Below are 57933 nucleotides of genomic sequence, written 5' to 3'. Positions count from 1 at the left end.
TAGTCATTGTATTTACAGATGCACTAAGAATAAACAATACTTGTACATGAATGATTAATTCTAGTTCAACATTTACTAACACAATATTAAATTCCAAAGTTGTGCTTTTAAGATTAGTTAATGCACTAATTTAATTTAACAAGGACTAACAATGAATTAATGTATTTCCTATACTGAATAAATGTATTGCTCATTATTTGTTCATGTTAGTAAGATACATAAATTAGTGGTACCTTATTATAAAGTGTAAGCAAAAACCATTGGGAACAAACTAGAGCAGAAAGGTGCTCTGTAGTGTAATTTATCAGCAATTACTTAAAAAAGGGTTAAAAATTATTCAATGTCAAAATCAAAAGTTTTGGCTTTACTAGCTCAGTCCACCTACTGTATATATGGTTTGTGGTCCTGTGGGGACATCAAGACAAGCCAAGTCATTAGAAGTGAACTGAAAATGTATACAATGTGAGTTATTGCCTATAAGAACATTCATTCATGCACTTTCAAGAGACTCTCTTCCAATCTATGACACACAAAATGAAAGAAATTCAAGATAATGGTAAACAAGCTATAGTTTTTGAACTATATAATGTATAGTCTTAATTAAACTTTCATTAACCAGTCATTTTTATAACTTAATCTGTCATCGTGATGCTGTAATATTGAGTGTTTATTTTTTTGTTAAAAGGAAAGTGCAGAGTGCAAATGCACATATCTAAATGTCACTCTCAGCAGTGTGGATGACGTCTGTATATTCTTTATATCAGAATATTGTCATTGCAGCTTTTTTACTTCTAATAATAGTAATTGCGATGTGTATATTTATGCATTGAATTGCATTTAGGCTGCATGTTACAACACAAGCTCATTGTGAATACAACCCCCCCTGTATACTTTTCTGGAGAGCACGAATTATGTAGTCAAATGTATATTGCTGCATTTTGTCTTTCAAATGAATGCTATGGGGCGGTATGATGCCGCCGCTGGCTTCTGCTTCTTTTTGCGCAACCAGCTGACCGCTTACCTACATGTGGATGGCTTTTCCACTGTTACCAGTTTGCCCAGTAGCTCGCCACGTACGTCGGTGGACTTCAGACAAAGAGTGGAGTTGATCACAATGACAGGGTTCGAGTCTGGTGAAGAACAGTTCCAAAAAGCAGGTAAAACAAAACAAAAAAAAAATAGACGAGTAATACAATTTCAAAATGAAAATTTCAAAAATAGCTTAAATATAGCTAAGCTTCTTTTGCAAAGTAGCTTTTAGCTTAGCTTGCTACATTTCCCAGGGTGTAGCTTTTAGTGTAGTTAAGCTACATTTTAAGTAGTGTAGCTAATAGCTTAGCTCACTGCATTTTTCAAGTAGCACTACATTAACACTGCTAATTACCCTAACCTGCCTAGTTAACCCAATTAACCTAGTTAAGCCTTTAAATGTCATTTTAAGCTGTATAAAAGTGTCTTGAAAATATCTAGTCAAATATTATTTACTGTCATCATGGCAAAGACAAAACAAATCAGTTATTAGAAATGAGTTATTAAAACTATCATGTTTAGAATCAGAATCAGAATCAGTTTTATTGCCAAGTGTGCTTCACACACACAAGGAATTTGTTAGAAATATGTTGAAGAAATATGTTGAAAAAAATCTTCTCTCAGTTAAACAGATATTGGGAGAAAAAATAAACAGGAGGCTAATATGAGAGGGGGCTAATAATTCTGACTTTAACTGTATGTGTATATATCTCTGGCTCTAGATGGCCTGTCCTCCACTGCACCTTGGTCCCACATTCATTTCAAATAGTGCTACACTGTACTAAAATCGCGGCTCTATTGACGCATTCTTTCCAATAGATAACAATAGCGTAGGCGACATCTAATCTAAATATCTATGGCGGATAGCAATGAAGTTCCCATCTTATGATTAAGATTCAAAAAGACACAAACGACATCACTCATAGATTGTCTGTTGTTTTTTTATATATAAAATTCGTGCAATACAGTGTTAGAGTTTATCACACATTAAGATAAACCATAGTTTTCTCTAGATATAGCTATTCTCCACTACATAATAATTATAACTGACCACATAAATGCTGTCTGTGTTTTGTTCTTTATTTTTAATGATTTATAAAAGACCCCCGATCACAGAAGATTGTGATTTGTTTGCGCTCTTATTTTGTAATGTCCTGTGTTGATCTCTTGTTGGCTGGGATGATGGAATAAAGGTTAAAAGTTAGCAGAATGTCCACATGTATAATCTCTCATTTAGAGAAGCAGACGGTTCAAAGGGAGTCGAGTGCAGCACAGTGAACGTTTGTTTTTGTCTTCGTTTTTTTTTTTTTTTTTTTTGGAGGGGAGCTTTGCCTTTGGGATGCTGTCATGATCACATGACACAATGGAGGGAAAACACCAACGACACAGGGCATGCCCCAAACATACGAGTGTAGCCCAATCAGAGCTCAAGGAAGACGGTGACCTCATACATATTTAAAAAAACGCCCCACCCACCCATTCTGCCCTTTCCAAAATGTTTTTTTTTTTTTTCAAATAGAGTTATGTGTAATATACATTTGCATTTTTAAAATTGATTTTTTTTCAACCTTTCTCCATCATAGACCTGTCAAGTAAACAATTATTAAATTGTCCTTCATTGTCCCCGCCACTTGAAAAGCACAGTTTTGGGTAGAAGTCCCTTTTTTTCCGACCATTTTCTTTATACAAATATATCATCTGTCCCTCTGTATCCAAGTGAGGGAATGTTTTAATGCCCCAAAACAAAGTTTCTCAATTCAACAAGTGCTACTTCTACTGCTAACAGTGATTTTAACAAAAATAATATGACGATAGGTTTGTTTTTTTTATAAAAATCTTTTAAATTTCAACTCTTTGTGGTTTCAGTCCATCAATTACGCTGCTGTTCTGTTAACTGAGCTGGAAGACAGATATACAGATATTACACACTAAATTGCATGTTTTCAAAGGGTAGAAAATAAAACTTTCTCCAAAATAAATAAAACGCTTCTCACAAAGTTAGTCGAAATAATCTCATTCTCACACGTTTTTGAATTCGCTCACGTTACTGCAGCGCTCGTTTGGAATCACAGTCGGCATCTTCAAAACCAGAATCGTTTGATTCAAACGTACTCCTAATAACAACAACACTTCACCATCGTCAAATAAAATCCACGTCATTAAAATCAAGCAAAAATAATAAACATCACAGTATCCCATGATTATTGTTTTAAAAAAACACTACTGGAAAGTAAACATGAGTGTTGTTGTTACTATGAGATGTTTATCCAGGCCTCTTTCATGTGAAACAACATTTTCCGAGTGTTACTCCTCAATTTATTGTTATTATTATAATTTTTTTTTAGCTCTCGCTAACACTCGCTGTTTATCTACACTGGTGTGGTTTTCCTATTTAGTGTGTTGGAGTTACTCTCTCGGTCACCTTTACCCAGCCTATCCAGCGTCCCCATTCCTCGCTCCCGCTCCCCCGTGGACGATGAAAAAGGTGGAGGTTGGGAGGACGGGACGGAGTTGCTTAGCGGAGCGTTAGAGTTGGAAGAATTCTGGACCCCTGAGGGATTGTGGGATTTGAGAGAGGGAAGCGTCCCGCTCATCATCATGCCTCCTCCGCCCTCCTTAGGGAAGCAGTTGTGCAGCTGGTATAAAGTGGCGCGATCCACCGTCCCATACAACGGAGGGGCGCCCAACCCTCCTATACCTCCCAGTTTGGGGTCTCGGGAGAGGGTGTAAAGCGAAATATCGCCCCCTGGCAGAGCTGAGCGGGAGTGAGGGTTGGGTAGTGTGGACACGGAGATGGGCCCCTGGGAGAGTAACGCAGATGGGGGCATCCCGAAGTTCTTCCCCCCTGGCGGGCCTCCAACTGGGGACGGGTCTCGAGAGCGCGAGGGGTCAGTGGAGCGGGAGCTGGAGCGAGACCGGCGGCGGAATCGGTAGCTGGGGAGGCGTAGCATGGCGTGAGTGGTGCTCTTAAAGATGTCAGTACGAGTGCGACAGCGCAGCTCCTTGTTCTTTTCAATGTAGATATTCACCGCCAGGACTCCCACCATCTCCGCCAGGATGAAGGAGAGCCCGCCGAAGTAGAAAGACCAGCCGTAGGAGTACTGCCATTTCTTGTCTTCGTCCTTTTTGGGAGAAATGTCCCCCAGAGCGGCAGAGATGTACACGATCACACCGATGATGTTACTCAGGCCTGAAATCAAGGGGGAAAAGAATAATGTGTCAGTGCTTTAGGGATACAGTCATAGGCAGCTTGCAAGAATTTACAAGAAATACAAGAATTTACAGTACATTGTGGCAACTGAGAATGAGATTATCACTTAAAATATGTTTTGTTATATAGAGTAATGTCATGGATCCGTTTGTACAGATTTAGAATATTTTATTTAGAGTTTTAATGAATTCTTTGGTGCCTCCTTGTACACAGCTTCTTTCTAATAATATTGTTAAAATAATATGTACAAAAATACATAATATCAGTATGCAAAATGCTGCTGAAATGTGTACAGAATATTTAATGTGATTTTTTTATGCACACGTGCCTTATAATTACATAATTTGCATTTCTCTAATTGACCCCTTTCATAACACACTTATAACATGTTTAACAGTCATCATAATCTTAAATCCTTGAAAGTTTTTAATATTTAAAAACGTATGTATATTTATTTGTACTGTATTTATGCATGCATTTTATCATCTTTGCATCAAATTACAAAAAAAAACAACAACAAAAAAAAAAACAACAACGAATTACCACTTGTGAGAGGTGTTTCTATATGCAATGTTCTTCTCTATTCTGGCTGCCGTTATTAGTCTCACACAATTTCTTCCTTTTTCTGAAAGCCTTGATAATATCATTGTGGAGTTTTTCTTGTGTTATTTCAGCAAATAGGATTGTAAAAAAATTATTTGTTGTACTCTCCCATTCACTGCGCTCTAAGTTTGCCCAACTATGATGACTTCTGATACTGAGAAACCCAGAAATGTGAAAAGGATCCATTATGAGATAAATGTATCTCGTAACTAAATTCAAAAACAGAATAAAATGATATAAAATGAATAACATGTATCTTTTAAATGTAATGCATGCAAATAAAAACATACAAAATATATAAACCAAAATGTATTCCTATAATTTAAATTAGCATATATTTAAAATTATTATACGTATTCCTAATTTTATGCTAAATATATTTACATTTATTATAAATCAGCTTTTTAAATACCACATTTTTTGTTGCTGTTGATATGCAGGTAAAATCTTAAATATTTCTTTTGTAATGTGACGTCTACCCCTGCACCCGTGCACACACTTTACCTGCGGCTACAAACAGAATGCCAGCCCCCAGCACGATGTTCCTTTTGCTCTTGTAAAAGCGACTGGCTGCGATACAGACACCTCCCATTAGCAGCAGGATGGCACTAAGAATGGGAAAGATGTTGGAGGCCCGAACCACTCCTGCCGGGACAGAGAACCACAGATGGAATGGTGAGAGACCGATAGCATTAAAGCTTGAGACCTGATAAATGTGGTCGTATTTTCACTATTAATATTAAGCAAAAAAAAAAATGAGGCACCAGGTTAATTTAATTATGCTGTAGTGTTGTGTGTATAAAAAAATAACCCCAGAGGAGAAATGTTCCCCTGGCGTTTCAGCGTCCCATCTGGGACCAGTCAAGCTGGGACAGTGCAAGGAAATGCCATCTAAATACCAACTAAAATGCCAACCTGTGTGCGAGCGTGCATTTATGCATGTGACCTGTGCACGTGCACACAAGAAGCACAGAAATGAATTGGAGCATATCAAGAGAGATAAAGCATAGGAAGGATTTTGTGGAAAGTACACATGAACGTAAACACAAAACTAACCATATTGATTTTGTTAGCTCACATTGCTAGTTTGGAGGTAAACAATTCATCTGCACATGTCATTAAGACAAAAATTGTCGCTCTTGTAATCTAAAATTGAAACCTGAAAATGCACTTCCTGTTTGTTTTCAGTTAAATTCTGAGTCTGAGGGTTATTGCTAGATCAGATATGGTTGCAGCCGGAAGTTAACAAGAATTATTTATATTATTTATTACATTTCCCATTTATTGTATTTTATTAACGTCTACTCCACCTCAAGGGGTTTTAAGAAACAAAAGCCTCTATTCTCATACTAAAACAAACATTGTAATTTTTATTACAGCCTTCTTTACTCATTTTTACCAATGGTGCCAATATTAGTGGATGCCACCTAATATAATCAATCTCTTTTAAGCCTGACTTACAAATACTTAATATTCGAAGATTACTAAAGGCATAGTTGCTTTAAAAATGAAAATTCTGTCAGTAATTACTCATCCTTGTGTTGTTACAAACCCCTAAGACCTTTGTTTGTCTTCAGAAACCAAATGAAGATATTTTCGATCAAATCTGAGAGCTTCATAATCCTCCATAAACGACAATGGCCCTGACACATTCAAGTTCAGAAGGGTAACAAAAAGTATCCTCAAAATAGTCCATGTGCAGTGCTTTATTTGTAAATGAATCATTTCTAGAATAAAACTAGTAAATAAAAGCTACTGCAGTCGACACCAACCACACACTTTCAATTTTCCCAGACAATGATGTCTCAACAATAAGGACTGCCTGTTGGCCCGGGGCCAGTGTGCGAGACGCTCAGGACAGTAGACAGGATGGTAACTGGCCCGATCGGGCAAGTGCTGCCTTGTCACTAAAGTATAATTTGCATGCGACTGTTTGTCATTTGCGTGCAAATACCGTCGTAGGGTGCTTTCACGCCTAGACGTTTATTTCAGAACCTGTCTCGATTAATTCAATAGATAGATTTTTACAAAACTTGACAACTGAAATGAGGCTATGTACAGTATGAGAAAAATGTACTTCTCTGATTTATATTTGGTGACAATGCCTGAGGGTGTCAAAATTAAAGTGCACATTTTCTCTTAGAACAAATATATATATATATATATATATATATAAATGTTTAGTTACATAACTTGTCATTTTTAAAATTGTCAGTAGTATTTAAAGAAAGGTTATGCTGAATATAAAGTGTATGTATACAATTATGTTTGGCTTTTGACACAGTATTTAAAATATATGGCTAAGCTATAAACTTTTTTGGTGGGACCAGTGAAAATTTTGGCAGAGCAAGTAAAAATCTGACAACTGGCCTGATAAGGCCAGTAGAAAAAAATCCTAGAGTTGAACCCAGGACATTACTAAACATTTATCTAAAGGTGGGTTCACACCACACTAATTGCAGAATTAATTAGCTTATGTAGCTTACGCATAAAGTCAAGGCAAACATGAATAGAGTGTAAAAATTTCTTGCAAGCTAACTAGTGCAAGTGAGTTTGGTGTGAACCCAGCATAAGTGCATCTTTAAGTTTCTGAATGTCTTAAAAGCTCAGTAAAAAATCTTATGTTTGCATAAACTAACACAGCCTGGTAGTCACCAGGCACAAGTTAATGCCACATCGATTAAAATAAACATCGGAATGCAAAACATGAAAATCAGATTTTTTACCTGGAAGTTTAAGAACCGATACAAATTAAGCACTATTATCAAGCTGCGAGTATACCTTTGCGCCCACATAAAAAAAAAATAACACCAGTGTCAGTTTTTGGAAACAAAGTATAGATGCATCTTCTAGTCTTCTAGCGTATCAGCAGTTCTTTACTTTATTTCACTCAAAATAATTGTAGTTTCCTAATATTCTGACTGAACCATAAGTATCTGGTCTGTTTTGACTTTAAACTAGTCAGGACCAATGCTGTCCATGGAGAAAGAGAGAGCTCTTAGATTTAATCTAAAGTAACCTAATCTGTATTCTGAAAATGAAAGAATGTCTCTGCAATTTGAAACATCACGAGGTTGAATAATTAATAAAAAAGTTCATTTTTAGGTGAACTAACCCTTTATATCTCGAGTAAGTAATGAACAAGGAGTAAATATTTCCATGTTCCTTTAAGAAGATAAAGCCACTGCAGTTGCAGCACTCCATTCATAAGGCAGAAGTGCTTTGTCATGATAGGGTGTTGGGGTGTTGTTGTAATAAAGTGCAGGATCTTCTTACTCAGGACGTATTCTGCTCCATCATGATCAAAGTCAGCGTCCTCTGGGAAGTGGTTGATCTGTGAGCACACGCCACGCTTCACCCCTACAAGCCCAAAAAAACAACAACAGCAAAAAAAAAAAAAAAAAAAAAAACAGAACAAGAGAACATCAGAGGTGAGACATCCTGACAACAACCCTCACATTAACAGGATTCACATGTGTTCATTCTGAGCCTAACAGAGAGTCAGCATGCAAAAACACTTCTCACGTGCCCACATACTGTGTACATTATAATCGTTTCATGCTGTAAATGCATACATTGCACTTTCTGGGGTCAGTAATATCTTTAAAATGTTTTTTATGCTCCTCAAGGATGCATTTATTTGACCAAAACCATTAATAATAAAATATGATTACAGTCTAAAATAGCTGTTTTAATTATTTTTTTTCCCATGTGATCCCAAAGGCAATTGTTTTCACACAAAACATTCAAGAAAAAAAACAAGATGTTCAAAATGTGCAGGAAACATTTCCAATCATTGAAAACACTTGTGTTGCTTAAAGTGTTTGAATAGACATATTTTCTGATATTTTAAAAGATTCTATTTATCAATATGTGGACCTTTTGGTATTCTCGGAAACTATGATAATTAAAAATGTAAAACAGGAAATATGTTGAACTATTGTTATTGTTTACATCCCTCAAAATGGTATATAAAAATACAAATACTGGAAAATTTGAGCTGAGTTTAAAGGGATAGTTCACACAAAAATGTCAATATTTGTCGTTTACTCATCAAGTTTTACAAGCCTGTTTGAGTTTCTTTCTTCTATTGATTCATTCATTTTCTTTCAGCTTTGTCTCTATTTCAGAGGTCGCCACAGTGGAATGAACTATTCTAAAGTAGTAAAAAACTATTCTATAAAATAGTAATAATAATAATAATAATAATAATAATAATAATAATAATAATAATAATAATAATAATAACAATAATTTAAATAATGAAAATATAGCCTATTTCAATCCTGAAAAAAAGCTGCATTTAAAAAGTGCAAACACTTCTAATAACCCCTTAATGCTTATGCCATATATTAGACGGTTATATGTATGAATTACTGAAGACGCTCCTTTAATGCATTCACTCGTTTTGTTAAATTAATTTAAAATACACGTCCCATCCATGCCCAAACTTAAATCATACCTGAATACTCTCTAACAGTTCCAAGTAAACTGTTTTGTGTGACATTCTCATAAAATCTCTCTGGTTTTGAAACTAATACCTTTGTTCTTAATTCTTCTTAGCCCTGGCAATTATGTTTATCTATTTTGTATTATTATATTATTTCCTTTCCTGTTTCTCTTACGTTTATATTCTTTAGCAGCCAGTCAATATAATACTTTACGTCTATGGAAGAATGAGTTAATAAAGACAGAGAATGTGTGACATCATATTTATCAAAAGACGGTTTATGTGCATGTAAGGCCACCGGTCCGAGCCGGGAGCGAGCCGACGATACCGGCATGGGAGACAAATGCTCTGAGGAGGCTAAGATTGCAGAACAACGTCCGTCGCTGGATGCGAGGAGTGAGGTTTACACGATCACCAGCTGGCTTCCGTTACATAAGGGCAAATATAAATGACCAAAACATAATTTACTTATTTTAATCATACTCATTTTAGTACTTATATTGTCCAAGACATTGATATTAATATTAAATGCTACTTTTGTGCCTTTATTGGCTTTTTTCTCGGGTTAAAATTATTCCATCTCCACCTGCTGGTGAAAAAGCAGCTGGTGATCTTTAATCTGCAATCTATTGCTTTTCCTGCAGTTCCTGGATGTAATGTCGAATTCTAACAGTCGAATTTGGGCCACTGAATTTATGGAAGGGAATATTTGAACTGAAATAAAATGAACTGAAAATTATCTTTTGAATATTATACATCGTATTTTTAAAGGGTACTGAATATTTTGTCAGTGAAACCTGGAAATTAAATATGAATTATTGAATTTACAAGTACGAAAACATGTTTGAAATATTTTTAGTTGAAATATTCACAGCTTAAATAAACAGCTATGTTAAATTTCAGGACCTAAAAATACAAACTCTGCAATTCAAGTCATCAAAATGCAAGAATTTGTTAATATGGTTGTATTATTTTTTTCAGTTTGTGCTATTTAACAAGTTTTTTAATTCAATACTTTTGGCATTGATTTTGTTCCATACCATTCCTAATGTTATCAGACAACGATTTTTATCTGGTCTCATCAAGATCTGAGATCTACCAGGGCTCGAGGATCTTATGAACTCAGGGCTCTCTCCTAGAACAGCATGCCAAAGTGTGAACTCTTAAAAGGTGAATTCTTCCAAAATAGTATAATTTTTAAAATCAAAATAAACCTTAAAAAACTGTTTTAGATTTTTATCTTATATATTATTATTACTATTTGTGTCTTTAATTGTATGTATTATTTATTGTTGTTGATGACTTTTTGTTGTTCAAACATTTATTTTTAATTATAGAAAAGTGCTATTTATAAAACGTGGTAAACCTGATCTGTTTTTTCTTTTGCCACACTGGAAAACCCCAAAAATTATCTTTGTTTAAACTTTGCGTACCTAACACCTAGTCTCTGACGTCATTTACATCCACATTCTTTACATTTTAAAGGTCTGTACTGGCCCAATACAACCATCAGTTGGAATAGAATAACTTTTGCATAGATTATAATAAAGACATTTTTTTCCTATGATTACTGACATGTGCAGGAACCACCAAAAAATAATTACAGCAACCTAGAACACACAAACCCAAAAGGTACACTTTCAAATTTGAGTTTACAAAAAAAGCGCCTCTTTTTGGGAGGGGTTTATTATAACAGACAACATATACAATTATGTTGATCCCTTTCAACAGTGTTTTATGAAAATTCTAAGGGTTTTCTTTAAAATGACACCAAACTTTTGCATTTACACCTCTGCATGTAGATTTGGGAAGCGTTTAAATTTGGGTAGGCAAAATCCAGGCAGGAACCCCAAAATAGCACTTGACTTTAAGAGTAACTTAAACCATTAGAGGGAACGGATTGCAACAAACCATTTAAGTTCAAAAACTAATCATAATGAGAACTGTGAACTTAATACATTTAAGTAAAGGTAGCAGTTTCAGCACAGTAAAACCCGATAAATGAAAAGAACTCAAACCGAGTACTGTAAAACCCAATAAATTAAGGCAACTCAAACCATTTGAGGAATCCGATTGCTACAAACCATTTGAGTTAAAGAAACTAATCTATATGAGTACTGTGAACTCCATTTAAGTTGAAGTAATGAAGTATTTAATTACCTCATTCAACACTGAGTTCAAAACTCTTTTTAAATGAGTAGAATTAACAATTTTGAGTTAACTACACTCATTTCACTTGATAAAGTTGACTGTTGGGTTTTACAGTGCATGACATAGCCAGTGAAGCTGATATGGCAATAAACTCAAAACTCTCTCCCTCTCTTCTCTATAAGAAAGAAGATATTCTCAAGAATGTTACAAAAAACAGCCACTGACTTCATTAGTATTTTTTTTCCTTTTACAGATGTCAATAGCTTCTTTTTCCCAATATTCTTCAGAATTTCTAGTTTTGGGTTCAACAGAAGAAAGAAACCGAACTAAAAGTTTAGATCCACTTAAGTGTGAGTAAATGGTGAGAATTTTCATTTTTAGTGAACTATCCCTTTAAGCAATCACAAGCAATTATACAGATAGACAGAAAGACAGACGGATAGATAGACAGACAGACAGACAGACAGACAAAAAGAAAGCCTGTTTCCTCAAAAATCTCATTTAGGAATACTGCAAGAATTCTGAAATCCTAATTATTGCTCTAATGCATAATCTAATCTCTATTTAAATTAGGCAGGGAACTCATTTTTGGATTGTTGTTACTGATACAGATCTAATTCCCTTAATTCATTATCTTCATTTGTTAAGAAGTGGAACAGGAAAACACACACACACACCATAGAAAAGAGAAATGGCCCTGGAGTTAGTCTGGAGTGAATATCTACCGCTCCAGTACTGCGGCTACAGCAGACAGACAGACAGATAGACAGACAGCTATGATGACCTCATGACTGCTGCTGATTGATGGAGTGGGAATGTGATGGATTGAAGAGACAGACGGAGGGAGATACAGGTGGAGATGTGCGGGAGGGGGATTCTCAGATGCTTTTCTGTCTTTTTATATTCCTCCTCTCACGGACATTAATCTGTAAGACAGAGAGACGAGGACACAAAGGGGAAAGGTGTCAGTGTAGGACAATCTGCCAGCGCCATTTTGGTTCTGTTAGAGATACTGCGGCTTTCAGCAATGGCTTTGTTTCCAATCAATAGTTACTGCTATCAAGTTCCCATCAGCAGACCTGCCAACTCTGGAAAAATATTTTTACGTACCACAATAGCTCACACCCTTTTGCACTACTTTAAATTAGATCATTTCCACACTATTTCCTTATGACCATATTATCAAATTATTAAATGACGATCTCCAGTATTTAACGGATGACAGCAGCAGTCCAAGAGGCTAGATTTACTTGATGTTTTATAAACAAATTTCGGGAGGAGCACGATCAGTCTTTGACGAGGCTAATTCATCACAGATAATCATTCTATTATCCAATCAGCTCAAGACTAAACCCCTATAAATAGTAAAACACGTCATACCTTTCTTAACTTCAGCATCCCTCCACCACCCCAACTCCACATTATTAAACCCGATACCTATTTAAATCTGAGGGGGGAGCATTCTGGAGCCCGGCTAGACACTGCAGTCGGACCCCATCTCTCTCTATCCTGAATAACAAGAGTTGTGAAGTGAATGTTGTGTCGATGTGTGACAGAGTGAAATTTATGACAATTCAGTTTATTCTTCTTAGCCCCTGATAACCTGATAGGTCTAATACTTCCTGCAAGTTCATTGGCCGATGGTGACCATGCTATTTTTTGAAAAGATAAAAAATAAAAGTGTGTTTATGAACGAGTTCAGAAGGTGGAGAGCAAGCAATCTTTTTTATAATTATTTTTATGGGAGAGAGAGGGGAAGGGTCGGCATAGGACCTCGAGCTGGGAATCGAACTCGGGTCGCCGTGAGCACCACTTAACCACTAGGCTATTGGCACAGATGAGAGCAAGCAATCTTTAGCGCAGGTTTGAATGCATTCAACCACTTGTGCGTCTACCCTACAAGATCAATCTGGTTGAATACAAACCGACTCTGTATGCTGTTGAAAGTGGTTAAACTCAATTCACAGATGTACTTAGCGCTGTCGACTTGTGACCGTATCGATAAACAGAACATAATAAACCTCTTGATGTAATACCAGTGCAGTGGTCACAAAAGAAATGTTAAAATTAGTGTTGTCTTGATTATCATTTTGAAGGTAGACCATAGTAAATTTCGGTTTACCATTTCAACGTTTTATTATCATTAAAGCTTTGACTGATCAGCAAAATTTTGATAACACACGATAAACCCTGTAATGTTGTGATTAGCTAGTCACGAAAGGCTGCAGTGTGAATGAATGTTTATTCCTTTTCCTTCAGCTTAGTCCCTTTATTCATCAGGGGTCGCCATAGCGGTATGAACCGCCAACTTATCCAGCATATGTTTTAAGGCTGATTTATACTTCTGCATCAAGCGCACGCATATGGTGCGGCGCAGTTTTCGCACGGTCTCATAGTCCTCGCCATAGCTGATGCTGCCGCTGATGCGCACCTCTCAAAAAATGTAACTACATATCGCAACAACACGTAGCGCAAGCTCTGTGATTGGTTGGTATGGTAGCGATGACTAGCATGGACGGTGCTAAGTAAAAAACTGCTTTTATTCCAGCCAAACTAAATTAAATAAAACTTTCTCCAGAAGAAACAAATATTCTAGGAAATGCTTTTCAAATGTCCTTGGTCTGTTAAACATCACTTAGGAAATATTTGAAAAAGAAAAAAAGAAAAATAAATCAGAGGTGTGTTAACAAATTTGACCAACTGTACACACACACACATATATAAATACACACATTAAAGTATGCAGTATTCCTTTCATTTAAAGTGTCCTTCACATTATTGAGAATACTTTTAATTACCTATAAAAAAACGCACACACAAAAGATGTACACAAGTTTAAGTAAACAAATCCTAAATGAAGGAACAGGGGCGAATTTCACAAAGGTAAGCGACTACTTAGGGCCCCAGGAAATCTGAGGTCTCCCAAATAAATACCTAGAAGTATAAATTATATATAACATCATTTTCTATCATATTTTTTATGATGAGGGTCTAAAAAATTTATGTTTAATAATTTTTACATCTGCGCAAATGTGTCCCCACCCTCAATCATGGAGAAGTCCAGCAGTCAAATTAGGTAAAGATTTAGTTTAACAACAAAATAGTTTAGATACCATTTTCTGTTGTGAATTAATTTTAAGAAAACAAATCATTTAAATAGATTCACAAGATGCTTTACATGTTGTTATTATTATTTTGCATTAAGAAAAAGTGTAGAAAAGTAAAGCAAAATAAATCAATTGGGGGGTGATCTTGATCTTGATCTTGATATTGGGGGGAGTGATCTTGATCTTTTGATCTTGAGTCCTTGCCACAATGTAGGCTATAAGACACAGGATCCCTGTCCTTAAACAGCAATATATAAACAAAACAATCAATAAACATAAAACAAATATTTATATAATTGTAACTAATGTTACAGAGTAATTCGGTTTACTGTCTAGATAAAAAGCGCTTGTTTTCCAATCAATAACTTTCTTTGACCCTTGAAAATATCTTTTGAGGGATTTATTTCAAACAACTGCAGCCTAAACAACAGAACATTGTTGTCTTTTACCTGCAGTGCTTCTACCTTGTCATGTAGCCTACTATATCGTTTTTCTATTCGCTCTATAAGCCCAAGATGATGGCATTAAGGACAGCATATGCTTTTTGTATTTTACATAGGCCTTTTGTCAAGTTTAGCTGCTTTCAGCTTAATTGTCCAACATGTTTCAAGCAATGTCACGGTGTTTAAAAAAAGAGCATTGTATTGGTTTACTATATGAAGCAAATGAAATGAAACAACGTCACATCATTTGTTTCAGAAAATGAATAAGCAGTGTCTCGACGTTCATTTGAAAGCATCTGGGTGTCAGTCTTTGACATGAGTGAACTTTGCTCTGCAGCGCCCCCACACCTTGATGCTCACGACAAGAATAGCTTGTAGTAATCTTTTTAAAGTGAGATGTAAATCGCCGTCATGCATGAATGAATTATATTTTTGCACTTTTACACAATAATCCATGATCACATTACACAATACTGAAACCGCATGTCAAAATAACACATTGTCAATATTTTTTGAGCCCTCCCCCCCAAATTTCACAAACCATGTTTCCCCCCTAGCTCCCCTGTAGTTCGTTGTTTTTAAATATTTAGAACTTTTTTTTAATAAAACCATAATAATATTGATAACCGTGATAATTTTGATCACTATAATCATGACATGAGATTTTAAACCAGATGGAAACAGTGCCTTAGAACAGCATCAAGCCAGTATGGAAATTCATGCTAGTCTTTTCAGAAGAAATAGTATAGATCAACAGAAAGTTCACCATTAAAGATGACATTGCTTTCTTCCTTCTAAAACCACTGATCTAAATTACACACACACATGAAAGTAACTCATTGGCTTTGTATGTAGCGTTAGCCTCTGCTATCGATTGCTGCTACAGCAGTTGGGGAGTCTATACGAAAAGCAAGATGAGCCTCAGTGCGTGTGTGTGGGAGTGTGTGTATAGAATTGGGGAGTCGTTGTGACAATCAGTGCACCCATCATCACACAGCCAATAGTATTTGGGCTGATTTAGCTGCGGCATTCATTATGCAGATCCAAAATGTCCGCTTTCCACTTCACCTGCTCCTAATTGTGTTTCTACTAAGCATCCATCTTGGCTCTAATCCCTGGGGAAAGCAAGGATGTCTTGACCTCTAAACTATGCCAAGTGTGCTGTAACAACTGCAGCGTCCAAGGGGCCAAAGAAAGAGGGGAACGAGGGGCTTTAATGAGATGAGAGGGAGAAACAAAGACAGATGAGCGAGAGAGAAGCCATGATGATTGGGAATCCAGGCTTATCTTTAATTGAATGCTTTGTTATCGGAGAGCTTAGCCATAAGGCTAAATTAACAGAGCACAATGACGGGCTGCAGGCGGAGCGGAGAGCGCATTACATGGGGATGAGTGAGAACATGAGGTGCTAGAACGGCCCCTAAGACTGAGACTGATGTCCCTCACTGTTGACCTCTCAATGCAATCAGCTCTGCCTTTTAATTAGGGCTTTACAGACATTTTGGCCTGTGCTCTTCTTAACACTCAGAATGCTTTAGCAGTAAATGGCCATTTCAGGGCTCGGGATGCGGATATGTTATATGATACTGTGTTCATAAGTTACATTTAAATACTTTTTAAATAAATAATTTACATTTTTTTATATTCACCATTTTCAGAATAATGCCGTTGTCACACTAGAGTTTGAGCATGCAAAATTCTCTCTTATGTTGCTGCAAAAAAGAGCCGGAATTAAACAAGATGATTAGACATTAAAATTTCCATATTTTTAATTTCTGTACAAAGAGGTCATGTTTTGATTATTGATTGGTCTCACGCAGTCATGTGATGTGATTTTGCAGGACAGAATTCACCAAGCCTGAACTTTGCAATGCAGCGACATTCCAAACTTATTGTACGAGCTTGTGTTTCCGATCTGTCGCATTCGCATGCGTATGAATGGAAGTCTGTTGGACGAAAAGTGCAGTCTGACTGTGGCTTAACTTAAACACGTTTAAAAAAAGAATCAAAGCATATTTAAATGAAATTTATTACGTAAAGCTTGTGAGATCCTTAAAATTGATTTGATAAATAGTTATATTGTCATATAATAATTCTGCTAATAATTCTGACTTCAACTGTATATATATATATATATATATATATATATATATATATATATATATATATATATATATATATATATATATATATATATATATATATATATATATATATATATATATATATATATATATGTATAAATTAAAATTTTCTTAAAGGGGCTAATAATTTTAACCTTAAAATGGATTTTTAAAAATTAAAGGCTTTTATTCTAGCCGAAATAAAACATATAAAAGTTTCTCTAGAAGAAAATTATTATCAGACATACTGTGAAAATTTCATTGCTCGGTTCAAAATTCAAAACTGTGCCATTTTTTTTTTCTTTATTAAATATTTCCCAAATTATGTTTAACATAGCAAGGAATCTTTCACAGTATTTCCTTTTATGTTATTTGTTTTATTTCAGCTAGAATAAAAGCAGTTTTTATTAATTTAAAAACCATTTTAAGGTCTATGTTATTAGCCCATTTAAATGTGCAGTAGGTGATTGTCTTAAACTAAAAAGTCTCTTAAAAGTCTAAAAGTCTCTTCACATTCAAATTGTAAAGACTAAAGTAAATGGTCTAATTGTATTTATATGTATTTTTATAATCTGGGTAAGGCCATAAATAATATTAAAAAATGTTCATCCAATTAAAATCTGTCAGGCCGACAATTCCCGTAATTCTTATAAGTAGCCCAAACTGTCAACAAATGTATGCTGAATCAACCCTTTTTAAAATCCTGAATCAATATTGGAGTTACTTTTGCACGCTGGTGGCAGGACGTCACCATGGCTGAAGTATTTCTGTTGTACAGGTAATGTTATGTTTTAAAACTATTTTAGTCATCAAAGCTGATGTAGATTGTGTTGTTTTACAAATGGGTTTATGCATGGAAGTGTTGTTCAGCCACTGAAATCTTCCGGCAAGATTGATGTACTTTGAATATTCGGTCTAAAATAGGATGTAAGTACGGCTTATTAATAAAGTGTAATTCCTGCTCCCTGCCGGCAAACCACTAAGCATACAGTAGTCACTTTAGGACATAGCGTGTGAGAGAGTGAGACCAGCGATCCTTGAAATATTGCACATTATGACAAGTTTTGCTTGCTACACAACTGAAAATGTGCTAGATATAATACAGTTTTGCATTCGGAATTGTAGTATTATAAAGTACTTTAACGTTTTCTAACTAGTGAAAGACATTATCTAGTGGGTTGTCTACCGTCATCTTTAAGGTTCATGTTTGTGATTTCAGGAGGCGTGGCTTTGGACAGCAGGGGAGGGACTGTGTTTTCAAAGCTATTATGCTAATGGTTCGCTTTTTGTCAGATCACCTACTGCACCTTTAAGTAATATTTATTTTTGATACAATGATTTGCCTAATTACCCTAAGCTATTTAACCTAATTAACCTATTTTTTAATAAATAATACTTTGTTCAGCAGGGACAAAAGTGAAAACAAATTACTTTAGATTAAAGAGATTAATTCAAAATTAGAAATATTTAGTTTCATTTACTCAGAAATACAAGCTGTAATGCAATTTTTATCTCTAAATCGTTTATTTGATTTTATAAAACTTTTTAAATCATTTGATTTTATAAAACCTCGATGTATAATCAGGAACCACATACATTAATTTCATTTTATTAATATACAGTGCTCAGTACAAATGAGTACACCCCCTTACAAATCTCTCTTTTAAATTTATATTTTCTTTATGATGCTTTACAATAATATATTTGCTTATACATTAGATTGTCAGCATAAAGGCCAAAAATGAAACTCTTTATTACGCCTGAATTAATTACCTTAAATAACATTTTAATAAACAGGAAAAATTAAGAGAAGCCAAAAAAAATATAGTTTTTTTTTTTTGTCGTTTGTAATGTATTAAGTTTTAGCAATAACTCATGTTATCCTCCTAGTCCTCAAGATGTTAGGTGACCAAACTCTTATTTTAATTGATCTAATAAATTAATAAAATTTTGTTTGAATGCACCAAAAATTATTGGCTATATTCTCAGAGAAATTAATAAAAATATTTATTATCAAATTTTTTAAAAATTAAGTTTTTCAAACAAAAAAAAGTACTGAGCAAAAAAAAAAAATAAATAAATAAATGCAATCTCCAAAAATCTCAAAGGGAATATTACATTTTGTGAAATTAAAATGAAATTTGCAAACAAAAACGAAACGCAAATAAAAATCAAGCAGTGCATAAAAACTAAAATATATATATATATATATATATATTTGCAAAACATTTTTTTGCCTTAACAAAACCAAACGTTACAAGGGAACTTGGGCGTTAACGGTAGGCCCAGACATACTGGGCTTTAAGACCACCTCTGTGATACTTTGTTTCTAGGTGATGACATCGATAAATAGAGGCAGGTCCGGGACTGCTATAAACACCCAGGTTCCCGTGACTCCGCCCCCTTGTCAAATCAGGGCCACAAAGTGAAACGCGTAAAAGATGAAAAATGGTGATGTGTTCAATACTTTCTTTACCCGCTGTGTAAATATATATAAATATATATAGGCAAAACAGATTTTATATATGTGGCCAGTCAGGAATCAAGGAATTTCCTATAATATTCTACTATAAGACAAAAGTGATCTACATTTTGGATGACCCGAGGGTGAATAAATTAAAAGCACATTTCCAGTTTTTCTGCATTTGAAAAACACGCAAGTAACTTTCCCAGTATTCTTCATTAGAGACACTACTTTTTATCACCATGCAGGGGAGAAAAATAGCACAAATAACAAAGAAACACAGTTACCCCCACAACAAAGAAACTAAAAAAGCGAAGCTAAAAGCTAGCCTGACCCTCCAGACAGCAGATCCTCCACAGGCCAGAGTGCGTCAAGGCCCCGGGGTCCTTCTTGTCCTTATTATGGGGGTCCTCTTGTGTGTTGTTGGCGGTGCTGTTGCAGATGAGCGCCCGCGAGTACAGCCAGTAATCAGTGCCGATAGCCACCGTCATCAGGCCAAAGGATGCGAATGCACCCACGATGGTGAGAAGGATCTGAATGCCCTTCTCACACACCATGCCTATGAGGAAAAGAGGAAGATAATGAAAAACATATGCAAACATCACTGACTGCCCATCTGTCTTTCTTCTTTTGTATTTAGAGATAAAAGAAAGTCCTCCTTTCCATTTTCAGCTTGATTCTAATCATGTCCTCAAGCTCAAGGTCATTCAATGCTGCGTTCTGATTGGACAAATTTTCTTACTAGATGGAAAGTTTCTGCCTTTAACTGAATTTTGATTTAATATTAAAGCATACTTGGTAGGGCTTTTCACTACGGGACAGTTAATTTTAATTCTAATTCTTAGAATTTTTATCATGTTTGTAGTCCAAATAAAAAACAAAGCCTTTTGAAAACAAGCAAAACATATTGTCTTCCTTTCAGAAATAAAGGGTCAGAATTATGTCAGTTTTTCATTAAAACAAGCGAAAAATGATTTTGCTTATCCCATTGGCAGATTATTTTTCTTATTTTAAGGAAAAACTGATTTAATCTTGACCTAATATTGTTGAAAACAAGACAATTTTTTTGCACGTATAGAAAATGCTTCTTGATTTAAGAATTAATATTAGGACTAGTAACAAAAGAAAAACTTCAAGTAAGGAAAAGTATCTTTTGCAGTGTAGCATGAACAATGAACAAAGCATTTATTAATTATAATTCAACATTTACTAATAGTACATTATTAAAATCAAATGATGTGCTTTTCAACAGTTAATGCATGAGTTAACATTAATTAACAATGAACAACTGAATTCTCATTAACTAATGTTAACAAACATGAATAAATACTTTAATAAATGTATTGTTCATTGTTTATTGTTCAACAAATACATTAACTAACATGAACATTTATCAAGTCCTTGTTATTGTGTCTTGTCTTAAATTTGTTTTGTTGCATATTTAAATATTATTTGATAAATATTTCTTTATTGTCTTTGAAATATTGTTATTGCATACTTAAGAATGCTCTGGAAATTATTCATGGTAAATCCAAAATATATAGAACAGTGTAAAAAAAATCTGTAATTTTAAGTCTTTTTCGTTCACTTAAAATAACAGCCATTAAATTACAGAAATGTACTGTAAAATAACAGACATTAAATTACAGAAATTTACCATAAAATAACGGACATTAAATTACAGAAATTTCCTTAAATTTAAATCTCTGGTAAATTTCTGTAATTTAACGATCGTTATTTTACGTTTTTTATTTTACATCCCAGCTGCCGAGAAAACCCCGGAAAAATACAGATCTTTTTACAGTGTACAGTAATTTCGTTTAAAGGGTGGCACGGAGGCACAGTGGTTAGCACTTTCGCCTCACAGCAAGAAGGTTGCTGGTTCGAGCCCCGGCTGGGCCAGTTGGCATTTCTGTGTAAAGTTGGCATGTTCTCCCCATGTTGGCGTGGGTTTTCTCAGGGTGCTCCGGTTACCCCCACAGTCCAAAGACATGCGGTATAGGTGAATTGGGTGAGCTAAAATGTCTGTGGTGCATGAGTGTGTGTGTAAATGTAAGTTTATGGGTGTTTCCCAGTACTGGGTTGCGGCTGGAAGGGCATCCATTGCGCTGTGGCGACCTCTGAAATAAAGACTAAGCCGAAAAAAAATGAATGAATGATTGAATGAATTTGACACATACAGTATATGTTACGATTTTAATTATCTTTACCCTCGAGGTATTATTAGGTGTATGATTTTATGTGAAATTGTATTATTCGAAAGCAAATTCCTTACCTTTGAGAGGTTTAAATGAAATAAAAGTATACTCTAGTTACTCATAAATTTCTTTTACGATCTCTTGCTTAAAAAAAAACGGCAGGTGCTTCTTTGCGTCAGTTATGCAGGATGTAAATAAATCTTAATATACAGTTTCATAATTATACTTCCGTTGTTTTTGAAATATGGTAAAGTGTATTATCGAATAAACTCGTAAGTATTTATGCTTATAAAATATGATATAAAACTGTTTTTAAATTACCATTTCTTCATGTAACATATAGGTATGTTACGTTTCTATGTTATGACTGTAATAATATAATGCCCTAAACATCAAGGTCAACAACAAATACACTTCAGCAAATACACTTCTAGCTGAATCTTCTGTCTATGCTGTGCTCAACCTCATAACCAATATCGTCACTTGACTAATCGATAATGTATTCAAGAATATGTTAGTTTACCATAAATTCTTGTCATGATTCCCGGTCCTAAAAATGTTGGTCTCTGCGCTTTTTTTAAAGTAGGACTTCAGTACACTTTTATTTGTAATTTAATAAATACTTCTATTGTCTTAAAACCTGAATCAAGAAAATACTGTTTTTATTGAATTCAATGTTGATTCTGTTTATTTCACTCATTACAAAACAAGTTTAAGAGCCATTCAATAAGTTCACTGTTGGCAAATCAATATTATTACTGAATATTGAGTGTCATTTAGATGTTAATTAAATGGGTAAACAGTCAACCAAAATACAGATTAACGTCAATACCTTGTAGAAACTTGTTGATATGTTATGTTTCTGATCAAGGTCATCTGATCAAGGTCACAAAATGAAGGAATTGTGTGGAACCCAGTATTTTTTTAAAGTGAGGTTTGACAAAAATGAAGTTTTTTCAGTTTTAGGGGTGACAGGGGCGTAGCAGACATTTTAAAAGTGAGATCTAAAATTTTACGTTCATTGTATTATTAATCACCTGTTTCTAAATGGTCTATCTCTAGAAGTGAGGGTGACATATCCGCCCCATCCCCCCGGTTGCTACGCCACTGTTGGGTCAACTATCCCTTTAAGTGCATATTTATGTATGTACAATTTGATTGTATGCAGTGCTTCAGTTATGATTCTAATCAAATGTTGTTCCCCGATTGGTTGAAACAGCTCACCTGACGGCGAGTTTCTGTCCTTCGACTCAATTTTGAAATCTTTCTTTTCCTCGTCAGATGAGAATGTGCTGTCCCCTCGATCCGGGCAGCATCCATCGACTGTCCTCACTCACTCCTGTCCTCCTGTACTCCTGCACTCGTTTGCTTCCTCTTTTCTTCTGTTCTCACAGATCAACCACAGTGGAGAAGCTGCTGTTGGTCTCTGTGACCCGTTGTATGTATTTGGGCTTACTTTGTGTCACTTCTGCTCATAGCTGATAAAAAAAAAAAACCTAGAGATAAAAAAGAAAGGAAAGAAAGAGAGATTGGATTCTGCTGCAATTTCTTTGCCGGTAAAAAAAAACTGTTTGGAGGAATTATTATTGTAAGCAATTTGAGGAGAAAAAGCAAAAGCAGCTCTGCTCTGTTCACAGGGTATCTCTGAATTGAAAAAGCTTGAGGATGGAGAGATAGAGGGGGGCAGCGCTTTCATCCCTCAGGACGAGATAAGCGAATAACTGACAAACATGCAATTCAGCAACATTACGTGAACAGGATCATTGCAATGAGTGTGTAGAGACTCCCTGGCCAAGCAGGAGACAAGTTTACTTCAGAGCTGGATGTTTTATGTTAACCGCACCAACAGTGCTCAGCATAATTGAGTACACCTCAATTTGAAAATGAATATTTTTAGCCATTTCTCAGTGAATATGGGTCATATATATTGGTGCATTTAAACAAAACACATTTATTAAACAGATATATTTAATAAAATAATATTCAGGCCCCCAAACATCTTCAGAAATATAAAGACAATACATTTAACTTAATGTGAAATATTGGGAAAGAAAATTACAAACTACTAAATTTCAACAAAATTTTACACATTTTTTGTTTCTCTTCATTTTTGCTCTTTTTAAATTTGTATTTAATATTTTTCTATAACATATAAATTTGGGTGTACTAATTTTGGACCGTTATCGTAAGCTATTTTGTTAGATAAGCTCCAGATTTGGCTTCAGTACTGATTAATCTAATGTATATGCACAAATATAATATTGTATAGCTTCCTATAAAAAATATTCATCTAAATGGGAGATTTGTGAGGGGTGTACTCATACATGCTGAGCACTGTATATGACACACACTCACATACACTAAATGTATGTTGTTTTATGAGGACTCTTTGTAGGCATATTATATTTTAGACTTTACAAACTGCTTATTATATTGCCTTACTACACCCTTACCCCTAAAGCCAACCCTTACAAAAAACTGGAAACTTTTGATTGTTAAAGACCTTGTTAAGTATGTTTTTTTTAAGCATTTTGAATTACGAGGACATAAGACATGTCCTTGTAAACCACCTTCACAAAGTTACACCTCAGTCATTTCCATGTTATAAAAGATTGTGTCCTCAAAACACAAAAACACACTTGTATGTCTTTATTTCTCGGGATTTCTCATAGAGGTAATGATTTGGCAAGACTTTATTTTGATGGTCCCTATTGCATTCTGTTGACTAAATTTGTATTGCAACTACATGCCAATTACTTCTCATTTGAGTATTAATAGACTGTCTGCCTAATATTTGCTGATGCTGCTCCTTCAACATTTAACTGACTATAAGAAACTTTGCAAGCACATGCCACCCTACACTAACCCCAACCCCAACCTAACAGTCTACTTATAATCTTAAATTCAACAAAATGCGTTAAAGGGACCATCAAAATAAAGTGATTTTATACTGTACAGACTGTATTATTTATCCTAACCCTCATAGGAAACAATCTGCATTATTCCATTTTCTAAATATTTTGTTTTTTGAAATTTATGAACCTTTTCCTTGTGGGGACCAAAAAATGTCCCCACAAGGTCAAAATTTACTGGTATCGCTATACTTGTGGGGACATTTTTCCGCAATGTAAAGAATACAAGGTACACACACACACAAACCTATAAAACCAGAGGACAATTGTGCAGTGCGCATAATTTAGCAAACATAATTTAGCAGACATAATGCAGGCCTGCCTTAGCTTTTAATTATTTATAATGCAATATGGCACAGCCATCAAAATGGGTTAAACCCTGTATGCATGGTGAGTCTCTGCAGTACAGATTTGTAGCGCTCATAGAAAAAGCTCTTTCGAGTAAAGCACTGATGGAAAATCTGAGGCTTTTTCTGTGATACATAAAAAAAGACTACAAAATTAATTCCAATGAGCTGAACTGAAGCATGCAATTTTGCATGTGATAATCCAATCGATTCTAATTACAGGCATTTTTTCACATTACACAATTTATAATATGGGTTCATCTCTGCACAATATATTCTTCTTTCATTTTGAACTGTCTGTGTCCATTTAAATCCATTCAATTATATTTTATCACCCGGAGTCCCTGTTCCACAGGCAAAGTTGTAAAAAAGGGGTAACAGGTTTATTAAACATAAATATTTCCAGTACCAGAACCAGGTAACAAAAAAGCCAAAACAACAAACAAAACAAGGTACGCTACCTAATATTAAATTTCTTAAATAATTAAATTAAATTTAAAATTAATAAAATAATTATATATAAATCTCCATTTCTGAAAATTGACACTCTTAGACTGGTTTTGTGGTCCAGGGTCACATATACGATACAACACACCAAGTTCCTGATAGGTCACTTTTAGAAATAATAACCAGTGTGAAATCTTAGCATACATTTATAAGAGAAAACTGCTCATGGAAATAACATCTTTTACACATACAATTACCTGTGATTGCAAATAAAGAAAATGTATCATTTCAAATAGCATCAAAAGCTAATAGCTGAAAATCAAAGTGTTTTTGACAAATTGAAGAAGGAAACTTTTATCTTGACGTAATTTCACCGTTAGCCTTCTATTGTTTTGAATATTAATACTACTATTTTGTAATTAACAATTTGTCACCTTAGAATTATAAGGTTCTATCTGACATTGTTGTCAAAATTTAGTTATTGACATATTCTTATTAAATGTCCATTTATTTACGTTATCGGATGTTTTTAAATACGTTTTTTGCATTTTAAGACTTTTTATTTAAAAAACAAATGTTACAAACATACTATTTGCTATATGGAATGCAAAAACTTTGAAGCTCATAACTTATAACAGTTGCATAAGCTGCAGTTTAGTACACTCACTTAATTTACTTTGCAACAAAGCAACACTTTTTCAGTACTATGACAAACAGCAATTAAAACAATAATCAATATCCTTCAATTTGTTAAAGTCAATACAACAAAAATAAGAAATCATAATTACAACAGATTTAAAATCTACTTTAAAGGACAGCTTTTAATTTGACATTATCAGAGTATACTTGACTGCATTAAAAAGTCATTAGTGTACTCTCTTTAGGTATACCTAAGTGGCCTTAAATTCAATTAATATTGCATTATCAGCAAGTAAGGGTTTTACAAAATCTACGTGATTTAAATGATTTAAATTAAACTACGGCTGCACATATAATTAATCACATTTTGTTGGAAATCCAGTTTGATATCTTAAAATGGCTTTTTGGTGAAGGAGTTACTTAACCACAAATAAGTATGAAAAGCAGATCATCAGAATATGAAAACCAGAGAACATAAAAATCTCTCATCATCTCTTCTCACACGATGCATTACAGTTTATTTTGATCGAAGCAGGAATGTGCGAATGAAACTGTGAAAAGTGAAGAATGCAGACAGAGAGCCAACAGTCTGTTTCTGCACTCTCAGCTGAGTCTCAGCAGGGAATAAAGCATCATGTGACATTAACCTGTATAAACTGAGTCCAAAGACTTCATCACTACAGCTCCAGTCTCTCTGCCAGCAACAAAGTCACTTTCACAGATCACAAAACGCCTCTTTTCTCACCGTGTAATCACTCATTAATGGTGCTTTATCACACCGCCGGTGTCAAGGAGGCGTTTAAAAATGTAGGTTGCCAAGCTGAAGTTACTAATAAAACAAAAGAGCTAATTGTACTATAAATAATACACATTTATTTAAAGGGGTGATCCACTATGATATCATATTTGAAACTTTAGTTGATGTGTAATGTAGCTGTGTGAACATAAACAGCATCTCTGAATGTAATACTATCCAAATACAATGCAAAGGAAGACATTGGCTTTTACAGAGTTAGCTTAGCAAAGCCTACAGCGAAGGAAGTTTGGGTACTACAAAATAATACATCCAGGCTAGAGAGATGACAAATGCTTCATGTTACGCGCATTCACCACACGCTTACACTCCGCGCAGTGAAGAGGTGTGGCCAGAGGCACTGTAATGTTAGAGCAGAGAAAGCTAAAATGGCGTCCAAATGCTGCTATTTCCACAGAGCGTGTTCTGTTTCTGTAATTGGGCTTCCAAGACACGACACAAAGAGAGAAGTGCCTACAATTTAATTTTAATTATGATCCAGAGAATTATAAAAAATATATAGCCAGCATTTGATAAAGGACAGCTTCCAGAATCTCTCCCAGTTCAGAGATGGATTCGGCTAAAAACTCCTCAAGGAAGGAGCAGCTCCAACCATAACAGACGAAGATGTGGATTGTGAGCCACAACCTGTAAGTATTTTTATTTGTTAAAATTGATCTGTTACATGCATAGTATGTAGCGTTAACGGTATGTTGTAGCAAGGACGTAAACAAGGATGTAAACAACGGAAAATCAGTTTGGCACCGTTAACAATTAAGCTACAATTCATATTCATATTTATCCAAACTGCTGTAAAGAGCCACAATCTTCACCAGCGCTGCTGTGTCTCTCTATGCAGCTCCTTTCCCTGCGTTCTACATCTCAAGTTACATTTTTGATATTTATTTCATAATATTACACATGCTTATTCCAAATATATCTGTGTCCTCTGTGTCATTTACTGTCTAATTCAGGCAGCTAATGCAGCTAAAAGCTACTCTGACTGAAAGTATTTACACAGCGCAAAAATGCGTGCTTGTAGGGGCGTGACACTTTTCCTGGTGATGTGGAGCCCATCCACAGCACATTATGTGAGCTAACCAATCAGAGCCTTGAGGGTGGGCCTTTTGCAGGAATTAGGAAATATGACAATATGTAATTTTCATGTTAGCTGAGTAGCTGTATATAATCAAAGTAAGATATATGAACAAATAATGGGATTTTTTTTTACAAACGAAGCATGAGCACACATTGCTTTGCATCTTATAAACACAACCAAGCCTTAAAATTACACTTTGAACCACCCATTTAATAAACAAATATGTGGAATGTATGTCTTATATTTTCACACAACGTTTTCTATTTCACTACAGCACAATAATACATTTAGTCCCACTTTATTTTAATGTGCAATTCTAACTATTAGCAAATCATTAAATATGACTTTTACCTCAATAAACTCCTAGTTTGGTGTTTATTTTAAGGTTTGAGACAACCTGGAATACTTTTTTGAGATTTTAACATATTTGCAGAGTTTTCTTATCCTATGAGAAGATCCCGCTTCTTAATTATTCATGAGAACACGTGCAAGCACGAAAGCAGGGCAGACCTGCCAAGCTGTGAGACCCAATGTGAGACTACGTCAACGTACGGCAAGCAGTATTTAGCCATTCATGAAGGCTCATAATGTTATGTGTTTGTTTCCATGATTCACAGGGTTTGTTGCATGTTTTCCCCCGCGATGCTGTCAGGGCCGATACAGCAAAGCTGTTGGTTTGCAGCAGGCATTTTTGTTGAGAGAGCTGTACAAGAATTGGAGAATGGCGCACTTTTCTTTTATCAGTTGAGTTTGTTACCATTCAGACACATCGCCTATATCCGTGCTGCTGTGTTCGCCTATGTTTAAAATTCTGCGGCAGGGTTAATGGTTGGAATAGACAGGGAAAGAGACCTGCTGCACTGCTATCCACTGTGTCTGCATTCAGACCCGGGGATTCAGGAGGAAAGAAGTTCTCTTTATTTATAGAGTTTACATGATTATCTTTATAATGATATAACAAATTGTGGTTATGTGTATATGAAATTACGAATAACAAATGTAGCAGGGCATTAAATTACTGTTTATTTCTTTGCATTTTAACTTTGTAAACTATAAAATCATGCGTCTCATTTGTGTCTCATTTTTGTGAGCCAACTGACAACAGTCATTCGCTCCCCTCTTTTTTCCCTGCTCTGCTCTGCCGGCCACGCCCACTCCTCCCTCTGTTGGCAGCACTCCATGCCCATCATGAAGCATTTTTTTTTATTCTGAGGTAGACTTAAAGTGAAAGAGGAGGATTTCATGGCCCTTTAAGTAAGGGATAAAGTTCATCCAGGTAGTTGTTTTGGAGTATTATTCGGAGTATAAACCCTGACAGATTGCTTCAATAATGATAATGATAATGATAATGATAAAACAAATAAATATGCATTTTTTTGCAGAAGTTCATATGTGGGTCAAGAGTCTATTCAAAACATTGTAGTCAGCAGGAAAAAACAGCATTAATGATAAAAATGCACATTTCTTATATAAAGCGTTATATAATATGTACTTCACTACCTTGTTTTGCGTGACAAATTACTTGTTGGCAGGCTCATAGCATGACGTGCATTTTCAAGAAACATCTAGAACGAACATTACAGTACACTATGAATCCCTTACATTTTACCGGGTCTATGTAGAGTGTTTTAAGGCCACCGCATCATAGCTTCAGATGAATAATAATCTGATGACTTCTATACGAAAAAACAATGCTAATAATGATATTCCTCTCACAAAATCTTTGCGCACCACATGTCATGTTTGTGCAGTTCACGTGCCCTGAGAAAGCCAGCAAGAACTGAACAGCCCTGAGGGGTTTAACTGCACCTCTGCAGGCCACAGAAACATTCATTGAGGCTGTATGAAAAGCACTGCTCTCCTATACGTCAAAATTATCATCCCAGGAGTCACACAGAAGACAGTCAGCAGCTTTCAGTTTCTTAAAACTGAAGTAGCTACTGTAGGCAAAAAAAGAGCATCAAACCCTAGAGCCACACACATAACACCTCATATAAATCGCCTGTTTTTCACTCAAGCTGCACAATATATCCCAAAAATATCATTAATAGTACGCATTAATAGTACTATATGCTGTATACATATCACAGACATGTGTGATAAATTACATGTATTTTATACATTGGTTATCTAAATTTGACCAATCTGATGGGGCCTTACTATCTCTATCCCCACCACCCAATTAGTTGCTGTTTTGCTGTTCTGACAAGAGAAGAAAATGACAACAGCCAATCAAAGTCAGAATATCTGCTGAGGTTTCACCTATTCATAGTGTTTTAAAGACTAAAGCTGCATCTAAAAAACCACTGACTTCTCAAGTAGGCACTACATTTGAATTTGAATTTACTACACTACCATTAGAAAAGTATGACTAGATAGTATGAATGTGAGTGTTATGAATGGAATTTGAACGTAGTACATCTACCATGTTGTCATTGTTGCCATTAATTCACGCCCACACTATAAACCCCCGCTGTTGTCATTACTAAAGATATTAAGTTAACATAACTTGACATGACTTAAAATACCAGGTTTTGGCATCAAAACTTACTGTTGTTTAAAGGGCACCTATGGTAAAAAATCTACTTTTCAAGCTGTTTGGACAGACATATGTGCATGTATGGTGTATAAACCGTCATATTAGGGTGATACAAGCACACCCAGGGCTTTTTTTTCAATTTAACAACATAAAAAACGGTGGACCAATTGGAGCGGTTTTCAAACCGACCGCAACTTTACGTAGGAGTGTGGTCCCCCCGCCCATTAATATTGATTGACAGGTGCGTTATCATATCCTCTGTTTGTTGATTCACGTCCGCCATTTTCAGCGTGAGTCGAAGCGATATCACTAAAGGAACACCCTTGCTCTATTTTTAGATGCAAGGCTCATTGGGCTCAACACAAGATCAATATTCTCCACATTATCGCTCTAATCTGAATTATTGGTTGTATCTTTAGGTAGGTTTGCAAACATGTGTACTTCTCATTGAGTCTACCTTATACTTCAGCCGTTTGCATTTCTCGCGATCCCAAAAGCTCCCTGTGATCTTAACAAGCATGCGTTTTAGAATTCTAAACATAGGTTTCTATCAGGGTACACTCAAGTCGACGGCTGGTGCTGCGGACCGCTGCAGAAACCTATGTTTAGAATTCAAAAATGCGTGGCGCGACGATTCGGGACACTTCATGTTTCTGCCGCGCCACAGAGAGTGTCTGGGTGTGCCGTGTCGAGGCTTCGAGCGGCGCATCCGGTGCCTCAATCAAAGTTAATTCAGTGTGCGGGGTTATTAGTTTCTGTGTACAAGCTCGGCACTTGAAACTAGCACACAGTTGGCTGTAAAACTGTACAAAGACACAAATGATTTTGTACTCTCTGCTTGGTCTGTGTCCGAGCCGTACATGTACGACTGATTGCTGATCCTCTCCTGCTCCTTTCAGTCTTCCTGTCTGTGTTGCAAACGCAGAGCGGGTGAGCTCATGGCCCCACCCCCTTGTTACGTTGGCGGGAAGCTGAAACTAGTCTACATGTGAAGCAACACACTCATAAATCAGCGAACTGTGGACGCGCCCCCAACATGACACTTTTTAACACATTATAATAAAAAAATCTGAATTGTGTTTTAAACTGAACCTAAACTGGCACACTCAGAAGAACCATAATATTAATATTAAATCATAAAAAGAGGTAAACTATGTGCCCTTTAACTTACTCATTAGGCAGCAAAAAACTTTTAATTAATATTTTAAGTTCTCTGCACCTAACATTTTAATTTCTTTAAACGATTCACCATGTCTCGATTGGAAATTCTGCCCTGACAACCGCGCTGATTGGTCAATATATGTTATATAATTCAAGGGGGTCATTTTGCTTGTGATGCTGAATTTTGCTGAAGCACAGCAGGACAGAGGCACTACCTGAACCCATCAGAGGAAAGAGAAAAGTTAAATTAGTAAGTAGATATTTAAATGCTTATATACATTTAGCTTAATTGATAACCACGCAGGAGCGACACAGTGGGTAGCGTTGTCGCCTCACAGCAAGAAGGTCGCTGGTTCCCGGCTGGGTCATTTGACATTTCTGTGTGGAGTTTGTGTGTTGGTGTGGGTTTCCTCTGGGTGCTGCGGTTTCCCCCACAAGTCCAAAGACATGTGCTATAGGTGAATTGGGTAAGCTAAATTGTCTGTAGTGTATGTGTTTATGTCCTGGTCCTCCAGGTTAAGTGTTGGGCTAACGTCCCACCTCATAAAAACTAAATGTTACGAAACTCCAACATGATGCATGATAATCCAACATTGATATAAATGGCCCTGGGAGTAAGCAAGTAAAAAATATAAAAGCTAAGTAATTTGGAAGTTTAGTCTATTAGCCATTTTATCTGTACTTAAACATTTAAGTTTTTTGTAATTAAACATTTAAGTTAATTCAATGAAGAAACCACATTTGGTCACCTCAATTACTTGAGTTGTCGATTTCCCTTTACTCAAATTAACTTAAGGATTCACTTTCCTAAAATCATTTGAGTAGTTTCAACTTATTAGGGTGTACAGTGCAATTATGAATTCTGTCGCATGGCATCATGGGATAGCGCACCGTCCACTGCAATGCACACTAAAGAATCTGGCCAAAAGTACTCTGGAGTAATTCTTACCTACTGTTTTTCGAAGTACTAATTCGCATACTACTTATCTCACATTCCAATTTTTACATATTTTACCAATTTCAGACAGAGATTAAATGTTTGCACCTTGATATTTCTTTAAGCCCTACTCACACTGTGGGATTTCAGCCACGATTTGATCATTTGAGATCTAGACTAAAACTTCTGTTCTTTGATTGTTGGTTTGACATGTCCTAGACAGCTGCTTAATGGCCGTTGCGATCAGATTTTTCCTCCGATGATGTTTTCGCAGTGTCAGAAAATTTCAGACACTTTTCTGCAGTGTGACAAGCTTTGACAAGTGTCAATCCAAGAACCAATAGGAGCACCAAATCTGATCCTTCTATCCTTCTAACTATCGCAATCCTTTAAACCACCACAGGGAAATGTCAAAAGAGCTTTTTTCTACTTCCTGGTTTATTTTATTGAGACATGCTTTGTGCAAAATTGCTGCTATTGATTGTTATGTATGCTGTGAGGTAGAATTTCATGAAAGTGTCATGGATGGATGACGTCAAACTACCGGTGAGTTTTCTTCCACGTTCAGTGCATCTTTTTTACACTTTTGCATTCAGTTTGACATTCATTCATTCATTTTCTTTTTGACTTAGTCCCTTTATTAATAGGGGCTCACCACAGCGGAATGAACCACAAACCTATTCAGCATATGTTTTACGCAGCAGATGGCCTTCCAGCTGCAACCCATTACTGGGAAACATCCATACACACTCATTCACACACATACAGTACGGAAAATGTAGCTTATTCAATTCACCTGTACCGCATGTGTTTGGACTGTGGGGGAAACCGGAGCACCCGGAGGAAACATGCAAACTCCACGCAGAAACGCCAACTGACCAAGCCGGGGCTCGAACCAGCAACCTTATTGCTGTGAGGCGATTATGTTAACCACTGTGCCACCGTGCTGACCCATTCAGTTTGACATTGTGGGTAGATTTCATTCTAAAGGGCTCATCCCTATGCCCTAATCCCTTCAGAGGGTCCCTTTCCTAAACTGAGTGTAGTGTATGAGACCAAACAGCTTCTCTGTTAAGAGGATCATTTCCCAAAGTGTTCATCAATTGTATTTTTCAAAATCCTTCATTCCAAAACACCCTTCAAAGTGACCAGTTTTGACCACTTTGGTTTGGAATGACACTTCAATATGGCGGCCACAAGTGCTGATATATGGAGGGTAATATATTCCATTTGGAAAGCACCGTGAGACAGCTCACAGATCTTACAAGTGTGACATGTTTGTGCAGTCTGACATACAATCTATGGGATTAATAAAAATTGCACAATATGAGCCAGGATTTAATCTGAATTAGAATTATTAGTTCTGAAAAATATATTTTACCTGCTTATTTTAATACCTTCAAATAAATGAATGAGTTAAAGGCATAGCATTAAAAGAAAAGCATTTTTTCCAGGGAAATATTATATATCGTAAGAAATATCGTTACAATACTCAACAACCATATTTAATATTTTTTTCCAGTATTGTGCAGCCCTACTTTCCACTGTCTGCACAATGATAAACACATACAAACATGTAGCCTGGCAGACTACGAAATAACATATTTAAATCTATTTATAGTCACACAAGGACAAGAGAGGAAAAAAAACCTGGAAGAAAAACAGCAGAGATCTTGTTCTCATGAGACTGTGACGTAATGGCGCTTCCATTCATAACTTCACAGTTATGCTGCCATCTGAGAATTGATTTGCTAGGCTTTGGGGATAGCAGGAGAGGGGGAAGAAATGACATAAAATAACTTAATTCCAACAGATCATTTCCTCACCATACATACGACACGTCAAGATGTGTACGTCGAGTAACCGATCAAAATTACAGACAATTAATGCAGCATTCAGACAAATCATGTCATGCCTGTGAAAGGCGAAGCCGTAATTATGGGAAAGGGAAACGCGTCCAATTATTATGACTCGTGAATCAAAATAATTAGCACATAAGTCCCTGCTGCAATCAGTGTCAATTATGACCTTTTTTTTGCGACGCTCAGAAGAGAGAGAGAATGAGCGTGAGACAGAAACATAGGAGGAGAGAATGGACACAGCAGGCAATATAATAATGGAGAGTCTGAATGAAATCAAACAAAAGCAAATGCACTGAAGTTTGAAAACCTTTTGTGCAAAGAAACCCTTGAATGATTCATTTTTTAAAAGTCAACTGAAATTTTAGTAATACAAAAATATATATTTCATACTCTTTTTAATTTTTTTTTTAATAAAAAATCCTGTTAAACCTATTAGGTTCAATTCTTTACCTCCTGTACACAAGCTTCACACACAATAAAGATGTGCTTCATTGATGACAAATGAGACATTAGCAAAACTGTAGCATCCACCTCATCTGGCACTCTTTTTTCACGTATTATTATTTCTATTCGGTGTGTGAGAAAACTGTTTGAAGGAATCAGTGAGGGTATGTGCACACAAGACTAATTTTAACTAAAAACATCCCAGCAAGCTTTTTTGTGTTTAAAACATGTCTAATAGATGTCTAATAGATGTCTATAATGTGCATTTTATAAAAATGTAGCTTTTAGTGCTAGATCCACCAGGAAGACATAATGTCACGTCACTCATCACAGTCAGTTCCAACCAATTGCCACGAGACACAAGAAATATATAAGCTGTCCACTCATTTCATTCATTTGGTTGCAGATACTGACACGGACAACCACCCACCATCCTCTCCACCACCACCAGGTAAGGTCCACCCCTGCCTTCATCCTCGGCAGCCAAATGTAAATGTAATTGATTAAATTATGAAATGAAGAACTTAGTCAAATTTACAATATTTTGTATATTGATTTCCACTTTAATGGGAATATATGTATAAAAAACTTGATTAATGTTACCATTTAGCAGAAAAAGGCATGTTTTACTATAGATTTTAGACCTAGGGCACTGCCATCTTGGAATATCACTGTGTCTGATGTCACGGGCTTGGTTCCGTTGCCTCAGCTGAACAGATACAGTGAAAGTAATGGACTGAACACGGAGACTAATTTAACTCAATGTGTGAAGCTGTGGATGTGGAGCTGCTGCAAATACACATACCTTTGGAACGGTATAGCAGAAAATTTGGTGGTTTCAAAACCTTGACTTTTCCAAACCGCGGTATACCTTGAAATCGGTTATTGTTCCATGTCTTTGTGTGTCTAACTTAAAAATATATACAGATAAAGTCAGCATTATTAGCCCCCCTTTGATTTTTTTCATCTTTTTTTAAATATTTCCCAAATGATGTTTAACAGAGCAAGGAATTTTCACAGTATGTCTGATAATGTTTTTTCTTCTGGTAAAAGTCTTATTTGCTTTATTTCGGCTAGAATAAAAGCAGTTTTTAATTTTTTATGAACCTTTTTAAGGTAAAAATTATTAGCCCCTTTAAGCTAATTTTTTTTTGATAGTCTACAGAACAAACCATCGCTATTCAATAACTTGCCTAATTACCCTAACCTGCCTAGTTAACCTAATTAACCTAATTAAGCCTTTAAATGTCACTTTAAGCTGTATAGAAGTGTCTTGAAAAATATCTAGTCAAATATTATGTACTGTCATCATGGCAAAGATAAAATAAATCAGTTATTATAAAATAGTTATTAAAACTATTGTATTTAGAAATGTGTTAAACAGAAATTGGGGACAAAAAATACACAGGAGGGCTAATAATTCAGGGGGATAATAATTCTGACTTCAACTGTATATTTATTCTATTGTTCTTTTTTCCTTTTAATTGCCGATCATTTGATGCACTTTGGTTCACTCTCTGTATTACGCTGCCTGACTGCCTCTATGGGTTTCAACCATGGTTTCAACAAGGTTCGCTACTGATGTAATGGGGTGGGTACTTTCACTTTTCACTACTACAGCTGCTCACCTCTGTTCGTGTTCAAACCAAACTAAGATTGGCGCGTTTTTTCATGGCAGGTTTTTATCCTTCATACATGTTGAGAGATTGAGTTAATCGACTTGAAGAGGGAATATGTCTTGACAAAATCCACATAGCCGTGACTTAGTAAAGCGTGAAGTCATGTATGATTTTAATCGTTGCATTGGTCTAAATGTAAATCCCTTCAACAGGCAGCGCTGGAGCAGTGTGACAGTGGACCAAAGCACATCAAACGAAAGGTATTAACAAAAGAAAAATACACAACTTAAGACACTCAAATACTTGTATTTGTTGTATTTGCACCAGCTCTGCGATGCACGTCCACAGCTTCATGCATTGAGTTAAATTAGGCTGTGCAATCTGTGTTCAGTTCGTTACTACCATGATTGAAACCCAGACAGGCAGTGTAATACAGAGAGTGGACCAAAGTGCGTCAAATGATAGGTTATTAAAAAGGCAACTTCATGCATTAGGTTAAATTAGGCTTTACAGTCTCCGTGTTCAGTCCATTACTTCCACTGTGTCTGTTCAGCTGAGGAAACGGAACCAACCCTGTAAGGTCAGACACAGCGACATTCCAAGATGGCGGCACCCTAGGTCTAAAATCTGAAGTAAAACATGCCATTTTCTGCTAAATGGTAACAATAATGGAGTTTGATTAATAAATTTTCATTAAAGTGGAATCCAATGTACAAAATAAGGTAAAGTTGACCGAGTACTTTATTCCCCTTTAAATATAGAGATAAATGCAACTTACTTTGGCAAGCAGATTCAATAAGACAATTGTCCTATTTGTTCAACATTCAGGCTCACTAACATTAGTCTTCACTTCACCTTTGTGTTTGGTTGAATGTGTATGGCTGCTGGAGCTTCATGGTCATGCTGAGGGTGTGAGAAGGAACTGAGCCGAGAGATGACATCGCTAATGAAGGATCAGAGCGGAACACCTGAGCTCTCCTGCTCTCCTCTCATTCCCACACAGCCCTTATAACAGCTCTCACAGTCCCACACCTCTCCTTCACTCCAGTAACACTCTTTCCCTGCCAGCCTCACCTCTAATGCGCTCCATTTGTGGACACTTAGTTCATCCCACTCACACTGTGAGTGCCGTATGCATAAAATTATGGGTATACTTTCCATGTATTTCAGGAATATGTGTGTCTTAAAATTGCCTTTTGACATTTTGTTCGCTTAAACAGTAGAGCTTAGTGGCTTAATGTATTCCTATGAAACCAAAGCTGAATCTTCAGTATCGTTACTCTAGTCTTCAGTGTAATGCTTTAGTTATCAAACATATATGATATTTTAGTGCCTAATTAACTTTATTATTTGTGTTTTAAAAACTCTAAAACACACTCTGAAATATGAGGAATGCTAATTTCAAGCATTTATTTGACATCTAATCCTTTTGTAATATTAAAAATGTATTTGCTGCCCCATGATCAATTTAATTCATATTTGCATGAATAAATAAAACATAATATAGTAAAATGGAAGTCATGGTGGCGCAGTGGGTAGCACGATTGCTTCACAGCAAAAAGGTTCTTTGTTCGAGTCCTGGCTGGGTCAGTTAGCATTTCTATGTGGAGTTTGCATGTTCTCCCTGTGTTCGTCCGGGTTTCCTCCGGGTGTTCCGATTTCCCCTGCAGTCCAAAGACATGCGGTACAGGTGAATTGAATAAGCTAAATTGGCCATAGTGTATGTTTGTGAATGCAATGGTCTATGGGTGTTTCCCTGTGTTGGGTTGCGGCTGGAAGTAAAACATGTGCTGGATAAGTTGGCAGTTCATTCCGATGTAGCCACCCCTGATTACTAAAGTTTATGCTATGTAAAAATGCCTCTGGTTGAAGAGGAAAAAGTCATTTGGCTAACATAATAAAGTTTGTTGTCTGAACATCATTTTGTTAGGTGTTGTCGTAACTTGAATATATCGATGCAAACTGTTGCGTAATTTTTTTGTTTGTTTGGTCTAAACCAGTGTTTCCCAACCCTGTTCCTGGAGGCACACTTAACAGTACATATTTTCGGTGTTTCTCTTATCTGACCCATTAACTTCAGGTTTTGGAGCCTATTTTAATGTTTTGATGCGTTGATTCAGGTGTGTTTGATTAAGGAGAGGTTGAAAATGTGGACTGTTGGTGTGCGTTCAGGAACAGGGTTGGGAAACACTGGTCTAAACAATATTTTTTCGAATGCACATTTACTTTAACAAGTTCAATTCAACTAGCAGTACAATTTTACTAATGTATATAGTTTTTATGCAAATGTTAATGAGCATATGAGGAAAATCTATTAAATGAGACCATTTAAATTAAAAAGTAGCAAAATTATCATATTTGTTACACCACCAGCATCACGTGTAAGTCATATAGAGGTGTTTGTGCAACAAAATACAAGTGGTAAAAAACTGATAATAATCAAACGACCCTTAAATATTCACAAAAAATAGAGCTTTAGTAAAAATAGAGCACTTACGGACATATGTTTTTACATTTAAATCAGCCACAGAATTATACACAGCATGTGTTACTCTCGACCGTCCACTGAGAGACATGAAAGTAAAACTAATCCAAATGCAGTACTATAAATGTCGACTAGGTCAGGGATTCTCAACCGGTGGGCAGCGGCCCACTAGTGGGCCTCAGCGATCCTGCATGTGGGCCACAAGATAGCTTAAATTTAACTTTATTATTGTACTTTAATTATTTGATTTCATGATTAAATAGGTTTTATATAAAAATTATTGGTGTAATGGCATTTCCCATTTTCTGTTATTGATTACTTCAGACTCTGCAAAAAGAGCCTCATTGTAAAATACAAACTTAACCGTGGCTACACTTCCAACCGCTGCACGTCAACTAGGACTACATGCTCAGCTGTATTAAACAAACCATCACGCAAAGGTAATGGTGATTAGAGTTAACCAGTTTACGCATGCCTCACGTCTGCGAATTGTATCAGAGTCGCACATCTCCGTTGATTCACAAACTATGCGTGCTCTCTTTGTGTGAACTTTTTAGAATTTCAGCATAGTTGTCCAAGTTAGGGTTGTATAACGTGAGTGCGAGTGTTTTATAACAGACACGCGCCCATACAGGAGGATCTAGCAAGACTTGGTGGTCAGATCGGTGTGTTTCAACAAACTTAAGGGTGTTTTTACTGTATTTTAAATCATTATTTTTTGTTTATTTTATTGGATACGATCAATAGATGAATAGTAGTCAGTCCAATTCAAAGCAGCGGCTTTTTTTGTCATCTTTGTCCTGTACAGGTTCATTTATTAAAGAAAAGGCCCATATATATATATATATATATATATATATATATATATATATATATATATATATATATATATATATATATATATATATATATATATATATAGTTTATTTTAGTTTTTTATCAAAATAATAATGAGATAATAATAGTATAAGCAAAAGAAATGTAATAAATAAAGGTTTAAAATAAGCATATTCTCTAAACAATCAGTTTAAACAAAAATGTCAGACGTGCACCTTCATAAAATTTCTGAAGAAGGCGGTTGGCCCTGAAATGAAAAAGGTTGAGAACCCCTGGTCTAATATATAGACTCTTAATAAATAGATGCTGAAATACAGCGGTACATTATGCCACATACACAATATTTTTCTTGACTGTTTTTTGTAATAAAAATGATGCATTTATTATAGGGCTATCCAAAGAGGGTAAAATCTAATTGTGATTTTTCTGAAATTGTGATTTTGATTCAATTTGTGATTTTAATTTAGTAAACAGCTCACTATTCTCAATGGTGTGTAACACACACTTTAAATGAAGACAATACAACATGCTTTAACAGTAAATATATGAATAAATATTATGTCTATATAAATATAGTCTATGTACAGTGTGTAGCCATTATATATTTAATCTGAATAAAGTATGTGCACTTAGACAGTTTTATACATTATTACATGGTAACAAAAAAAATTGTTCTACCATGGTTTTAGATGCCTCATGGGCAAACCCAAGCGGATTCAGTAGAAGCATCGCAATTAAACATGTTAGACATGGACAACAAAAATCCCATATAGGTTGCTTATGAGGGTCACAAGTAGGTGTCTGGAATTCCCACATGGGCAAACCCAGGTGGGCCCCACATGGGCAATCCTAGTCAGGCCCCACATGGGCAATACCAGGTGGGCCCCATATGGGCTTTCCCATATTTTTGATGTTGCAGTGCGTGGGCCGGCAGTTTGAAACCCATGATCTATGTTGATCCTGGAACAACATTTCAATCAGAATTAAGGGTTACGTTAACCGTTTATGATAAGTTTCGGCTTATGGTTAGGTTTATGCACTTCTACATGATTATTCTACATGTGATTATTCAACTATTATACCACTCTGATTTCAGGAATAATTTACAGTTATGGTTGGGTTTAAGGGTAGGGAAAAGGTATGGATTACATTTTCAAACAAAAATGATGTTTCAGGATCAACATAGATGTTAATGCATCGTACTTGGCAAACTCATAAAATGTTGCTTTAGATATCTAAAAATTGTAAAAGTATACTTACTTGTGCATTCTGATATAGCTGTATAGTTTTACTTAATTAGCAAAAAAAATTATTTTTTATTATTTTATTATTAGCTAACCAAAGGTTCAATTATGTTTAGATTTAGTTATGTTTTTCCTGTCTGGTTTGTCTCTCGACTTAAACCGCCTACCCAGCTAGAATAGAATGTTCTCTCAACTTTGGCTAACATTCCCTACAGGTTGTGTTAATGTTTTAAAGAAAACATTTTAATGTAATATCCAATGAATTTTCAAAAAAAAAAAAAATCCCAAAACAATGAACAAGAACATTCTAGCGGTGTTTTGAAAATGTTGGTAAGGGACCAGATTAAAGAATGTTTTCTTGTGAAAAACTTTTTCACAATGTTTCATAAAACCAAAGTAAGAACTTTCTTACAGTCACATTAGAGAAATGTTTTAAGAACATCATTGAGATGTGGAATGTTCTTCGAAGAATGTTCTAGCAATAAGACATTTGAACAAAGCTAGCACATTTTATCTGCAACATTTTAAAAACATTTTAAGATCATTGAAATGGCACCAGATTGAACAATGTTCTCTGTTCAATGTTTTAAAAAAATCAAAGTAACAACATTCTCACAGTCACATTAGAGAAATGTTATAAGAACATGATTTCTTTTTAATAATGAGACAGAAAGACAGGAACTTGCAAACTTAGTTGGCTAACGATTGTTTTTATAAAGGAAACACCAGAAACTATATGAAGAGTTCAGACGCTAAAGCCGCTAAACGCCATTTCTGCCAAAAATTAGATAATGGCATTGAGTGAATGCTTTAGGCACGTACTACACCATCAACAAATAGATATGCTTGTAATCATCTAAATCCCAGTGTCAGTCCATTCAGAAATAACAGTTTGTTGGCAAAAGCCGCTAAACAACAGCTGCCTTTGACAGCAGAAGCCGCTATATCCAATCAGAAGCGCAATCGAATCATGTATTTTCAATGTATTCGCTGTTAAGCCGGATTTTATGAGGAGACATATTCTGCTTTTGATTTCGATTTTAAAAGACGGAGTTTGATGAATTGGATGAGCCTGCCCGACTGTCAGTGAACGGCAAATGAAAACGTCCCTTACCTCAAAACTCTGTGCATTTTAAGAAAAAGAAAACACAGTGTACAGACGGAAGTGTAACATGCATTCATAATGTGTTTTCGCACAGCGACGCTACTTTAAATTAGTCCGATTTACTATACAATAAACGGCAACTGCATTTCATGAAAGACAGTTAAGATGCCATTCTGTTATCCCACATGTATGCTATGAAGATAAACTTTAAATTAGATCTACTTTAAATTAGTCCGATTTACTATACAATAAACGGCAACTGCGTTTTATTAAATACAGTTAAGATGCCAAGAGAGTTGAGGATAAACAAGAGACCAAAACCTTAATTATGGAGAGAATGAATGAATGACAGCATCTAATTGTCTGAGAGACATCCCCTTTTTGCCCAGTAGGCCTACCTTGTGTTTTATTTGCCAATTTAAGGTATTTTTTAAAAGATAAATATAATGTATAAAACTATACAATATTTATATTACTTCATAATACCTTTATGTCTGATAAGCTTTTTATATTAATGGACAATGCACAGATATTGATGTTTCACAATGTTTTTACACTACATTATTTGAATCTACCAAGCTTAGCTTACAATGTTTACATTGTTCTACTTACATTAAATCTAAATCCCAAATATCAGAAATGACAACAGCTTGTCAAGATTTAATTAATGTCAGTTTTAATGTTATTGATTAATGCACTTACTAGAGAGATTTCATTCATTCATTTTCCTTCTGCTTTTTCCCTGGTTTATCACAGCAGAATGAACCGCCACTTACTTGACAGATTTATATATTTTAAATTTCAGGTGGTTTGTGTGTTTTATGTTTGGTAAAATAATTTCTAATGGCATCTTAATTTTCAACTAATTACACTGTCTTGTTCCAACAGGTGGATTTAGAGGGTTTTGCATAAAAAGCAGACGTGGATTTAGCTGGTTGACGCAAAAGAAAATTTACCTTGTTAAAAAACAAAGAATTATCTAAAGTGACATTTTTGAAGAAAAGGTATTTTATTTACTAGCTAATAACCTTTTCATTACATATAAAATGAAACTTCTGAACGTTATCCGAGGAGCCTGATAGAAAATGCTCATTTACAAGAAAAGAGGTCTAATGGATTTAGAGGTTTTTCCATCTGAACTCTTCATATACAGATTGACTCTGTATTCTTGTTTTTCTGCTCCTCCAACAAACAAACACAAATGGTACATGACATTATTAGAAATATAACTCATTTAAAACAAAGCAAAATTTTGCTTTTGGATATCTAATATCTAATTTACTTGCTATTAAGTGAGTCATACAAAACTCATGCTTTTCAACATGACATTTTATTATGTTTCTTTGATTCTTACCTTTTATGTATTGAGTAATAAAGCAGATATAAAAGATCTGCAATGTATCAAAGATCAAAAGAAAGTGCATGATAAATAGAGTGACTGTGCATTCCGAAAAGAAAGAACAAATACCTGAAACAGGTCGCCAACAATTACAGTCTCAGTTCCTGGATAAGCTTATTTATGATTGTAATAAATTAGCATAATCATCATTGGCTGCCTGCAAACAGTTCGCTACATTTCGAAACATGTCAAAACGATACTATTTTATACACTGTTAAAGCAAATCCGCATCCATAATTGATGTATTTGTTACTGTTTGTATTACTGTGTTTACAAGTGCGGGCGTCACAGTGGTGCAGTGGATAGCACAATTGCCTCACAACAAGAAGATCGGTGGTTTGAGCCTCAACTGGGTCAGCTGGCATTTCTGTGTGGAGTTTGCATGTTCTCCCTTCGGGTGCTCCCCCACAATCCAAAGACATGCGCTATAGGTGAATTGGATAAGCTAAATTGGCCATAGTATGTGAGTTTGTGTGTGTGTGAATGAGAGTTTATGGGTGTTGTAATGTGCATTCGCTGAGTAAAACATATGCTGGAATAGTTGGCAGTTCATTCCGCTGTGGTGACCTCTGATTAATAAGGGACTAAGCCGAATGAATGAATGAATGAATATGTATATAAAATAAAGCAATACACCAAGTATTTTTTGTTATTATACCTATTAAGAGTAACCTTTTTTTCAGCTTAAACCAATATTATGATAACAGCCCCATATACAGAAACCAGACCCTTGATTAACATCTTTTGACATTAAATGAATGTAAACCTACTTCAGCATAACACCAAAATAATAGCCAATCATGTTACAGCTTGCCAGAACAAAGGGTGTTTGAGTCCCATCTGAGCTGACAGACTTAGGTTAGTCTGACACCTGTGCTCATTTTTAAACAACAAAAAAACAGACCTCTTTCAAGCGTGATTTACAAAAATTAAATGAAGCGTACATTTCAAATCACACTTCTCCCTAAAACTGAATTGAATTGTCCTTTTTCTGTGATTCAAAACAGAGTGTTTATAACTAATTAGTCATATAGTTTAAAACGATTATACAAAGTGACTTACAGTATACCTGCTCAGTGATTTGAGCACAATGGTGATGACTCTCTGCACAATCTCTCTTACCCGTCAAGCTCTACACTGCATTATGAACAAATATTATAAAGGGAAAAGAGTGTGTATGTTTGTGAGAAGAGCTATGATGAACCAGCCAGTAGTGAATTTATAATCTATCAGAGTGGAGGCAATTTGCATGCTATTTATATGCATAGGCATGTGAAGCTTTCAGGAGGAGGTCACCTTAAAAGATTCAAATTAAACAGTCAAAGCACGGGATGGCTTACCGTTTAATAATCCCATCCATAAGAACAGAGAGATCTACTTTTGTTTTTATTAACAGTAAATATTTATAAACTGATTAAATAATTGATTAAAGAAATCAGACTAGAAATAAATGATTCAGTGGATCAAATAGATTCATAAAAAAAAAATCTACATTTTTCCTGTACTGGAACAAAGCTAAATTTGAAACTGTAAACACTACAGTTCAAACATCTGTGGTCATTATGTATTTGTTTGACAAGGCTATGGAATAAATGTAAAATTGTCTGAATTAATGTTCCGTTTCTTGCACAGATCTAATAGTTTTACTTGATAAGAGCTGAATTCATTGTCATAACCCACAGGTTTGTTTATTTATTTATTTATTTATTTATTTATTTATTTATTTATTTATTTATTTATTTATTTATTGCCTTAGAGGGTTTGTTCACTTCAAAATGAAATCATCTTATTAATCACTCATTCTCATGTCGTTCCGATCCCAGAGATTTTTGTTCATCTTCAAAATAGAAATTGAGATATTTTAGGTGAAATCTGAGCGCTCCCTCATTCTTAATAAACAACAATGGGGTAACACATTACAACAACAGTACATGAATAATGATGAATTAATATGTAAACTAAACATTACTTTGTAATAAAGTGATAAGTAGGGCCAGACAGAATCTGCGGACATTTTTTGCTATTTCTGCGCAGAATATTGTGAAAAATCTGCGGATTTATGTGAAATAAAAACTTAATATATTAAATTAAAAAATTACATTTTTAACTTTTTTTATTGTTTACAATGCAAATCCTATTAGATCCATTTATTTGGTAAACAAAGCAAGTCTCTCATATAATATATCTACAACATATCTACTAAAAGACAGAAATGATTACTTTGCAAACTGTTTTGTAAGTAAATCATATGAACGCTTTCATATTAGTCAGTAATATTACTGGAATTAATTTAAAAACTGAATAAATATAAGTTTACACACAACTAATAAACTAAATAAAAAGACTCAATGATGGGCCGAAAATCTGCAGATTTCTGCGTGCGCAGATTCCGTGTGGGCCTAGTGATACGTTAATGTATGTGCTAATCATGAACTAACTTTAACAACAACATGGTTCGCAAGAGTTCATGCATAAATGTTTATGCATACATTAACATGTAAGTTTAAGCTAAATGTCACCAACGTGAACTCATGAGCTGTTAATGTATAATTATGTCATGCTTTACTTGAAGGGGCACATCATCATTAACTCATCCTTAACTACTCATGAACTCCTGTGCTTGAACTGTTGATGTTGACAGAACACTTTTCTATTGTTATTCAGTGTAAACGCACTAGACGGACGTGCATAAGTAGTTCATGAGTAGTTAAAAATTGGTTTATGATGATGTGCCCCTTTAAGTAATGTCATGATATAATTATATTGATGAGCTTTTCTTTGAGAGAAACGCTTAATACATCACTACCTGCGACTCGTTTGTGTTCTGACCACATGTGCTTGGTTGTGTACTATATCAATAAAGTGTGTTGTTCTTATGACGTTTTACAACAGGAGGAAAACGCAAATTACTTCCAAATGCTTCAAATATAGTCTGTGTTAGTAAATGCAAGGCTATTGATGAAATCCAGGCATAACACTGTAAGACAAGGTTTCAGATGACTGTTTTTGAGCCTCCATGCTAATCAATCTTTCAGATTCTGGAGTGCATTCCATGTCTAAAGAACATTATAAATGATAAATTATCCTAAATAAAACAAAAACATTTATAGATATGGTAAAAGTATATAATTTCACTCACCTGGGAAATAGAGGCAACTTTAATGGTTTGTGAGCATAATTAAGTGCACACAGCATGCCATATCATCTGATAATTGTAAGAAATAATTCTAAAAAGCAACTGACCGTGCAATGCCACATAAAACAAAAATACGATGTATATGCCGAGCTCAGCAGCTAATCAGCCGGAATCAGCTGAGGTGAAGTGACGGCGACCAGCGAGACCTAGCTGTCACTCAAGTGGCCACACAGTTAATTATGCAGACTTAATATAAATGAAACGGATGAGTTATAAAAAAATTCACCCCCTCACAGTTATCATAAAGGGTTATATTAGCTATATGAACCAAAATCTTTCTTTGTACCAGGCTGTAAACACTTCTTTTTTTTGCTGTAAAGTTTAACAGTGGGCTCAATCGAAATTTGTTCTATTATGGAGCCTTGGAGTAAAACAAGTAAGTAAATGAATTATATGGCTAATTATAAAAATTAAGTCAACTAAACCATTCCAAGTTATGTTGAATTTACTCACGTTTGAAAGTAAAGTCAACTTGTTGCTTTTAAGGCAACGGATTTACTCACTATTTTAATGTAAATCAACAAATCACTTTTTACAATGCAGTAATTTAAAAGATAAGTTTAAGTAAATGCTGTTTTTTGACATTTAATTAATCAAATAAAACAATATAATACTTTTTGAAAAAATATATCAGCGTAAAACAGCAATTTATTATATTTGTGATCAAATATCTGCAGCCTTGGAGAATGGAGTGTCCATTAAATTTGTGTCCCAACAAAGAATCTCTCACACCTGCTCTAACATCATCGCGAAAGCATCTGATAGGTGTTTGAATGGAATGTACTATAGCAGGCTACTGGCAAAGTATGAGAATTTCTGCTCAGGGATATTCCCTATAATAAATCCATGCTTCTTTTATTTCAGTTAAGTTCTTTCCAGATGAACTTCCAACATAAAGATCATTTGCCGTGAGGCAGTTGCTCAATGAACGATGAACGATAATATAGTTCCAGCTATGCTAGCTGGAACCGTGTAGGAAGCTCGGAGGAAGTGTGCGAGAGAGAATATTCATTTTCTTTGTTTAACCTGGATGTCCGTGTCTCCACCCACAAGCAATTAACAGAGTCTCTAAACAAGCACTATTACCTTGTTTCCTAATTCCTTTTGAGATCCAGAATGGAAATGTATGAACTGACTGAATGAATCATATTTTCTTTTGTTTTGCAGCTTGCTATAGGTTCTTTTTGATGACTTTGCATGAAGGAAACAAATGATCACAGTCTTGCGCTCTCTCTCTCTCTCCCCCTATCTCCTGCTCTCTCTCTCTCTCTCTCTCTCTCTCTCTCTCTTCTGTATTTAAAGCAGAGGATTCTCATTCAGTGAAAGTTTCAGTCCCAGTTGGGAGTGTTGAAAAGGAGAGTTAATTATCACAGCTCTGAGGACAATTCAAAGGAACTGTTGGTGTATGTGGAGGCTGTTCAGTTTGAGTCTATACTAACATTGAAATTAATATACAGTTGAAGTCAGAATTATTTGTCACCCTTCGAATAAATGTTTCTTTTTTAAATATTTCCCAAATGATGTTTAACAGTGCAAGGAAATTTTCACAGTATGTCTGATAATATTTTTTCTTCTAGAGAAAGTCTTATTTGTTTTATTTCGGCTAGAATAAAAGCAGTTTTGAATTTTCCATGAACCATTTTAAGGTCAAAATTATTAACACCTACCTTTAAGCCCTTTTTTTCGTCTGTCTACAGAACAAACCATCGTTATACAGTAACTTGCCTAATTACCCTAACCTGCCTAGTTAACCTAATTAACCTAGTTAAGCCTTTAAATGTCACTTTAAGCTGTATAGAAGTGTCTTGAAAAATATTAATGAGTTATTAAATCTATTATGTTTAGAAATGTGTTGAAAAAAATCATCTCTCTGTTAAACAGAAAATGGGGAAAAAATAAACAGGGGGGCCAATAATTCAGGGGGGCTAATAATTATGACTTCAACTGTATATGAACCAATATATTGATCTAAAAATGCATTATTCACAAATTAACTTCACAAACAAATAAGCATATATTTGACCACACCATGTGTGCACAAAATTATTCAAAAAAAACAATTTTCAGACCAAATTAATTTGTTCTAAAACATCAGTATCCTTAATGTGCTGTACATATTCAATCAAGAACTGTATTAGAATAATATTGCAAAATTGTACTTAAAATCAAAATAACAAGATATAATAATAATATTTTTAAATACATTTTAAAATGCTGTATATTTCTGTTATAAATGAATAAGAAAATACTGAAGTGAACTAAGATTAATAAAAGTATTAATGTTATCCCTAATGTAAAGTGCTACAAATATTATATTATATTATATTATATTATATTATATTATATTATATTATATTATATTATATTATATTATATTATATTATATATATTATATATATTTTATATATTTTATAGTATATATTTTATATATAATACATATTATATTACAGTGCTGAGCGTAATCACAGTACAGAGTCTTTTTGAACATGAATATTTTTATCCATTTCTCAGTGAACATAGGCAAAGTATGTTGGTGCATTTAAACAAAACAGATTTATTGAACAGATTATATTTATTAAAATAATATTTTAGTCATCAAACATATTTAGAAATTGAAAGACAATACAATTAAATTCAAGCAAAATATTGCGAAGAAATTACAGCCCACAAAATTTCAAGAAAATTTCTAATTTTTTTTTTTTTTTGCTTCTCCTGTTTTTTTCTCTTTTTTAAATTTGTATGTAATATTTTTCTATAACATATTTGTTTGAATGTACTAGTTTTTGGACCGTTATCTTAAGTTATTTTGTTAGATAAGCTCCATATTTGGCTTCAGTACTTACTGATCTAATGTATATGCACAAATATAATATTGTATAGCTTCCTATTATACAAATTTAAAAGATAGATTTGTGAGGGGTGTACTTATATATGCTGAGCACTGTATATTATAATACATTATATGAACAACGAAATAAGTCAGTACCAAACCTTAAGCACTGCAAAAGTGTGTGTGTGTGTGTGTGTTAATACATACTGTATGTGGATACCTGCTTTCAATATATGATTGAAAACTAAAATTTTCAAAACTCACTTTAAAAAAAAAAACACTGCAGTAAAAAGACATCGTTCATCTGTGCCAAAAACAAAATTAAAATTAGTACTATTGCATCATTGCACTAGGGTAAAAGTAACCGCAATGCAAACAGATGTTGCCTGACTCATCTGATGTCACTGTCTGTTAAAAAGCCACAACAATATAGAAGCCTCTTATCTGAACAGAACCTTAACCGCACTGACCAAAAACAATCTGCATATAAACAACAGCTCTCTAAAAGGCTTTAACCTCCATCGACAAAAGAGAAAAACTCTTTTTCCGGAGTCGTGAGGATATGGCTCTGCCATATTGAGCATTGATCGGGGGGTATGAGAGGTCAGTTCACTCCACTTTGTTTGTGTGCTGCAGTATGACTGTTTTAAAAGCTGTATTGGTCTAGTGGGACAGAACAAGTGTCACGAATAACACAACGTGCATTTCATAGGATGGCATAGTGAAGAGTAGCCGACTGCAAAAACAAATCTCAATCACATTTCACAATTTACTTGTTTCAATTTACACCGATTAAATGCTGCACGATTAATTGAGTGGGATCTTGATTCAAACAACCATGCAATTCTTGAAATACATTCAAATCTACCAGATACTGCAGACATAATGTATGTTCATAAAGCTATGTTCAAACTGCACTGTTCTTCCCATAGACTTCCACTCATGCACATGCAAATGTGACAAACTGGGAATGCAAGCACATGCGACAAGTTTCGCTGTTCGCTGACTGTGTAAAACCAATCGAAGACCAAAACATGACCTCTGTGTACAGACATTTCAAATTTGGACCAATCGCTAGCTGTTTTAATGTCTAATTAGCTTGTTTAATCTTGCCCGTTTTCGCAGCAACGTAAGACAGAATTTCGAAAGCACAAATTGCAGTGTGACTGCAGCTTTAGTCTTTTCAGCTAGTATTATCATGTCTGTTTAAACATTCAAATTGTTCATCATAGTTCATAGTTTGGATATGAACACGGATGTCTGGTAATATCAAAATGTTTGAATACAAAGGCTTTAAATGAAGGCTGGAGCTGTTACAATAACATTTTATTTGTCATTGAACAGTTTGTTAAAGAGATTCTTCAAAGTGATTCATCCAGTAATTAAACATGTGAAGTTATAATGAGTCAGTGGTCATTTATTCAAACTGAGATTTATAAATAATAATTTAAATTATATTATATTTGAATATTTAAGATTGCAGCAAATAATGGATTTGAAATCTCTAGTAATTTGTTAAATGGTCAGTTGACCCAAAAATGTTTTAATTGTATTAATTCAAATGTAATTAAATGTATTAATTGCCCTCATGCTGTTCCAATCCCCTGAGACCTCAATTCATCTTCGGAACACAAATGAAAATATTTTAGATGCAATCCGAGAGCTGCCCATGCTGCATACAGCAATTGTGTTTACTTGCCTGTAGTAAACATGCACCCTGGCCTGATGCAGAAGAGAAGTCATTGGCGAATAAAGCCATTTTATAGTTTTTAGTGCAAAAAAGGCTTCTGGGAGCTTCATAAAAGGGCTGCAAGCTCTTTTATAAATGTAATTCTTTGTGCGATACATTACAAAACGAATACAATTCACCAGATGACTTGAATGGCTTTGTTTAGAAGGAACTCATTAGCAAAGATAAAAAAAAAATTCAACCACGTTTTTCTCAAAACATATTTGGGTGCAGAAATTGAATATCCAAATGTGAAATAACACTGCATAGTGTTTATTGTATAAATTATTATATAAATGAATCTTTATTAGAGTTTATTTCAAATGGTACAATTTCCTAAAATAAAGTTTTTAGATGTTAGTGTCACTAAGGCTATCTATAAGTAAGTGTGCTCCAAAACAGTGACAAAATTTTCATTAAGAAGATATAAATATCCAATGCTTGCAGTTTGCACTTGTCTAAATAGGTTAACATGGATTTTTTGACACCACCTTTAGTATCAAATCAAATCCTCTGAACAATCAAATGCTCTCTAGTATCTGACATGTCCCACAACCTTCAAGACGCTTCTCATTTGCTGTGCTGGAGCTCTCGATGGCAGAGCTATGATAAACGCTACTTGCTGTTTTCAAAAAAGGGAGGAGCTACTACATGTCCCGCCCTGTCTTCACATTTCAGTTTAAACATCAAACAAAACTGCACATTTCAAAGCACTTTACAGGATCTTCAAACTCTCTTGAAAGATCCTGCCCACATAGACACAGGCCTTAAAAACACATGCAGATGATAAACTTTCATTATAATTAAATGCTTAAGTGAAATCTGATGTGTTCTGAACTCTGGCTCCTGGACAACTATAATCCCGACTCAAGATTGCACATTCTGCGATGTGACTTTTGCAGATTCGCACATTGCAATATCGTTGCTGAAATGATATATTGTGCAGCCTTGCGACACTACCTGACAAAAGTCTAGTCGTCAATCCCAGAGCAAAAAATAATAACTTGACTTCTAGTTGATCATTTGGAGAGCGCCAGAAGGTAGATTTTCTGATGAATCATCTGTTGAACTGCATCCTCATAATCACAAATACAGAGGACCTATTGCAACCCGCATGGAACCAAGATTCTCATAGAAATCAGTCAAGTTTGGTGAAGGAAAAATCATGGTTTGGGGTTACATTTAGTATAAGGGTGTGCGAGAGATCTGCAGAGTGGATGGCAACATCAACAACCTGAGGTATGAAGACATTTGTGCTGCCTATAACATTACAAACCACAGGAGAGGGCAAATTCTACAGCAGGATAGCACTCCTTCTCATACCACAGCCTCCACATCAAAGTTCATGAAGGCAAAGAAGGTCAAGATGCTCCAGGATTGGCCAGCCCAGTCACCAGACATGAATATTATTGAGCATGTCTGGGGTAAGATGAAGGAGGAGGCATTGAAGATGAATCCAAAGAATCTTAATGAACTCTGGGAGTCCTGCAAGAATGCTTTCTTTTCCATTCCTAATGAGTTTATTAGTAAGTTATTTGAGTCATTGCAGAGATGTATGGATGCAGTCCTCCAAGCTCATGGGAGTCGCACGCAGTATTAATTCTTTAATTCCATCATGACTTTATATTCTATGCTGTACATTATTTCTGACGTTTGTCTAAGCAAAGTCAGACCTTGCTGTCCTAATAAAATAATTTAAAATCAAGACATGATCATATTTCATTTTGCTAAAATAAGTGTAATCTAGAGGCCTTTTCCTTTCATACTAGCCACTTCTGATACCAAATGATCAACTATAAGTCAAGTTATTATTTGTTGTTCCTAAAACTTGGACAGGCGACAAGAGTTTTGTCAGGTAGTGTACATATGATTACAGCTGCAGTCACGTTGAACAATGTTTTGACAATGTTTTTGGTTCCTTTTCTGTACTTTGAACATCTCTGTACTACCGATGTTTATGATGAACAAGGCAGCTCTCATATTTCATCAAAAATGTCTAAATTTGTGTTTCCAAAGACGAACGAATAACTCAGGGAATTAGAACAACATGGGGGTGGTAATTAATGACAGATTTTTCACTTTTGCGTGAACTAACCCTTTTACACAGTCTATTCATAATACGGAGACATCTCTGATCACAGCGATCTCTATTTTAAACACAACAGTGACTTAGCTCATCCAGAATTGTGCAGCTCTATACGCAGAGGCTTCCTGCAAAGATAGAATCTGTCATTTATATGTCTGAAGCATTACAACTGCATGACGCCTTATTTTTACACTTCACTCTCTTAAATTACACAGAAAATAAAGCAGATAGTCTCAGTCGGTGGTTCGCTCTTTAATAATTGCCAAAAGGCCGTCTGCGGGGTTTCTTTTCCTTTGTTATAATCTGAAATGCTCTCAGCTCCTGTATAGATCGTGGGGAAATGGTGTTGGTACAGTAATGCTGACACAGGACTCTTCAGAGTATTACATAATTTGATCCCAGGAGACACAATCTGCTTAAACAGAATCCTCTAAAGGAGAGCGATGCAACCTGAGCCCTGACCAGGTGCTTTCTTTCATTAAAACACTTCTGTGTGGTCATAGGCCATACAAACTGTGGAGGCTCATCTTAGGCTTCCTCTGAGCACACAAGCTCGCTCATTAAGATTTCTGTGCCAAAGACTGGCGCTACCATCAATAGCTTGTGCTGTCTGATTCATTTTTAGCAGTTAAACACACAATATGACACTAAATGTGAAGCATATTGTCACATGTTGACTGATCAAGTCAAATCATATTGCAGATACAAAATGCTGTCATAATGTGCGAGTTGACAGAAATCTGTTGCAGGGTTTTTGAATGCACAAATGCTGCAGTAGAAAGTTGCTGTGATAAAGCTGTTGTAAACGATGATCATTGGATTATGTTTCACAAGAACATTTTTATTTAGGTTTTTCTGCTTTAAAATGTAATGTTTAAATTAATGCTTGCCATTACTGTCTTCACTTTGTATATATTACAGTTTATCACTTCCTTAATGTGAAATTAGTTTTGGCATACTGTATGCACCAATGCACCAATCTGTTTCTGAATAATTTTTTTATGATAAAATAAGTGGTAAATTGAAGGTCACATCATGACTTTAACGGATAGTTCACCGAAAAATGATAATTCTGTCATCATTTACTTAACCTTTACTTATGAGAAGAGTATATAGTATGCTATAAGTAGGGCCAGACAGAATCTGCGGACATTTTTTGCAATTTCTGTGGAGAATTTTGTGGATTTATCCAGAATGATTTTAGGAGTATCATAACTAAAAACGTAATATATGAAATCAAAAATGATGCCTTTCTAACTTATTTAATGTTTACAATGCAAATCCAGTTAGATCCACTTATTTAGTAAACAAAGCAAGTCTATCATATAATATATCTAATAATAAACAGAAAATAAAACTTTAAAAACTATTTTGTAAATAAATCAAATGAACATTTTCATATTAGTCCATAATATTACTGAAATTATTTAAAAACTGAATAAATATAAATGTACACACATTTACATTTAAGTAAATAAATCGACTCAATGAAGGGCTAAAAATCTGCGAAAATCTGCAGATTTCGGCACGCGCGGATTCCGTGTGGGCCTACTCATGAATTACTTTCTTCTGTTAAACACAAAAGAAGATCTTCTGAAACATTTAGAAAACCTGTAACCATTGACCTCCAGTGTATTTGCATTACCTACAATGGAAGTCAATGGTTACAGGTTTTTATCTTTAAATCATATTTTTTGTGTGTTTCCTGTTTACCAGAAGAAAGACTCTCATAAATATTTGAAACCACCTGAATGTGCATAGTGAATATATTTTTTATTTATTAAATAATATATTATTATAAATAATATATTATTTATTTTATTTGTTGTACCATATGACTTTAAAATTTATAAAATCTGTAAGTTTCTTTGCAATAAAAATGACCCAGATGCAATTTAGTAAACTGTGTGTCGTCAACTGTGTGACGTTCAATACCAATAATAACCTAAAGTTTAAAAAATGTGAAACTGATGTTGGTAACTGCTAAAAAAAATTAAATAAATAAATAAATACTTTTTCTAAGGAAAAACAAATTGTGCAATATTTGATGGATATGTGAATAATAGAATAATACTGTTTCACTATTGGATTTCATTGCATTTAGCATTCAATTCTTTCAGCTAAAATAACATTAAAACATGTTTGCATAATTAGCCTACATTAAAACACATTTCCACAGCGGGGGCCTTTAACATCAGTGTGTGACAGGTGCATCTTTCCCTTTGATCATCGCCTAATGCAGAAATAGAGGCCTCTTGACAGCAAGAGCCTTGTTTCCTGAGGTCACATGACGTGAGTGAAGAGCATGGATCAAACATGTCCGAGCAGGGCTGTGAAAAGGTCCGCGCTCGTGATCACTGAGATCAGATAAATGGTCAGGGTGAAGTGTGGGAGTTGACAGGGGGGAGGCTGAGCGCTGATGCGAGCCGCAGTGCATTCATTACAGGAGCCCTCCATCCACCGACACCGAAAATGGACGCCTTTCTCTTAAAAAAAAAAAAAAAAAAGCCCTTCATTGGCGCTTCAAAAGGCTAAACGGACTGGATGTGTCCGAAGAGCCGGGACAGACCTGCTCTAGAAGTACATCAGTGGCGTTTGCTTAATCGAGCTCCAGATAACGACAGTTTATGCTGCACATGCATAATGAATGCGAGGATGCGCTTGCAGATGCACAACGAAGACGATTTCATTTATCACGTTTCCCTCAGATATAACGAACATTTTGCAGAGACCACCAAAAAATTGCGGGCGAATCGACAGCTGAGCTTGCAAGCTTGCAGTTTGGCATCGATTGATTCAGCTTTTTACATTCCACTTCCACATGGACACACACATGCCGTCGGAACATCCAAACATCCCTCAAAAAGAAAAAAAAAACATCGCGAGCACACACGCAGACTACAAATAATCTGAGATTTTTTCGCTTACCAGTTTAGTTTGTCTCCTGTTTGAAGACCGTCGCGTTCCCAAAGAGGAAGACGAGGAGAGATAATTGCATATCAAGAGAAATGGACCGCAAACGAGTTAGAAAAGAAAACAACTGATGGGGTTTGCTCGTCTCGCGTCGTCAAATAATTGTGGTTATAAAAATAGAAGTTACAAACGCGAATCTCTCTCAAGACTGATAGTGTATAGGAGATATTCAGCGCGCACACGTCCCCACGTCACTCGAGCACGGATTTGTCTAGAGCGCGTGTAGCCAATGCGTGTGCGCGACTGCGTCTCCCCCGCCCGCGCGCAACCCTTCACTCGCTCTATCCGTCCCTTTTCTTACCCCTGTGTGCGTGTGTATGTGTGTGTCAGAGAGAGAGAGAACGAGAGAGAGAGAGTCGTAAGCAACTTGTCGCATACCAAATTCTGACAGACCAGACGAAATATTCGCGCCATTGTGTTTTTGAAATGGTAGCTTTCCCTCCCCACACTACACACTCAAACATCACCTGAGACAGATCATTCACAATTTTGGGAACTAAATGTTCCCACAAAGAACTGTACGATATAAAGTCCCATATACACTGACAACATTTACAAGCACCTAGTTTTACATAAGGCTGTTTGGATATTCCTCAGTAATTAACATATTCCAAAAGATCTAAGGTAGGTGTAACTCGATTATCTTTTGCAAATACTGCTATCTATCTATCTATCTATCTATCTATCTATCTATCTATCTATCTATCTATCTATCTATCTATCTATCTATCTATCTATCTATCTATCTATCTATCTATCTATCCATCCATCCATCCATCCATCCATCCATCCATCCATCCATCCATCCATCCATCCATCCATCCATCCATCCATCCATCCATCTGATATACACTCTTCCTCCTATAGTAAAAATAAATAAACACTTTTTTGAAAACTGAAATAATTACATTGCATATATATCTCAACCCTCAAGTGGTATTGTGGCAACTTCACAAAATTGAGTCTATTTTTCCACTTGTACTATACATCTTACAGCTAAAGACGTTATTCAGATGTTTTAATTCCAAAGACATTTCTCAGGTTTTGTCTAAAAATCAGTGATGTGTAGGACTAGCTCCTATAACGAAACTGATAGCAGACTAATGCAGTTTTAAAGAGATAGAGAGATAGATAATATGTTTTATTGCTTCAAAAGCAGTGATGTTATCTCAATACTGAGAAATGTCATGCCTCTTTTGAGTTGTGAAACTCAAGTTAGCACTAATAACATGTTTCTGTGTGAATGGGAGTTAGAATATCTCCTTTTTGTATAGCTAAAATGTTCTTAATTTTTTATCCTGTTGTTTAATATATCTATTTGTTGGTTACAGTTTTTCGCAGTCGCTTTGGTGCATTTCTCACAACACCATTTACATTTGCACAACAGGTAATGCATTTCTCAAAACAATTAGTCATTTGTGCACATCACAGCAGCAGTTTCTCATTCCTTCCAACGAATTGCAAATGCTTT

At 35.2% G+C, this 57933-nt stretch overlaps 1 protein-coding gene across 1 annotated transcript; it reads right to left on the bottom strand.

Annotated features, from left to right (window-relative positions):
* Window positions 1–2518: 2518 nt before the first annotated feature.
* Window positions 2519–56674, bottom strand: cacng8b (calcium channel, voltage-dependent, gamma subunit 8b). Its single transcript, XM_056475993.1, has 6 exons — window positions 56418–56674; window positions 23004–23275; window positions 19916–20140; window positions 8120–8203; window positions 5348–5488; window positions 2519–4219 (listed from the first exon to the last, which is right to left on the bottom strand). Exons 3-6 carry the CDS (start codon window positions 20136–20138, stop codon window positions 3399–3401), a joined length of 1269 nt encoding a protein of 422 aa, XP_056331968.1. The 5' UTR covers window positions 20139–20140; window positions 23004–23275; window positions 56418–56674; the 3' UTR covers window positions 2519–3398.
* Between the last annotated feature and the right edge of the window lie 1259 nt (window positions 56675–57933).

Source organism: Danio aesculapii, chromosome 16 (assembly GCF_903798145.1).
Source record: "Danio aesculapii chromosome 16, fDanAes4.1, whole genome shotgun sequence".
NCBI classification, from domain to species: domain Eukaryota; kingdom Metazoa; phylum Chordata; class Actinopteri; order Cypriniformes; family Danionidae; genus Danio; species Danio aesculapii.
The sequence above is the reverse complement of the archived record's forward strand: the minus strand, read 5'-3'. Positions and strand labels throughout refer to the sequence as shown.

Excerpts from the sequence above, each read along its gene's own strand:
- cacng8b (XM_056475993.1), bottom strand. The coding sequence starts at position 20,138 with ATGGTGTGTGAGAAGGGCATTCAGATCCTTCTCACCATCGTGGGTGCA. Across the intron at positions 8,204-19,915 it reads GAGGATCTGCTGTCTGGAGG|GGGTGAAGCGTGGCGTGTGC; the intron begins GTCAGGCTAGCT and ends TTGGGCTTGTAG. Across the intron at positions 4,220-5,347 it reads CATTCTGTTTGTAGCCGCAG|GCCTGAGTAACATCATCGGT; the intron begins GTAAAGTGTGTG and ends CCTTGATTTCAG.